This window comes from Rhinatrema bivittatum, chromosome 2 (genome assembly GCF_901001135.1).
Source record: "Rhinatrema bivittatum chromosome 2, aRhiBiv1.1, whole genome shotgun sequence".
Classification (NCBI taxonomy): domain Eukaryota; kingdom Metazoa; phylum Chordata; class Amphibia; order Gymnophiona; family Rhinatrematidae; genus Rhinatrema; species Rhinatrema bivittatum.
In genome coordinates, this window is record NC_042616.1 from 25,174,358 (window position 1) to 25,238,824 (window position 64,467).

At 45.1% G+C, this 64,467-nt stretch overlaps 1 protein-coding gene across 3 annotated transcripts; it reads right to left on the bottom strand.

Moving 5' to 3' along the window:
* Nucleotides 1-19,717: 19,717 nt before the first annotated feature.
* Nucleotides 19,718-59,859, bottom strand: LOC115083700 (oocyte zinc finger protein XlCOF6-like). Of its 3 annotated transcripts, none has more exons than XM_029587667.1 (4): nucleotides 59,812-59,859; nucleotides 45,447-45,827; nucleotides 27,321-27,444; nucleotides 19,718-22,198 (listed from the first exon to the last, which is right to left on the bottom strand). In XM_029587667.1, the coding sequence occupies exons 2-4, from the start codon at nucleotides 45,759-45,761 to the stop codon at nucleotides 20,547-20,549; spliced, it is 2,091 nt and encodes a 696-aa protein (XP_029443527.1). In that variant the 5' UTR covers nucleotides 45,762-45,827; nucleotides 59,812-59,859; the 3' UTR covers nucleotides 19,718-20,546. The 3 variants fall into 3 exon arrangements, with proteins under 3 accessions (XP_029443527.1, XP_029443528.1, XP_029443525.1); XM_029587668.1 differs by lacking the exon at nucleotides 59,812-59,859 and adding an exon at nucleotides 55,881-56,024 and having other exon boundaries at nucleotides 19,718-22,195; XM_029587665.1 differs by lacking the exon at nucleotides 59,812-59,859 and adding an exon at nucleotides 55,881-56,024.
* Between the last annotated feature and the right edge of the window lie 4,608 nt (nucleotides 59,860-64,467).

Consider the following 64,467-nt stretch of genomic DNA (forward strand, 5'->3'; position numbering starts at 1 on the left):
CGAACACGCGGCTCCTCCCCAGCCAGAGAAAGCGCCCCCAATTCATGTCTAATCCTGAAAGCGGCAACAGCAGAGAGGAAAATGCCGGCGGGAGTTTCTGCTCAGGGAGGAGATTGCCCCCCACTCCCTGCCCTCTCTCTTTGTAAACACTAAGAACATAAGAAATGCCAGGCTGGGTCAGAGCACTGCTCCTTCCAGCCCTGCTCCTGTCTCCAACGGGAGCCGATCCAGGTCACCTGAATGTATCCTGCAGATCCCAATATGAAAGTCTGCTCTCCACAAGAAGTTAGAGATGCAGAAACCAAAGTCTGTCTGTCTATCTCGCTAATAAGTATTTATGGAGCTTTCCCACAACCTATCCTCTTCCATCTCCCATCACTTCGATCAAGCCTCCCCATTTATTCTCCCAACCAACCAGTCTCTCCCTCATTAATCTCCTTCCTTTCCTCCTGTTCCTGCCTGCAGGGAAGCCTTTTTTTTCTCGTTTTCTTTTTCAGCTCATCCTTTAACTCCTTCCTTTATAAGCTGCTGCAGTTGCCCTCCTGAACCTCCATCCAGTGCCGGATTTAAGATAATGCTGCTCGTAAGCAGAGGATTGGGGGTCTGAAGGTTTTGCCCTGAAATCAAAGAAGCAGCAGGGAAGTCCCAGTTTTTGAGCACCTACAGAATTTGACATCCTAAACATGTACCTATATTGCCTATGCCTACATTTGGCCATGCCCCATACCCACAGCCCAGACCATGTGGCTTTGTTTACTGTAAGTCCCAGTGTCAGAAGTAGCTGGCAGGGTCAGGCAGGAGAGACTGGTGGCAGTAAAGAGCAACTGCAGAAGTGGTGGAAGCTGGACTGTAGGGGTGGCTACACAGAGCTGGAGACTGACAGCAGCAGGGAGGAAAAGCATCTGCAGAAATAATGGCAACCTAAAGGGTAGGAGGTGGAGCGTGAGACCGATGGTAATATCAGTCACATGCTTACAGAAGTGGTGGAAAAAGCCATTATGAAGTCACTTATTAGATAATGAGTGGGAGGGGGTCATGGAAAGATTTATGTAAGGAAGCAGGCAAGAGAATGAGGGTGGCAGCCCTGTAAACAGCTTCCCATGCAAAGAGATAAATACTGGGGGCTGCCAAACAGAAGTACAACAGGATCAATGAGTAAGGAAGTTGATATTTTAAGGAAAGATTATATAAAGCTCAATTTCCCAGTCTTATCATGGAACCTGTCCTGTATCTAATAAAGGTTAATGAAACCGGTGCTGGGGACTCTGATGAGTAAACCTGCTCACACATTATCTTATGCTTTGTACATCCTTTAATTACTACCTTAGTATAATCTTCACTGTATCTAATAAAGAAACTATTATTTTGAGTTGAATAAATCCACAGCGGGAATACTTTGGGAATGCTTTAAAGTTATAATGCGTGGTCGCTTTATAGCACAGGCGGCTAATCTAAAAAGGAAAAACGCAAATCTGAGCTTCTGAGAGATATAGCATGGCTAACAAAACTCCAGTACTTGCACTATGGGTGACGCCATATTTAAGAAACCTAGTGCTGCACGAAGTGAACTAAAACATACTAGAATCGGCCCAGATAAAGCATGCACTGGAACGCATGAAACAATTATTCTTCGAGGGTGAAAATGAACGGGTAACCTCGCTTCCTTTATTTATTTATTAAAACTGCCAGTGTTTCTTAGCTCTGCAGAAGAAAAGGTTTTTTTTATTTTATTTGGAGGAAACGAGAGCTTCTCTATCAACCAGAAATAAGAGGTGGGCTGGGAATGGTACTCTGCGGCTGCCCCACTTAAAGCTATACCAGACACACAAAGGGATATTCATATGAAACAGTGGTCTTATGTTGAGGGAAGCTGTGGTTGGAGGTCTGCCCTTACAAACCCTGCCCTGGCAACCGGGTGGTACCTGGATCTCAAGCAGTGAATTACCAATCACTTTGGAAGCCACAATGTGGGTGTGGTACTGGCGGCGGACATGCCTGGTAGGCAGTGGGAATACTCCAGTCTTCCCTGCAGGAAGACTTAACAGATATTTTAGGGAGAGGCAACAGAGAGGAATTACTAGAGTGGAGCATTTGCTGACTGGAGGTTCCCTCCTGACATGGAAGGATATGCAGGCAACTTACTGTTTACCTAATCATGGCATTTTTAGCTAGTTATCAAATTCAGCACTTCCTGCGAATGCCTGTAATAACGCTCTCTTTAAATCAAGGGAAAACACTGTTTGAACATTAGTGTGAGGATGCTGACAGAAAAAGAGGTACGAGAAAGGGAGCAATTTTAGATCTAATTCTCAGTGGAGCACAGGACTTGGTGAGAGAGGTAACGGTGGTGGGGCCGCTTGGCAATAGTGATCATAATATGATCAAATTTAATGACTGGAAGAGGAACAGTGTGCAAATCCAAGGCTCTCGTGCTAAACTTTCAAAAGGGAAACTTTGATAAAATGAGAAAAATTGTTTGAAAAAAACTGAAAGGAGCAGCTACAAAAGTAAAAAATGTCCAAGAGGCGTGGTCATTGTTAAAAAATACCATTCTAGAAGCACAGTCCAGATGTATTCCACACATTAAGAAAGGTGAAAAGAAGGCAAAACGATTACCGGCATGATTAAAAGGGGAGGTGAAAGAAGCTATTTTAGCCAAAAGATCTTCATTCAAAAATTGGAAGAAGGATCCAACAGAAGAAAATAGAATAAAGCATAAACATTGGCAAGTTAAATGTAAAACATTGATAAGACAGGCTAAGAGAGAATTTGAAAAGAAGTTGGCTGTAGAGGCAAAAACTCACAGTAAAAACTTTTTAAAATATATCCGAAGCAGAAGCCTGTGAGGGAGTCAGTTGGACCGTTAGATGATCGAGGGGTTAAAGGGGCACTTAGAGAAGATAAGGCCATCGCGAAAAGATTAAATGATTTCTTTGCTTCGGTGTTTACTGAAGAGGATGTTGGGGAGGTACCCATACTGGAGAAGGTTTTCATGGGTAATGATTCAGATGGACTGAATCAAATCACGGTGAACCTAGAAGATGTGGTAGGCCTGATTGACAACTGAAGAGTAGTAAATCACCCAGACCGGATGGTATACACCCCAGAGTTCTGAAGGAACTAAAAAATGAAATTTCAGACCTATTAGTAAAAATTGTAACTTATCATTAAAATCATCCATTGTATCTGAAGACTGGAGGATAGCAAATGTAACCCCAATATTTAAAAAGGGCTCCAGGGGCGATCCGGGAAACTACAGACCGGTTAGCCTGACTTAAGTGCCAGGAAAAATAGTGGAAAGTGTTCTAAACATCAAAATCACAGAACATATAGAAAGACATGGTTTAATGGAACAAAGTCAGCATGGCTTTACCCAGGGCAAGTCTTGCCTCACAAATCTGCTTCACTTTTTTGAAGGAGTTAATAAACATGTGGATAAAGGTGAACCGGTAGATATAGTATACTTGGATTTTCAGAAGGCGTTTGACAAAGTTCCTCATGAGAGGCTTCTAGGAAAAGTAAAAAGTCATGGGATAGGTGGCGATGTCCTTTCATGGATTGCAAACTGGCTAAAAGACAGGAAACAGGGAGTAGGATTAAATGGACAATTTTCTCAGTGGAAGGGAGTGGACAGTGGAGTGCCTCAGGGATCTGTATTGGGACCCTTACTTTTCAATATATTTATAAATGATCTGGAAAGAAATATGATGAGTGAGATAATCAAATTTGCAGATGACACAAATTGTTCAGAGTAGTTAAATCACAAGCGGATTGTGATAAATTGCAGGAAGACCTTGTGAGACTGGAAAATTGGGCATCCAAATGGCAGATGAAATTTAATGTGGATAAGTGCAAGGTGATGCATATAGGGAAAAATAACCCATGCTATAATTGCACAATGTGGGTTCCATATTAGGTGCTACAACCCAAGAAAGAGATCTAGGCATCATAGTGTGTAGGGGTTAGAAGTTTGGCTTTCTGACTGATGGCAAGCCACGTCAGAGAGCTAACGTCTGTCCCACGTCTAACTGTCATTTCCTTGGGCCTACGCTTAGTGTAAAGAAAATGTCATGCTCTGACCGCAGTAAGGCTTTAGCATATGAACAGACTTCCTGTCACCAGCTAATAGGAAGTCAAACATATCTAGTGCAAGCTTTTGCAACCCCCAGAACAGCTCATGACCTACTTGCCTTTCACACCTAGATAGTTCAGTACAACTGCCTCATGACCAGCTAATGACCTCCCCCCTCCCTGCCTGCAGACTGACCGCTTGCACCTACTGCCCACTTGCGCCTACTTAGTAAAAGGTCAGCATAAACACTTATGGTGGAAAACATTGTAGCAGGAAAATATGTGACGTATGTATCATATGAAATGCTATGTAATCATTTACAATAAAAGGAGAGGCTTCCCAGAAGCCGGGAAGACGCTTCACCATGAATACTGTCTGAGGTGTCTTCATTGCTGTTGCTACATCTGGTGAGCCCGACGTGATTTAAGTCTTGATCCAAGGAATGACCCGAGACGTGACAACTCCCTGCTCATCCGGCTGGACAGAAAGCCTAGATGCGCATCGTAAAACAGCAAAACTCGCTCCTGCAAATGTAAGTATATTTTTTTCTCTCAGCGAGTTTGCTCTCAACAGCAGACCAGTCGTAAGTATTTATTCAGCGAGTTTGTTCCCAAACATTCGTGAGTATGGGAGGTAGCATTTCAATTCAGCATCGAAGTCATGCGGAAGAATTGAAAAAATTAGTGAAGAATCATTATTTAGTCACCAAGGAAGAAATAGTAAATATCAAATTGGGGGACATGGAAAAATTGATGAAAGAAATAGCTTGTCGTTGTCCCTGGTACCCGGAATCTGGAACCCTGAATGTTGATCATTGGGTTCAGATAGGTAACAGTCTGCATACATCTCCACGAGCTCCCATAAAGCAGTTATTGCTTTGGCAAAAATGTACAGAGGCTCTAGAACACATCAGGACTAAAAATCTCAAGGCACCATTTCCAGTTCATGCGTCCTTAGACACAGACAGTAAATTAACAGACAGACTGTCCATCAGCACAGCTAGTACACACACTCATCCCTCACCAGATCTGCAAAATCCCTCAGGAACAGTAACTTTGCTGTATCCTCAGCTTCCCATGCCAGAACCCATGACGCAGCCCATTCAGATCTCCCAGCCTGATTCAGAAAAACAGGCCCTAGGCACAATTGAACCACAACCTGGCCAGTGTGGTCCAATTTGCAAAGAAAATCTTACAGGAGAAGAATTATTAGAAGGACTTCAAGTCTTTCCCATTACAGAAAGGACTAATGAACTAGGGAGGACAGAATATGAATCCATAGAACATCTGGGAACACACACTCACAAGGCACAGTCCCCAACCACGGCTCCCGTGGTTTCCTCTGCGTTCACCTCAGAGAAAAAAACCTCAGGAAACTAAAGACACTGAAATCAGAGAAGCTAGTCTCTCTCCGCCTTACCCTAAAGCTCTTTCACCCACCCATAATTCCCTGTATCCTGAGCTGTCACTGCCTCCTGAGCTTCCTGAATTGTCACTGATTCCTGAACCTCCTAACCTGTCACCTAACCCTTGCCTCCAATCCATGCCTATTTTCCTTGAGAATGATGAGGAAAGCACGGAGAGTAGTGAGGAAGTTGAAATAGTCACTGTACCTTCAGCTGTCGCTGGTCTTCCAGCAGCACAAGTTGCCAAATTAGAACGTTCATTTTTTTATGTCACCATTTGGGTTGATTCATTTCATGGATGGACGCTTTCCTTAAGCCCACAAAAAAGAGTCTGTCCTCTGGAGGGATCTCTGACAGCAATTGAATTGAATACCGCCCGGAGTGCCGTACGCAGTAAAAATGCTCCCAGGTCTTCCAAGAAATTAGCATATATGACCTTGGGCCAGGCATTCCTAATATCGCAGCAGCGTTATAAGCAAGAACGGTTCCAACGTGAGAGAAATGATTTAATGAGACCGTACAATGCTCTATTGGAAACCAGAATAAACAAAACATACGTATTTAAAACACATTTCCCTACAGGAAATGATAGGGGCCCCTCACACATCGAAAAAGATTCAATGTATGTTACAACTGTGTTAAAATTTGGCCAAGACACTGTAAATTTCATGTGAAATGTTTCCCTTTTCACAAAGTGAAATTGGACCACATTTAAAATGACCTCGTTACTCTGAACCTTATATTTCATAGCTATTGATTACATTAATAGTGCACAGAATTAGTATTTTTTTAGGACAAAGTAGATTAGGATAGAATCTGACTATTGATTCATTGAATGGAGGTCTCTTTCCTCTGTTTATTTTCTCTTGAGAAACGCTGTTCGGCATACACTCTGTCTTTCTGTTGTTTAACTCGTGTGGGGGAGGGAGAACTTTTGAAAAAAAAAACCTGAACTTAGTACTGCAGTTTATCTCCCTAATTATGTATTTGTATATCTCTGATACATTTCTTTAACTGTGTGCTGAAACTTTCAAACAGGACGCGAGACAGATCAGATCTCCTGCTGATCCAAATTTATTTTCCCTCAAGCTTCAAAACTAAACCTTTTTAATGCTTTCAAACTTCTTTAATACTGACTTGAGGTTACTGACAAAGACATTTACTAGTGTTAAAATTTACAATCTGAAAGGACATTTTAACCACAGAGTTAAACTGTCTCTTAGGGAAGCAAGAGTTGCTTTAGCGTAAAAGCACTGTTCTAGGAAACTGCTTCTGTCAGTTCAGTGCTGAGCGGAAGTAAGGTTTGTGGTGACAGGCACAGCACTGCTTACAGAAGTATTCTTGTCAGTGACTTGTGCGGCGAACGGAAAAAAGAAAAAAAAAGAGTTACTTTTGTTTAAACGGAGCATATTTAAGCTCTACTCATTTGATAATTAACTGTTTGATGTTTAAGTTCTAATTCTTCTAATTACTTAGTATTGCACATTACACTTCAGCTCAGAATCTTATTGATTGAATTTATTCCAGGTTAATATCTATACAGTGATGATAGTGCATCCACTAGGAGGCACTGTGTTATTCTACCAAATGTTACTACCAGATGTACCATATTGTTTTTGTTATCTTAATAATTCTTTGAATACTAGTTTTATTTTTCAGGTCTATGACCCTCCTAAGGAAACTTCAGTTTTATTTTCTTTTTCTAAATTTTATTCAGAATTCTGAACCTTTAATTTTTACTAATAGAGGTTGCTACATCTAAAGCAATCCCTCCCAAGTCTTTTCTTGCAAATCCAAATTGATTTTATTAAATGGTATAATAGGATTGATTCTCCAAGGTTAACAATGTAACAAATTCACGTTAATCATTACCTTAATACATTTTTTGCTGTGTGCCAGATTTTAATATTTTCCAGATTGACAGTCTTCCTGCCATGAGAAGTGTAAAGATGAACACTTTACTTTGTAGCTTATTTTAACAATTTTTCAAAACATTTCTTACACATCTTTTTGATTTTTGATCTAATTTTATTTCTGTTACCTCTTGCTATGCCACTTAAGCTGCTTCATTGTTTTTAATAACAAAGTGGGAAAACATTATATAAGATTAGTAATAGTAGAATTATAGCCATAATTAAATGTCATTAATTAATCTGAATTTCAGTTTTTTCCTATATTAGGTACCGACGTCACAAGAAACACATATCACAATTTGACTCCTATGCTAAGTAGCTGTATATAATATGTATATAAGCTGTATATAAGCTGTATATAAGTAGCTGTATATAATATGACTCCTATGCTAAGTAGCTGTATATAATGGACTCCATATTTATTTTGTTCTCTTGTATTTATAGAGAACTCCTTATTTACATTGTACACTTGTATATAATTATTCTCCTCTATCTCTTTTATTTCTTATAATCCCAGTTCATGATCCCTTGTTAATTGTAACTGCTTCTCTTCTCCACGTTTAGTTATGTTTTTGGTTATATTTCTGCACCCCTGTTTTCTGTAAACCGACATGATGAGAACGAGTTCTTGAATGCCGGTATAAAAAAACCTTAAATAAATAAATAAATAAATAAATTTAAGCCTTGATGATTGAAAAATTGATACGCCTTGCTGTAAGATTGACAATGACATCATTAAATTTTATTAATCTTGCTGCAGTAGTCAGCGCAAAAAACAGAACTAGCTGCAGTCATTCTACCTTTGCAATTTTTATCAATGCTGATTTAAACATTATTTCTGATAGCCAGTATGTTTGTACTGTTGCTTCTTCTCTTCCTGGAGCATAAACACAAACAAACGGAAAGCGGGAAATGCCATTGGTCTTCCCCCTAAACAAGACTGGCTGAACAAAGTGTTGTTCACTTTAAATCATCTAAATATATCAAATTCAAATCAGACCACAGTCGTGGATAATCATTATGGGACTAAAGTTAGTCACCCACAACCGTCAGTTTTGTATTGCCTAATACTGTCTGGCATGGTCCCGTTCTCGGGCATGCTACTGTGCTTTCTCCCACAGGTCCAATTTGGGTGCCAATCCATTGTATGAAGCCGTGGAAAGATGGAAAGGCGTCCGGATCCACTAAACCCGATCCCAAACTTCTCCCTGAGCCTCCACAGCCCACAGATGGTCAGAGACCGGACTCCCCGCAAAAAGCAGCCCCTGATGACCTGGAGATAGATCAAAGCCCTATCCCACCAATCTGCACAACTCTTGGAACAGCAAGGCCTTGAGAAAACTCCAGAAAACTTCTTATTAGCTGCCTTCTCTTGCCTGAATGCCAACTCAATAACAATTGTGTTCTGTATTCTCATATTTAGCTTCATCTCTCCTGCCATTGCGATGTCTGAACAAGAACTATTGACAATCCAATATGTACATTACCGATGCACAGACTTTATCACAACTATTGAACCAAACAGATTGCTGGGTTTGCATACACATGCCAGCCCATTCCAGAGAAGGACTATTGATGCATGCAGTTCTTTTTAACCTATCAGGATGGACTAATTACCCATGGACTTACAGAAGGGTCTTTTATAAATTCACCAGTCAATTACACAGTAATGCATTTAGATAGTAGGCTACAAATGAATGCTGTTTTTGTTGGAATATAATAATGACAGTATCACAGGGCTCAGGGTAGGGAAATACCCATATTGCAATCAAACATTCATTCTGCACCACATCATGTCTAGAAAATACTCCTTCCTTAATGCAACCATCACTGAACACATGCACAATTTCACAACATCTCCTGGCTCCAGGTCTCAGAAAGACTATTCTCATTGCTGTATATATATATCAGATTATAAAGCAAATCACACACATACCATAGAGCAGATAAAGGCCATGATTGCAGAAGCGCCACCCTCAGATAGAACACTGGCATCCCCCTGGGACTGGCTATGGTTCTGGCTTCCTAATATTGGTGGTATCACACGACTCATTCCTGTTGCATTCCTGATGATAGGCTTCCTTGTTTGTTTGGCTTGCTGCGTTCGATGCATACCCCATCTCATATCCATTCTAAAACCTCAATCTCGGCCTGGATACAGAGATGTTCTTTATGCTACTTAAAATTAAAAAAAAGGAAAGACGAGATGTAGGGGTTAGAAGTTTGGCTTTCTGACTGATGGCAAGCCACGTCAGAGAGCTAACGTCTGTCCCACGTCTAACTGTCATTTCCTTGGGCCTACGCTTAGTGTAAAGAAAATGTCATGCTCTGACCGCAGTAAGCTTTAGCATATGAACAGACTTCCTGTCACCAGCTAACAGGAAGTCAAACATATCTAGTGCAAGCTTTTGCAACCCCCAGAACAGCTCATGACCTACTTGCCTTTCACACCTAGATAGTTCAGTACAACTGCCTCATGACCAGCTAATGACCTCCCCCCTCCCTGCCTGCAGACTGACCGCTTGCACCTACTGCCCACTTGCGCCTACTTAGTAAAAGGTCAGCATAAACACTTATGGTGGAAAACATTGTAGCAGGAAAATATGTGACGTATGTATCATATGAAATGCTATGTAATCATTTACAATAAAAGGAGAGGCTTCCCAGAAGCCGGGAAGATGCTTCACCATGAATACTGTCTGAGTTGTCTTCATTGCCGTTGCTACAATAGTGGATAACACATTGAAATCGTCGGTTCAGTGTGCTGCGGCAGTAAAAAAAGCAAACAGAATGTGGGAATTATTAGAACGGGAATGGTGAATAAAACGGAAAATGTCATAATGCCTCTGTATCGCTCCATGGTGAGACCGCACCTTGAATACTGTGTACAATTCTGGTCGCCGCATCTCAAAAAAGATATAGTTGCAATGGAGAAGGTAAAAAAAGGGCTACCAAAATGATAAGGGGAATGGAACAACTCCCCTATGAGGAAAGACTAAAGAGGTTAGGACTTTTCAGCTTGGAGAAGAGACAACTGAGGGGGGATATGATAGAGGTGTTTAAAATCATGAGAGGTCTAGAACGGGTAGATGTGAATCGGTTATTTACTCTTTCGGATAGTAGAAAGACTAGGGGGCACATTTAAAACTAATCGGAGAAAGTTCTTTTTTACTCAATGCACAATTAAACTCTGGAATTTGTTGCCAGAGAATGTGGTTAGTGCAGTTAGTATAGCTGTGTTTAAAAAAGGATTGGATAAGTTCTTGGAGGAGAAGTCCATTACCTGCTATTAAGTTCACCTAGAGAATAGCCACTGCCATTAGCAATGGTAACATGGAATAGACTTAGTGTTTGGGTACTTGCCAGGTTCTTGTGGCCTGGATTGGCCACTATTGGAAGCAGGATGCTGGGCTTGATGGACCCTTGGTCTGACCCAGTATGGCATTTTCTTATGTTCTTATGGTCTCTACAATACACAGAATACCAAATGCACCAGCTAAACAAACCTACTTACACGTCAGGGCTTGGGAAGCGGACCCTGGGGCAGACCCATACCTCAGAAACATGGGACCAGGTATACCAGTCAGTCCGCAGATGTTCCCTCTCTCTATGGCGCTGAAAGAAATCGGTTATACGATATTCACTAGATGGTACCTTACCCCTTACACTGTAGATATCCCTCTACCAAAGCCTCCTGTTGGAGGGGTTGTGGATATACGGGCACCTTTTTCCATTTATGGTGGAGCTGTGGGAATGGTGTGATAAAGTGGGTGGAAAAGATTCTGGGGATTGGTAACTTAACTGCTGCTGCTTTCATACTGCTCAATATCCCCCGCTCCACATTGACGAAACACCAGACACAATTTTGTCAGCAAGTTTGTTTTATTGCAGCTGGAATATCTATAGCACTTTATTGGAAATGGAACAGAATCCCAACAACGAGAACATTCGGGGTGCTGTGGCTGGCCCGAAGGGTAGCGCCTGGAACTGGTAGTGGGGGTCCAGGATCACGAAGCGTAGGAAACGCTGATGCTCATGATGGACCGGGATGTGCAGGTTGGAGGCATCTGTTGTCAAGGTTATTTGAGGTTCTAGAATCTGAAATGGAAGGCCCTGTACCAGATTGGATTGGTTTGTCCACCAAACTAGCGATAGCGAGAGCTGTTTGGTGATGCGGATTGTGGAGGACATTGGCTGAGAGTCCACTGCATTACTCTCATGGTGAGGCAAGCCATGGGAGTGACATGCACTGTGAAGGCCATATGATCCAATAATATCAGGAAGTGACATGCAGTTGAATGTTGTCGAGACTGCGGTCAAAGGGCCAAAGAAGCGAGAGTGAGAGCTCGATCCTGAGGTAGGAAATCTTTCACTTTTAGAGTGTCCAAGTCGGCCCCTATGAATGACAGAGTTTATGAAGGAACTAGCCTGGGTTTTTGATAGTTTATGAGAAACCCTAGGGAAATCAGGGAATGCAAAGTGAGGCGAAAGGATGTCAGTGCGCCTTGCCGAGAGGAAGCCCTGATCAACCAATTGTCCAGATAGGGGTAGACGTGGACACTTTGACTCCTGAGGTAGGCAGCTACCACCACGAGGCACTTGGTGAAGACGTGTGGGGCAGATGCTAGGCTGAAAGGTAACATTCAATATTGGAAGTGTTTTGGGCCTACTAGGAACCGCAGGAATCTGCGATGTGACGGAGTGATTGAAATGTGCATGTAGGCATCCTGAAATTCTAGAGAGCAGAGCCAGCTGAAGGAGGGGAAGTAGAGAACCCAAGGTCACCATCTTGAACTTTTCTCTTTGTAGGTATTTGTTTAGAGTGCGAAGATCCAATATGGGGCATACACCACCTGACTTTTTTAGTATCAGGAAATACCTGGAATAGAACTCTTGCCCCTGTTGGGAGAGGGGCACTGGTTCTATTGCTCGGGACTGGAGGAGGAGGGAGACCTCCTGCTCCAAGAGTGGTGAATGGTTGGATGCTCCCCATGTCAGCTGAGGTGGGTAATCCATTGGGACCGAGAGAAAGTTGAGGTGGTAGCCTTGGGATACTATTGCAAGTACCCATAAGAACATAAGAAAATGCCATACTGGGTCAGACCAAGGGTCCATCAAGCCCAGCATCCTGTTTCCAACAGTAGCCAATCCAGGCCATAAGAACCTGGCAAGTACCCAAAAACTAAGTCTATTCCATGTAACCATTGCTAATGGCAGTGGCTATTCTCTAAGGGGCGGATTTTCAGAGCCCTGCTCGCCTAAATCCGCCCAAAACCGGGCGGATTCAGGCGAGCAGGGCCCTGCGCGCCGGTAAGCCTATTTTACATAGGCCTACCGGCGCGCGCAGAGCCCCGGGACTCGCGTAAGTCCCGGGGTTTTTGGAGGGGGCGTGTCGGGGGCGGGCCCGAACCGCGCGGCGTTTTCGGGGCGTGTCGGGAGCGTTCCGGGGGCGGGCCCGGGGGTGTGGCCGCGCCCTCCGGACCCGCCCCCAGGTCGCGTCCCGGCGCGCAGGAGGCCCGCTGACGGGAGGGGATTTACGCCTCCCTCTGGGAGGCGTAAATCCCCCGACAAAGGTAAGGGGGGGGGGCTTAGACAGGGCCAGGTGGGTGGGTTAGGTAGGGGAAGGGAGGGGAAGGTGAGGGGAGGGCAAAAGGAAGTTCCCTCCGAGGCCGCTCCGATTTCGGAGCGGCCTCGGAGGGAACGGGGGTAGGCTGCGCGGCTTGGCGCGCGCCGGCTATACAAAATCGATAGCCTTGCGCGCGCCGATCCAGGTTTTTAGCAGATACGCGCGGCTCCGCGCGTATCTACTAAAATCCAGCGTACTTTTGTTTGCGCCTGGAGCGCAAACAAAAGTAGGCCTATTCGCGGAGTATGAAAATCCGCCCCTAAGTGAACTTAATAGCAGGTAATGGACTTCTCCAAGAACTTATCCAATCCTTTTTTAAACACAGCTATACTAACTGCACTAACCACATTCTCTGGCAACAAATTCCAGAGTTTAATTGTGCGTTGAGTAAAAAAGAACTTTCTCCGATTAGTTTTAAATGTGCCCCATGCTAACTTCATGGAGTGCCCCCTAGTCTTTCTACTATCCGAAAGAGTAAATAACCGATTCACATCTACCCGTTCTAGACCTCTCATGATTTTAAACACCTCTATCATATCCCCCCTCAGTCGTCTCTTCTCCAAGCTGAAAAGTCCTAACCTCTTTAGTCTTTCCTCATAGGGGAGTTGTTCCATTCCCCTTATCATTTTGGTAGCCCTTCTCTGTACCTTCTCCATCTCAATTATATCCTTTTTGAGATGCGGCGACCAGAATTGTACACAGTATTCAAGGTGCGGTCTCACCATGGAGCGATACAGAGGCATTATGACATTTTCCGTTTTATTCACCATTCCTTTTCTTATAATTCCCAACATTCTGTTTGCTTTTTTGACTGCCGCAGCACACTGCACCGACGATTTCAATGTGTTATCCACTATGACACCTAGATCTCTTTCTTGGGTTGTAGCACCTAATATGGAACCCAACATTGTGTAATTATAGTACGGGTTATTTTTCCCTATATGCAACACCTTGCACTTATCCACATTAAATTTCATCTGCCATTTGGATGCCCAATTTTCCAGTCTCACAAGGTCTTCCTGCAATTTATCACAATCTGCTTGTGATTTAACTACTCTGAACAATTTTGTGTCATCTGCAAATTTGATTATCTCACTCGTCCTATTTCTTTCCAGATCATTTATAAATATATTGAACAGTAAGGGTCCCAATACAGATCCCTGAGGCACTCCACTGTCCACTCCCTTCCACTGAGAAAATTGTCCATTTAACCCTACTCTCTGTTTCCTGTCTTTTAGCCAGTTTGCAATCAATGAAAGGACATCGCCACCTCTCCGATGACTTTTTACTTTTCCTAGAAGCCTCTCATGAGGAACTTTGTCAAACACCTTCTGAAAATCCACTGATCTGTGGTGACTGTGTGCCATAGGCTGGAGAAGTAGCACAACCGGCCGCCGACCAGAATGGTCAGAAGTGGAAGCTGGGTACTGCTCTCTAGAAGGGAGTCAAAAGCCGGACGCTGGACCTGGTTGAGGGGCTGGCTGTGACTTCTGCCCTCTAGATTGCCTAGGTTGTCCTTTTTGGTAAGGCTTAGTAGGCCGACCCCTGGATGCTGGGGGATAGTATCTCCTCTGTCGGTAGAATTGCCTCTTGGAATCTCTCTTAAAGTATCTTTTGGAAGAAGAAGAGAGATCAGAAGGCAGTAAAGAGAGCTGGCGCAGAGTCTCTTGATGGTCCTTGAGTTGCGCCACTGTTTCTTGAATCTTTTCACCGAAAAGATTATCCCCCGCACAGGGCAGGTCAGCCAATCTGTCTTGTCCCTCTGGTCTGAGTTCTGAAGATTTCAGCCAGGCCCATCTCCTTACACTGATACCGGCTGCCAACATCCTGGAAGTGGTGTCAAAGATGTCATACGCTGATCCTACTTCATGCTTGCCAGCATCTAAGCCCTTTTGTGCTAGGGCTTGAAGTTGGACCTGGAACTGCTGAGGTAGGGCTTCAGTAAAGTCTTGAATCTTCGTGAACAAGGCCCTATTGTATTGGGTCATGTAGAGTTCGTAGGATGCAATGCGAGAGATGAGCATTGATCCATGGAATACCCGTCTTCCAAATGCATCCAGAAATTTCTGATCTTTTCCTGGGGGAATGGAAGAGTGAGGTTTGGAACGTCTGGCTCTCTTTTGGGCTGACTCTACAACCACTGAGTGATGATCCAACTGAGTTCTTTGGAAGCCAGGGGCTGACTGAACTAGGTAGGTGGCATCTGCTTTTTGGTTAACAGGCGCCACAGAGCCAGGGTGCTCCCCATTTCTCTTCAAGAGGTCCAAAAGGATATCATGAATTGGGATGGACATGATTTCCTTTGGAGCATCGAGAAATTGTAGAAGCTCTAGCATCTGACATCTAGAGTCCTCTTCTGTCTGGAGCTGGAATGGGACCGTTTCAGAAATCTCCTTTACAAAATTAATAAAGGACAGGTCCTCTGGAGGAGAACGCTTCCTTTCATTAGGAGGGGAGGGCTGTGAAGGTAGCTCTTCAGAATCCTGGGACGAATCGTTGGTCCAAGGATTACAAGGGTCATCACCACTCCCAAATGTTCTTCAGAAGGAAGTAACGGAGTTATTCCTGAAGGCCCTGGCCTGGGCATCGATGGCCCTGAAGGAGGAACTGAAAGCATCGATGGAGGCATCAGAGGCATAGACGGAGGCACCGATGGAATCTGTGACATTGATGGATGTGTCTGTGGTGGCATTCCCGATGGTGGAATGAAGAGTGGTGTTTCTTCATCTTCCTCCGATGACAAGGGAATCTGCGAGGAAGGAGTCGGGTCCATCGGTTCCCTCGGATCCACCGGTGGAAGGGCACTGATTAACTTGTCCATTCTTGACAATAGCAGTGCAAGTGCCATGGGTATCGGGTCGGTGACCGGAGGATCAACCGGCACTGACATCAATGGAAGTTGGAAGCCCTGGAGTGCTTTGCCGATGGCCTCTTGGGTCATCCGATCCAATTCCTCACGGAAACCTGGGGTATGGATACCCAGTTCCGGAGTAGGAGGCAGCACTGGCGTCACCGGAGGATCCACCGGTGAAGGTGGAATCGCGGATCCCGGCACCTGCCCAGGTGGGGAACGCCTCGGTGACCTAGAGACAGAAGAGGCCTTTTCTGTACGGGGCTTCTTGGTTGGAGGCTCAGATGACGTCGATACCGAGGCTTTGCCCGTATTGGTGGCCTGAGCTTTACGATGAAGGTGTTGATGTTTTTCTCAATGTTCACCTCAGTGTTTTTCCTGAGGAGGAACAGAGGGGGGTAGACACCCGGGAAGTCGTCCAGGCCGGTCGGATAGCAGCGGATTCCCGGTGCTGACGTGACGTAGACAGCTCTGGTCAGACGATGTTGAAGCTATCGATGGAGTCGGGGTTTTTGGCTGAAAGAGAAGACCCATCTTATCGAACCGAGCCTTGCGACCCTTTAGTGTCATTTGGGCACATTTGGTGCAAGAAGGACATCGAGGCCGGACCCCAAGCACATCAAACAGACCATTTGAGGGTCAGTGATGGACATTGTTCGAGTGCAGTCGGGGCACGGACGGAAACCCGACACCATGGCCTCGACAAAATTTAGTCGTGGTTCAGTCGATGGCCAGTAGGCCGCGAGGGAAAAACTCAACAGGAATCGACCGCAAACGGGCAAAAAACTTATCATTCGACTGTGGAGTAAAGAAATTGATAGGGGGACCCCTGTGGGGTAGAATTTTTTGAAATCTTTCAAACAAAGTTCCGTGAGGAAAATTCCTGTCAGGAATCTCTGAAGAGCTCCTTAACCCGCATGGCTACTGCTGTGTGGAAAAAAGAAGACTGAAGTGGGACCCCTGCTGGCTGCAGGGTTGGTGCTATGCTGGGCATGCCCAGTAGGTGCCAGTCAAAGTTCTGGAAACTTTGACAAAAGTGTTCCATGATTGGGCTCCATCCTGATGATGTCACCCATATATGAGGACTACCATCCTGCTTGTCCTGTGAGAAAGAAAACTAATCAAAGAACATTTTTTTTCACTCAACACACAATTAAGCTCTGGAATTTGTTGCCAGAGAATGTGGTAAGTGCAGCTGGGATAAAAAAAAGGTTTGGATAAGATCTTGGAGAAGTCCATTAACTGCTAACAATCAAGTTGACAGAGAATAGCCACTGCTATGGGATCTATTTAATGTTTGGGTACTTGCCAGGTACTTGTAGCCTGGATTGGCCACTGTTGGAAATAGGATGCTGGGCTTGGTCTGACCCAGTATGGCAATTTCTTATGTTCAAGAGTTGCTCTGTTCCATATTACACCGATCCTAAAAGAACTTCATTGGCTGCTAGTTAAACAGTGCATTGAATTTAAATTGATTACAGTATCTTTAAAACTATAAAGGAAGGCCCAAGTTACTGGTCATCTTTACTAAAATATTATCAACCAACACCTACATTACATTCTCAAGGGAAATTTTTATTGGACATCCCCTGTAGTAAGAGGGTGCATCTAAAAGAAAACCGGAGCCAAGCTTTTTTTAATCTCAGGTTCTTCTCATTGGAATTCTTTGCCTCACAATCGTCGAGCAATTGATGATATAAAAGTGTTTTGGAAACAGCTGAAGGCTTTGTTTCAAGCAGATTTTTAATAATTTTATTATTAGTTTTATTATTTAATGTTGTAATTATTTTTATTGCCTTAAGTTTAAACTCAGAAACTTGTAATCTGCTTACACTGAGCCCCACTAGATCCGCCTACAAAGGCTGTCTATATACACCCCTCCCCAAGACCACACCCCTCATTTCTATGAAACGAGCCCTATCCACCGCAGGCCCCGCCCTCTGGAACTCCATGCCACCTGACCTCCACTTAGAGCAGGGGTGTGCAATTCCGGTCCTCGAGGGCCGCAAACCAGTCGGGTTTTCAGGATATCTTTAATGAATATCCATGAGAGAGACCTGCATACACACTGCCTCAGTTGTATGCAAATCTATTTCATGCATATTCATTAGGGGTATCCTGAAAACCCGACTGGTTTGCAGCCCTCGAGGACCGGACTTGCCCACCCCTGACTTAGACGCAAGTACTCGAAAATTCAAGAAAAAACTTAAGACATGGCTCTTCAAACAGGCATACCCAGACTAGAATTCTTCTCCCCCGCCCCCTGGTACTCCCCCCCTTTTGCTCCACATTGTTTCAAAGTGTATTAGGCTGATCCTTTCTACTCCTTTCTATCCACATTGTCCCTTCCTCCTCGAATTAGCAATACCTTGTTTTATTATTACCTTATATTATTTTCTCCTCGTACATGCAATACCTTTGTATTATATTATTTATTTATTTAAAAACTTTTCTATACCGTCGCTAAGTTATATACCATCGCAACTGTTTACAAATAGGCACATAGACTAAGGTATGTAATATAGGTTATCGTACATTCTAACAGGTGCCTGTATCATATTTCTATTCGTTGTACCATATTTTTTACATGTTAAACCATTCTTACTCCTTCCATCCACTTTGTCTCCTCCTCCTCATATATGCATTACCTCATACTATATCATTACCATTGTATTATATTTCAATATGTATTTCTAAAAAAAGTATGTATCTCTTTTAAAAATGTAAACCGTTGTGATGGCATGTCTGAACGACGGTATAGAAAAATTGATAAATAAAATAAATTTATTTTCATATTATGCAGAATATAAATATTTTTAATAAATAAAATTTTCTGTCCCTCAGACGTGAATGGAGCACTTGGTGACTTTTAAGGTGTGGAGCTGAGTGAAATTCTTGACACATTCAGTACAGACAAATACCAAGTCAGGATATGTGGAATAAGATCTCAATCTCTCACATTCTTTGCCAATGCCATTCATAATACTTGCATTGTACCAAAGAGAGCCTCCTTCTGCCGTTCATAAGAAGCTAAATGCACAGGCAACATCTCCAGCTGTGCCTGAAAATCTTCTTACTCAGGCCACTGGCACTCAATACAACTAGGACTATTTCTGTATCTCTCTGCCACACTCTCCTGATATCTAATTGCATTATTTGATACTTGAGGATCTTCTCTCTCTCCATCTGAACCACAGAATAGTTATTTGGTACTGACTCCTGACAGCAATACTCTTCTTGTGCTTTTCTCCTTTACCACAAGCTCCAGTTTTCTTGTATTGAGCTTTTTATCCATTGTACAGGATTGTCCCAGATCACCGCAAATTCTTCAGTTATCTCAAGGGCGTGATACCAGTGCTTTCCTTCAAGTCTAAATTCCTAAGTCAAGATTTTGATCCACATGAGGTTTCTGAAGCATTCCCTGTATTTCCCACTATATTCATGCTTGTGTCAATTGAGTTTCCTCATCTGGTACTGAGATTTTTTAAACAGTTTTTGCTCTTATTTTACAAATTCTGTTACCTCTTTCCCATCATGTGCTGCTAATTTCTCACTCCTTCCATTCACAGAACAATCATCTGAGCTTAAGGATGGAGACTGATTTTGGCCATTTACTTCCATACTACATACTGTTTGAGAACTGGGATCTGTTGATGCCTTTACATAAGCTTGAGACTGTTTTTATCCCCTGTATGAATCCTTTAGATTACTGAAACTTTTATCACAATCAGGATATGTAAATGGTTTCTTTCAAGAGGCAATGTTTACAAATGATATTTGTACATATTTTGACAGGAATGAACCTTATTCATAAGACAGAGTAAATTGGGAATGAGCTCATTCTCTCATGTTTACTGCTAATACTCTAACTTTATTTTTATTAGAATACATAAAGCACAAAACTTTGTATAGCAACACAAACAGAAAAAGCACAAAATGTACAAATTCATAAATATGGCAGCTCTGGGCACCCGAGTGACGAAAAGGATATTCATATGAAAAGTTAGGCTGATTCACTTAAAAAAGTGGTGGACCAACAGAAAGCTTTGCAAAATGAATGTGTATTGCTTGCCGAAAAGTTTGAGGACTTGGAAAACCATTCTTGTCAGTGCAATTTACAGATTCGCGGCATCCCAGAATTGCCTGAATATGTTAATTGCCTCACAGTGGTGTTGTCAGTTTGCAAGCTTTTACTCAAAGCCCCTGATGGTAGCTCTACCTCAGATTTGCCAGAGATAAAAATTGAGAGTGCTCATAGAGCATTGGGCCCCAAGACTGATAATAAAGCTCGGGACGTAATTTTTTGTCTGCAAGGCTATGCCCTTAAGAAGCAACTTTACGCTGTGACCAGAAAGCAAAATGAATGGCTTTGGGAAGGCCACAAGATTTTTATCTTTAATGATTTGGCGTCTTCCACTTTGCGCAAGCGATATGAATTGAAAGATGTTACTAAGGTTCTCTGTTCGGAAAACATTCGCTACAGATGGACCTCTACCTCCAAATTCTAGGAAAGTGTGTGAATTACATTTGACTCCTGTGTGGCTTCTCAGTTGACTTGAAAGTTCTTCCTTTGTTCTAAAGCTTTTACCTCACAAAGTACTCCATGGTGGATTCTCTGATGCCGTATGAGAAATTTCTGTCTGAAGCTTTTATCACATTCACTACATGTTAATGGTTACTCATGTGTGAATTCTCTGATGCGTTTTCAAACTGCCACTCTGACTAAAACTTTTACCACATTCAATACATGTAAATGGTTTCTCTCCTGTGTGGATTCTCTGATGACATGTGAAGTTTCCTTTCAGACTGAAACTTTTCCCACAATCACTACATGTAAATGGTTTCTCACCTGTGTGAATTCTCTGATGGTTTTTCAAGTCCTGTTTAGTGATGAAACTTTTCCCACAATCACTACATGTAAATGGTTTCTCACCTGTGTGCATTCTCTCATGGTATTTCAAGTCCTGTTTATGAATGAAACTTTTACCACATTCACATATAAATGGTTTCTCTCCAGTGTGGATTTTCTGATGGCTTTTCATTTCTCCCTTTCTCTTAAAGCATTTACCACACTCAAAGCATGTAAATGGTTTCTCTCCAGTGTGGATTCTCTGATGGCTTTTCATTTCTCCATTTGTCTTAAAGCATTTACCACACTCACAGCATGTAAATGGTTTCTCTCCTGTGTGGATTTTCTGATGACATTTGAAGTTTCCTTTCAGACTGAAACTTTTCCCACACTCACTACATGTAAATGGTTTCTCACCTGTGTGAATTCTCTCATGGCATTTCAAATCCCTTTTATAAATGAAACCTTTACCACACTCAAAGCATCTAAATGGTTTCTCTCCAGTGTGGATTCTCTGGTGTTTTTTCATTTCTCCCTTTGTCTTAAAGCATTTATTACACTGAGAGCATAGAAATGGTTTCTCTCTTGTTTGGAATGTTTGTTGTCCTGTGAACATTTCTCTCTCATTGAAGTTTCTGTCACCATCAGTACACATGAATAATTTTTCTTCTCTCTGTGATTTTTCATTTAGTATTAGGTCTTGCTTTTGAATGATGTTTTCTCCTCTTTCAGAAGATGAAAATGTACTCTCTTCTGTCTCCATTTTCTGGGAATTTAATAAAGAGAACTCAGAGCTGTAAGATTCCTCATCTTGAAGATAATGAAAGGGTCTCTTATCTGTGTGTGTGCTTTGGTGTATCATTAAGGAGCTCCTGCTAGAAAAGTTTTTCTTACATTCAGTACAAGTGAAAGTGCTCCCTTGAGCGTGGATTCTCTGGTGTAATTTCAGGGTTCCCTTCTGTTTGAAACATTTTCCACACTGAAAACATGGAAAAGTTCTCATTTCTGTGTGGGTTTTCTGGTGCAAAAGAAAATGACATTTCCTAGCAAAGGTTTTCCCACAGGTGTTACAGTGAAAGGATTTCTTCCCTTCCTCCTGTCTCTGGATGGGGTCAGAAGTCATTTGATCACTGTTACTACTCTGGAAGGGTCTCTCTGCTCTCTGGTGGAAGTCAGAAGCCATTTGATCACTGTTATTACTCTGGAAAGATCTCTCTACTCTCAGGTGTCTCTGGTGCTCAGGGATGGCTGTGAGCTCCCTGTCATTTCTCTCCCATGCAGTGACTCCATCCACTGAGACTCCTGAAGGTTCTCGCTGCTTCTTCTCTGATTCCTGCTGACTTTGGCTCGTGTCTCCCCCCTCAGGTCTCTGGGAAAGATTCTCACAGTCATTTCCTGCATGTATTGGTGTAATTGCCAGTACTATAGGGTGTTCTTCTTGATTCAACTCCCTCTTCTCTTCCTGTACGACCTCATTGTCTGCTGGATATAAAAAGAAAGAATTAATCATGTGTCAGTGACAATGGAATGGAAAGCTATCAATGACCTGGGATCAGAATTTTTAAAAGATCACACAATGACTGCATAGGATCTCTAATATTAGAGATTTTTGAAATGAAGCAAAAGCTTCAGGAGACGGCTGTGAGAACTCCTGTGTGACGTCTTTATGCAGCTCCTGTGGTTTGTTTTATTTATTTATATATTTATAAAACTTATACCCTGCCTCCTCCAATGCAATCATTCAGGATGGATTACAAAGATACCCGCACATGCAATCACAAATAAAACTGTTAGAACAACATAATATAAAATTGATAAATTAAAAACATCTTTAAACAATGTTTTCAAATACTTTCTGAACTCTTTATTTATTTTTATTGATTTATTTATCAGGTTTTATATACCGTCATTCGGCTTCACTAAGGGCCAGAGCGTAAGAGAGAATCGAGTCGGATCTGCTTGGAGGATCGGACCCTGCCGGAGAAGGTCCCTGTATGGAGGTAGGCTCTGAGGGTTCCCCGCAAGAAGTCTTTGCATGTCTACGTACCATTGCCGTCTTGGCCAATCTGGGACCACTAGTACCACTAGTCCCCTGTGGTGTTCTATCTTGCAGATGATCCTGCCCAGTAGTGGCCATGGAGGGAAGGCGTACAGTAGGTCTTCTTGTGGCCAGGTCTGGACGAGGGCGTAGATTCCCAGGGAATGCTGTTCTTATCTGCAGCTGAAGAACTTGTGGACTTGGGCGTTGGACCGGGTTGCCAGAAGATCCATGGCTGGGAGTCCCCAACGGCTTACTATCAATTGGAAGGCTGTGGTCGACAGTGCCCATTCCCATGGGTCTATGCTCTCTCTGCTGAGGTAGTCCGCAGAGACGTTGTCTTTTCCCACAATGTGGGATGCCGAAATCCCTTGCAGGTTTAATTCCGCCCACGCCATGAGGGGGTCTATCTCCAGGGACACCTGCTGACTTCTGGTTCCTCCCTGGCGGTTGATGTAGGTGATGGTTGTGGAATTGTCTGACATGACCCTGACTGACTCGCTCCGGAGTCTGTGGCTGAATCGTAGGCAGGCTAGTCTGACTGCTTGGGCTTCCAGGCGGTTTATGCTCCATCCTGTCTCTTCCTTGTCCCACAGTCCCTGGGCAGTCAGTTCCTGACAGTAGGCTCCCTACCCTCACAGACACGCGTCCGTGGTGAGAAAGATCCAGTTCGGTGGGGATAGGTTTACTCCTGTAGCCACCTTTGGAGCTGGGTCCGAACCTCCGCTGGTAGCTGGAGGTGAATCGAGTAGTTCTGGGATGTTGGATTCCATCGTGACAGTAGGGAACGTTGTAGTGGGCGCATGTGGGCCCTTGCCCATGGAACTACTTCCAGGGTTGACGTCATAAGGCCAAGGACTTGCAGGTAGTCCCATACTTTGGGGCGAGCGTAGTTCATCAGTTTTCACAGCTGCCCCATCAGCAGCTCTTGGCTGTGTTGACGACCCACCCGAGTTCCTGCAGCAGATTCCTGACTCTGGTGGTCGCCTGGTGGCTTTCCTCTGGGGATTTTGCTCTGATCAGCCAATCGTCCAGGTAAGGGTGTACGAGGATTCCTTCTTTCCTCAGTGTTGCCGCCACTACCACCATGATTTTGGTGAAGGTTTGGGGGGTGGTAGCTAGGCCGAAGGGAAGCGCCTGGAACTGGTAAAGCGCTGATGGTCGCAATGGACCGGGATGTGGAAATAGGCTTCAGAAAGATCCAAGGAGGTCAGTAATTCTCCTGGCTGTACTGCCCTCATGACTGAGCATAGGGTTTCCATGCAGAAGTGTGGTACCCTCAGGTAACGATTGCCGGTCTTGAGGTCCAGGATGGGCCGGAACGTTCCTTCCTTCTTGGGGACGATAAAATAGATGGAATAGTGGCCGGTATTTTGTTGGTGCGTGGGCACCGGGGTTATCGCCTTTAGGCTGAGAAGTCTTGCCAGTGTGGTTTCCACTGCCGCCCTCTTGGAGTGGGAGTGGCATGGGGATCTCACAAATTTTTCTGGAGGGATGCTGTGGAAGTCCAGAGAATATCCCTCTTGAATGATGGTTAGGACCCACTTGTCCGACGTTATCTCGACCCATCTTTGGTAGAAGAGGGTAAGTCTGCCCCTATGGCTTCTTCTTGTGGATGGGTCTGCTGATTCTCATTGTGGGGTGCGGCCGAAGCCTGTACCTGAGCCTGCTCTCCTCTTGCTGTGTCTGTTCCGAAAGGGCTGAGCCCTGCCTGCGGGGTGAGGTGCTTGGTATTGTGTGTTCTTGTACGGTCTAAAGTGCTGATCTCCTCTACTCTTGGTTCTTCGGTAGGAGGAGCGTTGATTTCTTTTGTCCGGGAGACGAGGTACTGGAAATTCACCCCATTTGTTGGCTAGCTTCTGCAGGTCGCTTCCGAACAAGAGAGATCCTTTAAAGGGCATTCTTGTGAGATTCGCTTTGGAGGTCGCGTCGGCTGACCAATTTCGGAGCCATAGTTGTCTTCCAGCTGTCACTGCCGAGGCAACGCCCCTGGCTGAGGTGCACACTAGGTCTGAGGTTGCATCCATGAGGAAGGATACGGCAGGTTCCATAATCTCACCGAGTGTGGTTGCATCTCTGGAGAGGAGCAAGCAAGAACGTGCCAACCCGGCGCAGCAGGAAGCGATCTGAAGGGTCATTGCTGTTATGTCAAAGAATTATTTAAGGATGGATTCCATTCGTCTATCCTGGGCATCTTTTAGTGCCGCTCCACCCTCGATGGGAATAGTCGTTGCGCAGACCATGGCGTCCACCTTTGGGAACCGCAGGAGTTCCTTGGCCGCAGGTTCCAGGGGATATAGGGCTTCTAGGGCTTGTCCTTCTTTGCAGCTGACCTCTGGGGCATTCCATTCCAGGTCAATCAGTTGCTGTACGGCTTGCAACATTGGAAAATAGCATGGGGCCTGACGGAGGGACACCAAGATGGGGTTCATTTTTTATTCCGCTGTTGTTCCGTGCTTGGAATGCCTAGCGTCTTCAGGGTCTGGGTCACGAGAGCTAATAACATCCTTGGAGAAGAATCGCAGTATTGTACGGTATGGTTCCATCCCTGGAGGGATTTCTCCTTCCTCCAGGGAATCAGTCTCTTCCTCCAAGGTGTCTGCATCCCCGGTAGGCAGGTTCTTGCTTAGGATAGACACGTCTCGGGGGGCCCGAGAGGTGCTTGGGACGGCTTGCACTTCTGGTGAAGGCTGGGACTGGGTCTCAGCCGGGACAGAGTGAGCCTGGACAAAGGTTTGCAGCCCTTTGAAGAATTCCACCCAGGAAAAGGTCCCTGGGTCCATGTTGATTCCAGGCGGAGTTATAGTGGAGGCCCCCAAGGTGCTTTCCTGCCCAGGCGCAGAGTCGGAGATACAGAGGTCCGGGGTACTATCATTAGTGGATCTGGATGCCTCTACTGGCCGAGAGGGACCTTGCTTTGGTTCCCCGAGCGTCTTCGCACTGCTGGCATAGGGAGGAGGCCACTTCAGATTGCGCAGCTCTCAGGTGACATGCTGGGCAGAGGGCCTGTCCCTTGGCCTTCTTAGCCAGCGGTACCATGGTTTGTGCGTGTGGAGAGCCTTAAAACTCGTCTGTGCGTGTAGGTATGCAAGCCGGGAGGCTTAGCTGTGCGTCCGGGTGCGCGCCGCTATGCGTACCGAAATATTTGTGCGCTCGGGGGTTTATGCGGCCCGCTATGCGCTCGGCACCTTTGTGTGCGTCGCTGTGCGCACGGCGCAGTTGCGCACGCGGCTGTGCGCACAGCTGAGTAGTGCAGAGAATATGCCGGACAAGGGGGGGGAAATGGCGCCGACGACCACGCGGGCAAGATGGCGACCCCCCCCCCGGAAGGACTCCACGTGTGTCGACCCTCGCACCGGATCAGGGTCTAGCCCAGAAGGAGCTGCTGAACCCGATTTAACAGACTCTGGAAGGGACGATCTGTGCGGCTATGCGAGCCTCGGAGACCGGAGACTTAAGAGAGGTTTCTACCTTACCTGGTCTTGGCGTTTCCCGGTCTCGTGCCGGGCAGTCTCCGGATTTGGGGGAAAAGGGAATTACCTTCACCGCTGTGCTTGCTTTTGCACCCGCTGCCTCTCAGCCACCCTGGGGCTAAGGCCACGCCGGGAGGCTTACCTCTGAGGGATCTCGGAAATCACCTCAGGAATTCTCGACTGGGGGAGGGACCCTTAGGTATCACCTCAGGAGAGTGGGGCTCATCTTCTTGAGGTAAGTTTTCTTTCTTCTTTGTTTTGAAACTGCTAAAACTATTCTAGTGTGTGGTAGATGTCCTCATCTGCTTTAGGAGAAGGAGAAATACTGAAGAGCTGAGCTTCCTGCACGGGTATATGTAGGCTGACGTCAGCTTTGAAATCTGACTCCGTCTTCCATCTGCTATCAGGAGTACACTATACCCATTGGTCCTGAGTCCATCTGGCTACACGCTAGGAAATGTGACATTTTTATCCAAGCAGCAATAAAGCTGTGGCAATACTGGAAGGCTGGAGATCACACAGGTCCCTCCTTTAGGATTCCTGTGGGTCTGGTTCCTCTGGGCTTATCTACTATTATATTTTTTGAAATCATTTATTACTATCTGCTTATAGTGGACCTGCCATACTAAGCAGATTACAATAACAAATTAAACTAATAAGAAACCACATTTAATATACAATAGCATGTCTATATCTAAAGTACAGATCACTTAAAATCTCTCACAACCCTAAAAATGCCATCTTTTCTATTACATTATATAAATAAAGTAGTTTTCCAAATGTGTGTGTCTGCAAAATTTACTTTCTTTTTATTGAGGAAAAGTGACCTCAGGTATCAACACAGAGAGGAGAACTCAGGCATGGAAGAAAAAGAGGATGAGGGGACCAGGCATGGGGAGGGGAGGGGAGAGGAGAGGAGAGGGAGAGAGGACCAGGCATGGGGAGGGGAGAGGGAGAGAGGACAGGCCTCGTTTACCTATTGCTAAATCCAGCCCCGTTTGGACATCTCTGGTGTAGAGTTGATCCAGGAAAAAATGACTTTTAGTAAAACATCCCCTGTATTTATTAAAAATAGAGATAAAGCAATCCTTACCTACAGAGCTCAGGGTCTCATAATTCTCCTTCTCATCCCTGTAAAGCTCCTTCTGCCCTTCATCTAAACAACCCCCTTCCTCCTGGAAGAAAGAGATAGTGAGATCCTCAAACGTCACCGGCACCTGAAACACAAACCAGAAACACTCAGGGACACGTGGAGGGGCTCAGCTGGCTTTAATCTCATAACATTTTATCATGGAAGAGAGGAGACCAAGATCCCTCATCCCAAGGAACTGCCAGACTTGTTTTACTGGCATAAGTTTCTTTTCTGGACCTCGAGGTTTGCAAGTTTCTCTATGAAAATATTCTCTACTCTCAGAGACACAGAATATCAAATAAGAACATGCCATACTGGGTCAGATCAAGGGTCCATCAAGCCCAGCATCCTGTTTCCGACAATGGGCAACCCAGGCCATAAGAACCTGGCAAGTACCCAAAAACTAAGTCTATTCCTTGTTACTGTTGATAGTAATAGCAGTGGCTATTTCCTAAGTCAACTTAATTAATAGCAGGTAATGGACTTCTCCTCCAAGAACTAATCGAATTCTTTTTTAAACCCAGCTACACTAACTGCACTAACCATATCCACTAGCAAGAAATTCCAGAGTTCAATTGTGCACTGAGTGAAAAAGAGCTTTCTTCGATTAGTTTTAAATGTGCCACATGCTAACTTCATGGAGTGCCCCCTAGTCCTTCTATTATCCGAAAGAGTAAATAAGCGATTCACATCTACTCGCTCAAGACCTCTCATGATCTTAAACACCTCTATCATATCCCCCCTCAGCCGTCTCTTCTTCAAGCTGAACAGCCCTAACCTCTTCAGCCTTTCCTCATAGGGGAGCTGTTCAGTCAGGTTCCACCTGACTGAACAAACTGCAAATAACATAAACCCCGTGAGATCGAAACTGGTAAAAAATAACCGAAGAAAGAACAACCCATGGTTCAACTCCCACCTTAGATCAGTGAAATCCAACATTAGGAAATTGGAAAAAGAATGGCGAAAATCCAAATGCCCAGTATCCCTTCAAAGATACCGCACACAACTCGCCACCTATAAAAAGATGATCCTGAACACCAAACGCGACTACTTCGGTCAAAAGATAAAAAACTCCACAAACAACTCCAACTCCCTCTTCAACATCGTAAGAAACCTCATAGATGAGAACAACAACACCCCCCCAAATCTGATTCTAACAATTTAAGCCAAGAACTTGCCATTTTCTTTAAAAATAAAATAAACAAAATTACTGGCACCTTCAACAATTCTGCAAACACAGTAGAACTCCTAGACGCTACAAAGATAACATCTTGGTCAAATTGCGATCCTATCACAAATATTGAAACTGAAAAAATGCTAAGGAAAATAAACCCAGCTCGTCATGATCTTGATATCATCCCAACCCGCGAATTAAAGGAAATGGCACATATAATTGCCCCCACCATTGCAGCAATTATAAACAAATCACTTGAAGAAGGTGAACTACGAACCAAACTAAAAATTGCAACAATCATTCCAATTCTAAAAAAAAAGAACCTTGACCCAGACGATCTGAATAATTACCGTCCTATCTCTAACCTTCCCTTACCTGCAAAAATGATAGAGAAAGCAGCTCTGATACAGCTTAACGAACACCTGGAAAACAACTAAATACTACATCCAGCTCATCACGGCTTCAGAAAAAATCAAAGTATAGAAACCCTGCTACTAAATTTATCAAACAAAATAATAAGAGGATTTGACAATAAACTAAGCCACTTACTAATTCTACTAGATCTCTCCGTGGCCCATGGGGGAAAGATATACTGAGACCGAAGAAGCAAATAAAAATGCCCTAGCATTCCAAATCAAATCTACAATTTTACGAATATTATCCGCAGCTTGCCTGCCCGGTATAAAGACGGATTGGTCCATATGCACCAAGTCTGGCAATACAGGATTCAATCTGCCAGCTAAAATGTTTGCCAAAATCTTCAAATTTAAATTTAATAATGAGATCAACCAATAGGAGCCACATAAAGAATTGACCTTACCCGGCTTAGGTAGTTCTGTGACCCCCGCCAAACCCATAGAAGTAGGCAAAACTGGATAGGTCAACAGCACGTTAAAAAGACGCTGGAGTTGAGGAATTAGCAAGTCTAAATTTCTTATGAAAAAAAAAAGCTGTACAACCATCTAAGCGTATCTTACCTTAAACTTATTAAGTTTAAGGTAAGATACGGTAGTATATATTTCCCCCTGTGAGAACCGGTAAATGAACCCCCTCCAAATATCCATCAATGTCAGTATCTAGATTAGAGCCTTCCCAGGTACACACCTCCCTAAAAACCTGGGCAAATCTTTCCCCTATAAAGGTCATTATCAGAGACAACTACCCCCTGTCATTCTCTTACCTTCAAAATTTTGGCTTTGGGAAATTTGCCTTTTCAACTGCCAGGCAAGCAATTTACTGGGTTTATTGCCTTCCTCAAAACGTGTCCGACGAGATCCATCTATCCTGAATTGAATTTCCCCGCACAGGATAGTATGCAGCTTGTTCCTTTCATTGTCTAATTCCCTGAGAATTTTAGTACCCCCAAATAATTTATGTCGCTGTTCTAACTGCTTAATAAGCAATAATAAATCTGATTTCTCTTTTTGTGTTCACTTCTTTGTGGCCACAGCTCTAAAATTCAATTTACCACGAAGAACAGCCTTAAAACAATCCCAGAGAGTTTCAATCGATACCTCCCCTGAATCACTGGACCAAAAATATTCTTTAATATCCTCCTGAATGTCCTCACAGAGCTGTTTATCAGACAATAGAGAGTTAACATTAGGTGCATATACGTTTATTAAAGTCACTAATCCAATATCTAGCTTTATTTTATTTATTTATTTAATTAAATTCTTTTACTATACCGATACTCAAGACGAAGTCTTATCGTACCGGTTTACAATAGAACAGGGGGAAACCAATTAACAATTATATAGAAGGTAAAGTTACATTCAACAGGGAGTGAAAACATGGGAGCTGGAAGACAGGAAAGATTTTAAACGATAACAACTGGAGAGTGATAAAAATAGTCAATGAAAAACAATAGAGTAGCGAGACATAAACAGATTGATTGAGCTCGGCTGTAGATTTATCTTAGGCGATTATTAACATAATATACCTTGTGGAAGGAGGAAACATGGAGAGGAAGCAGGGGGGGTGCTGGCAGGGCAGGGACTGAGATGGGGAGGGGGAGGGGGGAGGAGTTAGGGAAGAGGTCGGAGGGTGAGAGTCAATGTTGGTTGATAAAGGTTCCTTCAACGGTAAGCTTGTGTGAACAGCCAGGTTTTCAGTTTCTTTCTGAAGGAGAGATGGCATTGTTCCTGGCGTATATCCATGTTTTTCGCTTCCTGTTTAATGTAACTTTACCTTCTACTTGTTGTTAACTGGTTTCCCCTGTTTATTGTAAACCGGTACGATAAGACCTCGTCTTGAGTATCGGTATAGTAAAAGAATTTAAATAAAATAAAAATAAATAAAATATCTGGGGGAAGCGAATTCCAATGGAGCAGACCCGCAGTCGAAAGTGCTCGCTTATGAATGGAGTTGTGGACCGAGGATTTGTTAGGTGGGGCCTTGAGAGAACCTTTGTAGGCGGATCTGATCGGCCTTACGGAAGTATGTAGTTCGAGAGGGATGGAGAGTTGGAGTGTGGATTGCTGGTATACGGATTTGTGGATGATGGTGAGAGTCTTGAATAGTATTCTATATTGGATGGGTAGCCAATGAAGGATTTTTAGAATAGGTGTGATGTGGTCCTTACGACGTGTGTTTGTAAGGATCCTGGCCGCTGCGTTTTGCAGCATCTGTAATGGTTTAGTAGAAGAGGCGGGAAGACCAAGTAGTAGAGCATTGCAATAGTCAATCTTTGAAAACAGTATGGCTTGCAGCACTGAACGGAAATCCTGGAAGTGTAAGAGCGGTCTTAGCTGCTTCAGGACCTGTAGCTTAAAGAAGCATTCTTTGGTTGTAGTGTTAATGAACTTTTTGAAATTCATTCTAGAGTCAAGGGTGGCCCCAAGGTCTCTAACCTGGCTTGCTAGAGGAATAATTGCGTTATTGGCGAAGGGGTTGTTATCGCTAGGAGAGATAACCAGGAGTTCTGTTTTGGACGTATCAAGGACCAGGTTGAGACTCGAGAGAAGAAGCTTAACTTATAAAGCTATATATCGTCCCTCCCTATCTTTCCTGCACTCCAGGACTTCAGCCCGTAGATCCTTAGAGCATAATGCCCACGTCCCCCTTTTTCGATTCACAGTGTTAGATGCCAAAAATATCTGTAGAAAATATCTATTCCAATAGTGAAGAGAACATCCCCCCTCCGAAACATCAATGAATATCTCCGATTTGCTGCAAAACTCTCAAGAAATGGAGGTCAGACGAAGAGGGACACTTCTAGTTACTTTTGCCTTTACATCTGATAGGGTCAATGTATTAAGATTCTTTTTCCACTCACGTTTGTTTAACATTTTGTGCCGGATTTTAATAGCTACGAGCGGGTGCAGATTTGTGCGCGCAACCCGGAGCACACAAATCTACGCCCGATTTTATAAAATGCGGGCGCAGCTACGCGCATGTTCTAAAGTCCAGGGTCGGCGCGCGCAAGGGGGATGCACACTTGTGCACGCCGAGCCCTAGGGGAGCCCCGATGGCTTTCCCTGTTCCCTCGGAGGGAACTTCCCTTCCGCTCCCCCCCACCTTCCCCTATCTAACCCCGCCCCTCAGCCCTACCTACATCCCCCCCACCTTTATTTTGCTATTTACGCCTGCCAGTGGCAGGCATAACTTGCGCGCGCCGGCCGGCTGCCAGCACATGAGCCCACGGCACAGCCGCTGTGCCGGAGGCCTCAGTCCCGCCCCCGGACCGGCATCCTGCCCACGCCCCTGACCCCTTCCCGCCCCTTTTTCAAAGCCCCGGGACATACGCTCGTTCCGGGGCTTGCGCGCGTCGCCGGGTCTATGCAAAATAGGCTCGGCGCACGCAGGGCTTTCAAAATCTGCCTCTTTGTGGGCAAAAAGTCTGGGTTTACCCAGATTTAGCTAGGAATATGCAGATACGTAGGAAAACATTTCTTGTTAAAATACCCATGTCGAAGCTTGGTAAAATACAATAATGAGACTTATCTGTTTACTGATCCAGACCAACTTAAGGGGCTTTTGGGCATTTCACTCTAAGCTTCCGGCAATATAAATATAACTGGGGGGCCCAGTGTTTCAAATTTTTATTACTGTATGTAATTTCTTCGTAATTCGCTCTAAAATTCAGTGAGGTAGATTTTAAAAAACTGCGCCCGCGCAAACAAAAGTATGCCGGATTTTAATAGATACGCGCGTGGCTGCGCATATCTTTTAAAATCCAGTGTCGGCGCGCGCAAGGCTGCGCAAAATCAGCAGTCTGCACGCGCCGAGCAGCCTGCCTCGGAGGGAACTTTCCTTCCACGCCCCTCCACCTTTTCCTCCCTTCCCCTACCTAACCCCCCCCTACCTTTGTTGGAAAAGTTACGCCTGGCCGAGGCAAGCATAATTTGCGCGCGCCGGGCCGGCTGCCGGTGCGCCATGTTCCGGTCCAGGGGGCTGGTCTGGAGGCCGCAGCCACGCCCCCGAAACGCCCCGGGAAGGCACCACACTCCCCGAAACACCCCTGAACATCGCACCGCCCCCCGACACGCCCCCCCTAGCAAAGCCCCGGGACTTACGCGCGTCCCGGGGCTTGCTTGGGGCAGGTTTTCGGGAGGTACGCACATATCTTACGTGCATACCCCTTTGAAAATCTACCCCTATGTCTCTGCCAAACATTTCCTTTAAATATTTGGGGTTGAGAATTATTTCCTTTCCTATGTAAGGAATGTGTATATTCTTGTTAATTTTGCTGTAAGCCCCAATTTTGCTTATGCAAGTGACTTCTTGTTAAATGTGTTAAAATGCAATAAAAATAAAATTTAAAAAAAAAATCTATTCTTAAGTGTCCATCTTTCCTAACAAAATGCATCTCATGAATAAAAAAAATGGATGCCGGCCTAACTTGTGCCTCCTCAGATAACAGTTGTCTCTTCCGAGGAATATTAAGACCTTTCACATTTAGAGATACAATCGTCACATCAACCATTACAGCCACTGAACCCAACCCACCTCCCTGTAGAAGGTCTACCAGAAATGCTCAAAGCCCATCCTTCCCCTCCCCCTCAACTCCCCTGTCCACAAGAACCCCCTTTCCTTAAACAAGGAACTGTGTGATAGTGAATCCATCACACTACCCAAGAGGAATGATACCCCCTTAAATGGCATAATTTACCACAACTGCAAACAGTGGCTTTGCTAATGAATCTTCAGAGTTCAAAGCGAAAAAAAGAATGAGAGTAAGATTGGATAAGTACATGCTGCCAGAGTCCAGATCAAAATAAGAATCAAAACTGTAACCCAACAGTCAATTTTCAGGTAACCCTATCCACCGGCTGGAAAGAGCTCAAGTCAAGTTCCTGATTCCTGTGCCGGCATATCGTCGTTGGAATTCCTAGTCAGCCGTTTGCCTCCTTTGCCAATTCTCTGCCATCGGGTCGCTACCAGCCTAGGGCCAGGCAGGTCATCCACCTTAGCATCTTTAATCTCAATGCCTTTCTGCCGCGAGAGACTCTCCGCATACTCCGGTGTTTGAGTGGTCAAGGATTGGCCACTTATGCACCTGAACTCAACTTTGAGTATCATAGCAAAAGGGAAATGACACAGGACACACTGCAGGCTGAGACTCTCTTCATTGGGCCAACGTAGGAATTGCCCACAGGTATTTCTGTAGCTGAGCACTCTAGGCCGCGCAACTTGACAATCTACAAAACCCTAGTTTTCTCCAGGACAAACAGAAGTACAGGATTACAACCTCCCCAGAAGTGTAACAGCAGAAGAGAGCACCCTGCCAACCTGGCACTGAATTCAGCTGTGTTTCCCCAGCGACCTTGCTGGTAAATGGGAGCCAGAGTCCCGGTGCCTTGCAGCAGCTCCGCCCCACTGGTGATGTCATCGGGGTGCGCTTCGGTTAAATCCAAGGCCAGGACACTGGAGGTGCTTGCGCCGAGGTTGGGCGCGCCCTTGGGGGCAGATTTTATAAATCTGCGCACATGCGTACTTTTGTTCGCATACCAGGCGCAAACAAGAGTACGCGGGATTTCAATAGATATGCGCGTAGCCGCGCGTATCCATTAAAATCCGGGGTCGGCGCACGCAAGGCTGCCCAAAATCGGCAGCCTGCGCGCGCCGAGCTGCGCAGCCTGCCTCCGTTCGCCGAGCTGCGCAGCCTGCCTCCGTTCCCTCCGAGGCCGCTCCGAAATCGGAGTGGCCTCGGAGGGAACTTTCCTTCCACCCCCCCGCACCTTCCCTTACCCACCCCCCCGGCCCTATCTAAATCCCCTCCCTAACTTTGTGCGTGCCGGGCCGGCTGCCACGCTCCATGTTCCGGTCCGGAGGCCGCAGCCACGCCCCTGGGCCGAAACCACGCCCGCAGCACCGCCCCCGAAATGCCGCATCACTACTGGCATGCCCCCAACACGCCCCTCTATGCAAGTCCCGGAGCTTGCGCATGCCGCCGAGCCTATGCAAAATAGTCTCGGCGCGCGCAGGGGTGGTTTGGGGTAGGTTTTCGGGGGGTACACGCGTACCCCTTTGAAAATCTACTCCTTGGTGTGCACACGAAGGACCGCAACAAAGGGGTTAGCCCTTTGTGCGCGCCTCTCAGGAGCGCCATAGGGGCACCCTCAATGGCTATGCATTCATGGAAGCCTGTATTTTCTTTTTTGAAAGAGTTCTTTTTTTCTTTTGTGTTCATATTTGCTTTATATTTTTTAAATTCATTTTTAATTTTTAATGTGCAAGATATGGAAAAGTTTTCAGAGATTCCATTTGGGGGAGAGGGAGCTATGCTGGGCTTTCAAAAATGTACCAGCGTCAGCAGTTCAAGGTGTTAAAAGACCTAAAATATGAACCTCCTTGTAGTTACTCTACCACTAGTTTGAATAACTTTCTTATCTATTTGACTAATATCCAATTGATTAGGAAAAAAATTCCGATTCTGACTTGCTTTCAAGCTCAACAACCTGATATAATACGTATAACCGAGTCTTGGTTATTAGATTCAGATGCTGTAAACTTAAAGCAGCTTCAAAATACATGATTATGATTTTCTCGAAACCCAGGCAGGCAGAAAGAGGAGGGGGCCTCAATCATTGTTAAATCTAAATTTGCTCTTAAGAATCCGGTTCTGAATTACAATCTAGATCTGGAGGTTTTAGTACTGGGGTATTTGTCTGGTTTATTCTCCACCTAGCTTTCTAGAGAAAAACCCATCAGTATTAACTGATGTCCTCTGCTCCTTTAATACCGATCATAAAGATCTTAGTGTACTGGCGATTTCAATCTCCTTGTGGATTCTTTTCCTTTATCTGATAGCTGACGATGGAAACATTAGGCTTGTCTCAATTGGTCAATGAGCCGACTCACTCTCGAGGACATACCTTAGATTTGGTCTTTTTCACGCCAAGTTCTACACTTTAATCCTGTGAAAATTAAAAGTAAGGCTGCTCCATGGTCCCATCACTACTTGATAGAAATTTCCACCACTTTGGCCTCTAATGACAATAAAAAGAACTCCTCCATTCAAATTTTCTTTAAAAGGAAACATTTTGATACGGAATCCTAAAAGAATCCTGGATTCCTAATATAGTAGATAAGAAACCTAAGAGCTTAGACGAAACAATTCTTTGTTGGACAGACTCTCTAAACCAAGCATTGGCCCTGTTGTCAAGTTTACCTCTAACAGATCTAATAAAGCCCCTTGGTTTGGCAAAGAGCTGACCACACATAAAAGAGCATTAGAGCACTGCTGAAGGAAAAGCAAATCGGAATTAAATCGTGAAATCTATTTGAAAGAATTGCGTAACTATAGGGAAGAGTCAAACAAACAAAAAGAAATTACCAAACAAATCCAGGATGCAGCTAATCAATCAAGAGAATTATTTTGTCTTGTAAAAACCTAACCACCAAAGTCCCTAGCGGTGAGATTCAAATTATACCAAGTGCACAAGATTTTGGCGTGTTTTGTTAGAGAAAAAATAAAAAAAATGTATTTCTGGTTTCCCCAGCCAAATCAATTTGGATGATGGTGAAGTAACCAGTATTTGGGAATCTCTCTCTTTAGTAAGCTCAAAAGAGGTACTTCATTTAATAAAGAGCCTAAAACCTCATTTTTGCCCTTTATCAAATTGTTCAAATATTTCGTTTAAACATCTAGGATCAGAAATGTCATTATTTCTAGAAGAATTAATCAACTGCTCTTTATTGGGAGGTCATGTTCCAACAATCTTGAAAGAAGCTACAGTGAGACCTGTACTAAAGAAATCTACAGCTGAACCTAGTGGCCTTAATAGTTATCATCCTATTAGTAACTTTTTTATAGCCAAGTTATTGGAAAAAGCAGTCCTAGCTCAGCTCCAAGATTTTTTTGGATGTTAATCATATTTTAGATAATTATCAATGCGGCTTTCGACCGAACTATAATATAGAGCCACTATTACTATCCCTTGTAGATACTTTTCGGCGAGGCTTTGATAGTGGTAAAGGGTTTTTCCTAGTATTTTTGGATTTAAGTGTTACGCACCCTGCCCGCAGCCATCCCGCGCGGGCCTGCTTACCTTCATGGTTCTATAGCAGGCTCTGGGACGACCTCCCTCGCAGTAGTAGCCAGTCCTGCCAGGACCCGATGTCCCGCGGCCACGGTCGCCGGGCCTTCCACCGCGCGCCAGTCCTCACGCCGAGGCTTGGCATCCTCGGCCGTGTTAGCCACGTCCATACGCGTGCGCGCGGACTTGTCCGGACTCATGTAGGGCCAAGGTTGGGTCCTAGCTCCGCGGCGCGCCCTGATCGATCCCAGGATATAAGGAAGTTCCTGTCTCTGCTTCCTTCCCTTGGCAATCGGGTCGGTTTGTTCTTAAATTGCCTCCGCACTTGTTCCTGTTCCTGCTTGTTCCTAGTCTCGTTCCGGGATCCTTCTGTTCCTGACTTGTTCCTTCATCCTAGTTCCTGTGTCCTGCTTGTTCCTGCGTTCGTCTGCCTGTCTACCCAGGTAGTACCCTCAGACGGTCTTACTGGTACTGACCTCAGCTTGCTCCTGACCTGCTTGCCTGCCTGCCGCCTGCCTCAAAGACCACAGCCTGTTCCTAACCTCCATGTCTGCCTGCCGCCTGCCTCAAAGACCACAGCTTGTTCCTGACCTGCCTGCCTGCTGCCTGCCTCAAGACCTCCGCCTGCCTTTGACCTTGTCTGACCTCTGGTACCTGATGCCTGCTTTGCTGACATTCCTCGGACTGACCTCTGGATCTTGACCTTTGCCTGCCTGACCTCGTCTCCAGTTTCTGGCTCTGTTCCTCACCTTGTCATCACCAACTCTGTTCTGATTCTCCTTGTTCCAACCAGCAGCCACCTATGAACCCGATCGCGCTCCCCCTGTCTCCGTGGGCACGCCGGATTTCCACTCTCTCAGGAGACCCTGCAAGGCCCACCTAAGTCCAAGCAACCTGGGTCCCTAGGGGCTCCCAGTGGTGAAGCTCTTCCCAGCCTCTGTCTCCTCCAGTGCTCCACCCCCTGGGGGCAGTTACCTCCTGTTCCCTTTCGGGAGGCGTTCCATCTCTGCCCCAGGACAAGAGTCCACCCCCGAGCGCAACAGATTGCCAAGGCCATGGACTCGGCGCAGTCTCCCGCCTCCAGGGCCCTACCAGGACTGGCCGCCACAGTGAAACAACATCATCAAGCTTTAGAGACGCTGGCCTCTTCGGTTGAAGAACTGCGCTCTCAACTACAAGATACAGCAATGGCCAACCCAGTGGGCCTCTCGGCCACTATGCTTCCCAAAGCAACTGGCACTTCCTGCACCCCCCAGATATAATGGGGATCCTCGCTCCTGTCGTGGCTTCCTTAATCAGTGCTTTATGCAGTTTGCACTACAACCCTTGTTGTTTTGAAGGAGATCACTAAAATCATCTTTATTCAGTCTCATTTGGAAGGAAAGGCTCTGGCATGGGCCTCTCCCTTATGGGAATGCTCTGATCCCATCCTCTCCAAGCTATCTGAATTCATTGCCCTCTTCAAGCAGACCTTTGGAGACCCAGGTCGTATGACTATCGCTAGTCATAGCTTACTCCACTTTCGTCAAGGGTCAAGGACCCTCTCCGAATACACAGTGGAGTTTCAGACCTTGGCCACAGAACTTGGGTGGCAAGAAGATTGTCTGCAAGCCATCTTCCTAGATGGACTCTCCTGTGCTCTGAAAGTTGAGCTCTCTCTCCATGAGACTCCCACGTCTCTAGAAGATTTGATCTCCCTTGCCAGGAGGATTGCTCATCGCCTCCGGCAAAGACGCCTAGAAGTAAAGGCTCCACGCCCTTCTCCAGTATGCCCCACAAGTGCACCCTGCACTCCAGCGAAGACTCCTGCACCATCAACTTCCTCCATGGTAGAACCTATGGAAGTGAATCGTGGGCGATTGTCTCCAACCGAGAATCTCCGCCGGCGAAAGGAGGGGCTCTGCCTTTACTGTGGCACTTCTGGACATCGTCTGCAGTTTTGTCCCATCCATTCGGGAATCTGCAACGCCTGAGCCCGGCGGGGGTCCCGAGCTTGGGCGCAACTGTTTCTGGCTCTCAACTCTTGCTTCCTGTATCCCTGGGCATCAAGGCCCACACCTTTGCTACCACTGCTCTCATTGATACCGGAGCGAGCGGTTGCTTCATTATGAATGACATTGTCAAACTCTTGAAAATACCTCTCCAACCCCTAGAGGTGAGTCTTTATATTGCCTCCATCCAGGGGGAACATCTTCCAGGCCTCATTACTCACCAGACAGTGGCTATCCATCTCACTGTAGGTACCCTTCATGAGGAAGAGACATCCTTCTACATCCTAAAATGCTCAACTCATCCAGTAATCCTGGGGTTACCCTGGCTCCAGGTCCATGAACCCCAGTTCGATTGGCAATCCCTGGAGTTGGTACAGTGGGGCCCTAAATGCCAAAAGACTTGTCTGCACCTGGTATCCCCCGTGATACCCGTGTTGAAATCAGTTACCCTTCCAGGTTTACCTCCGCAGTATTCTGACTTCAGCGATGTGTTCTCTAAGCAGAAAGCGGATACCTTGCCTCTGTTACGCAAGTTCAACTGCACTACTGAACTTCTGCCGGGCACTACGCCTCCCAAAGGCAGAACCTATCCATTGTCCCAGCCTGAGACTCAGGCTATGACAGAATATATTAAAGAGAATCTAGAGAAAGGCTTTATCCGTCCATCTAACTCCCCCGCAGGAGCAGGGTTCTTCTTCGTGAAGAAAAAGGACGGTGGACTATGTCCCTGTATCAATTACAGGGGTCTCAAAGCAATAACTCATAAGGATCGATATCCGCTATCCCTCATTAGCGAACTGTTCGATCGCCTTGAAGGGGCACAAATCTTTTCCAAACTGGACCTGAGAGGTGCGTACAACTTGGTACGCATCCAACCTGATGACATTTGGAAGACGGCCACTACGAATATGTGGTAATGCCATTTGGGCTATGTAACGCTCCAGCCGGCTTTCAACGCCTCATGATTGAAATCTTCCGAGATCTCCTGTACAATTTCGTAGTCGTATACCTTGACGACATTCTGATCTTCTCTAAGGACATAGAATCCGATCGTGAACACGTCCACATTGTCCTCCAACGTCTTGAGAGAGAATCATTTGTACACAAAACTGGAAAAATGTCTGAGCAGAATCGCTTATCCTTTCTGGGATACATCATCTCTGATCGTGGATTCTCAATGGACCCGGAAAAACTTCAGGGAATCTGTGACTGGCCTCAGCCAGTAGGCCTTCGAGCGTTGCAACGCTTTTTAGGCTTCATCAATTATTACCAGAGCTTCACTGAGAATTACTCTTCCATAGTTGTCCCGCTCACTGCTATGACTAAGAAAGGGGTCAACACCCGAGTTTGGACACCCAAAGCAATTGCTGCCTTCCAGAGGATTAAAGAAGCCTTCAGCTCCAGCCCTTGCCTCTTTCATCCAGATCCCAAACGTCCCTTTGTTGTGGAGGTCGATGCCTCAGCAATCGGCGCCAGAGCTGTTCTGAGTCAACACTCCCCCACGGGCAAGTTAACTCCCTGCTCGTTCTACTCTCATAAGTTTTACCCCACGGAACAACGTTACACCGTGGGTGACCGCGAACTCCTTGCGGTCAAACTAGTACTTCAAGAGTGGCGTCTTTGGTTAGAAGGGGCACAACACAAGTTTACCATCTTCACTGATCACAAGAACCTCGAACATCTCAAAGAGGCTCAACTTCTGAACCCCCGTCAGGCCCGGTGGGCCTTATTCTTCGAAAGGTTTGACTTCAACCTGTGCTTTCGTCCTGGTTCCAAGAACCTGCGCGCTGATGCGCTGTCCAGATCATTCGAGCCACCCTGGTCGTGCCAGGACACTGAAAATGCTGCAAAGGCACTATTGGTGGCCAACTATGGTGCAAGATTCACGAAACTATGTGGACTCATGTCCCACTTGCGCCCAGCAAAAGCCACCAACGGGGAAGCCTTGGGGCTTGCTCCAGCCTCTCCCAGCACCTACCGAGCATTTCGACGGACTTTATTACTGATCTACCTCCTTCCCAGAATAACACGGTGATCTGGGTTGTCATCGACCGCTTCTTGAAAATGGGTCACTTTATCCCCTTGCTGGGTCTTCTTTCAGCCCCGGAACTGGCAAAACTCTTCCTGAAGAACATCTTTCGCCTCCACGGACTCCCCAAGGAGATTGTATACGATCGGGGACCACAGTTTTCCGCCAAGTATTGGCGTTCCTTGTGTCGAAAGTTCGACATTTCCTTGAGTTATACGTCGGCCTACCATCCCCAGGCCAATGGACAGGCCGAAAGGACCAATCGGACCTTGAAGGCATTCCTACGCTCCTATGTAAATGATCAGCAAAACAATTCGTCGGATCTTCTCCCCAGGCTGAGCTGTCGCACAATACACATGTCGCGGCAGCCACCGATACATCCCCATTTGCAGTAGTCTTCGGACAGCAGCCCTGACTTCCTCTTCCTGTTCCTCTGACGGTTCCGTCTCCAGCGGCTCAATCCATGGCTCAAACCATTCGCCAAGTATGGACCCGGATAAAAGAGCGACTTTCATGAGCTACTGAACACGCCAAGCGCACTTCTGATCTTCATAGATGACCCGCTCCACTCTTTTGACCTGGCCAGAAAGTGTGGCTGAGTGCTCGACCCATTCGACTGAGACTTCCTTCTCACCGTCTGTCTCCAAAATACATCGGACCATTTCCTGTGATCCGAAGAGTGGGAGCTGTCTCATATCAACTCCAGCTACCTCATTCATTGGGTATCCACAACACGTTTCAAGTGTCCCTGTTGAAGCCGTTGGTCCTCTCCTGGCCCTCATGCAAAGACCCTTCTGCTCCACGTGTCTGCAGAACCTGACACTTCTCTCCAGGTCACGCAGTGGACCCGCCAGCACATCTCTGAGCTCCCTCAGTATTCTGGGATGAACCTCATCAGGCCCCATGGCTTTGTCCACTTTCAATTTTTCCAGCTCTTCCCATACATTCTCTTCTGTAAACGGAGTTACATCTCCCCCACCCCCTTCAGTTTCTTGTTAACTAGTGACGGTCCTTCTCCTGGGTCCTCTTTAGTGAACACCGAACTGAAGTATTTGTTTAGTATTTCTGCCATTTCTTCATCTCTCTCTACACATTCATCCTTTTCATCTTTCAATTTCACTATACCACTTGTAACTTTTCTCCTTTCTCTGATGTATCTGAAAAATGTTTTGTCACCTCTCCTTACCTCTTTGGCAATCCTTTCTTCCGCTTGACTTTTTGCCGTCTTGATTACTTTCTTAGTCTCCTTCAGTTGTACCAGATATTCTTCTTTGTGCTCCTCCCTTTGGGATCCTTTATATTTCTTGAATGCTGTTCTTTTAGCTTTTATTTTGTCAGCCACTTCCTTTGAGAACCAGATAGAAAAGTAAAGAAAAGCAAAAGAAAAATGAAACCTAACATATAGATTAGTTGCCTTGATAATTGCTCCTTTTAGTTTGGTCCACTGTTGATCCACATCTCTCTTATTCTCCTAGCCTTTTAGCTCTTCCTCCAGGGACTTCCCCATTTCCTCAAAGTCTGTGTTTTTGAACTGCAAAACTCGGGTCTTCGTGCTTCTTCTCCTTATCCTTTATGTGATATTAAACCATACCATATGATGATCACTTGTGCTGAGGTGGGCGCCCACTTGGACATCAGAGACATTATCTCCATTAATGAGTACTAAATTGAGTATAGCTCCTTCTCTCGTGGGTTCCATAACCATTTGTTTGAACAAAGCCCCTTGCAGGGCATCCACTATTTCTCTACTATTGTTAGATTCACCAGAAGGGATTCTCCAGTCTACATCTGGCAGATTAAAGTCTCCAATGATCACCATTTCTCCCTTTTTTTCCCATCTTTTGGATGTCTTCAACCAGATCTCTGTCATGCTCTTCCTTTTGATTTGGAGGCCTATAAACCACTCCAATATAAATGGATGCCCCATCATCTTTTTTTAGGTCGGCCCATATTGCTTCTTCATTGCCCCACCTTCCTTGCAGCTCAGAAGCTTGGATATTGTTTCTGACATAAAGAGCCACACCTCCCCCTTTCCTATCCTCTCTGTCCTTCCTTAATAAGTTATATCCCAGTATTGCCATAACCCAATCATGAGATTCCGTGAACCACGTCTCCGTGACAGCAACAATGTCCAAGTCCTCCTCCACGATTAGAGCTTGCAGATCTGCAATTTTATTGCCCAAACTACGGGCATTTGTGCTCATAGCTTCCCAGCTTTTCTCATTCAGTTCACTGCTTTTCCTGGACTCTTTTTGTGACTTTAGTTGAGTTTTGTTATTCACTTCACCTTTTCCCATTGCAATTGTGCAAAGGAAAGGATTATTGCCTCTGATGACAGATTCATCCATCGCAATGAGCTTTTTCCTTTAGTTACTGATCTGGAATTTCTGTATGCATTGGGTTTCTTCTCTCTTCTCAATTAACACTTCAATCTTTTTCTCAAGAACTTCTTCAGTATTTAATAAAGAAAATGCTTTTTGTACTTGATACAGTGTGTGCCTCCGCATCACAGGTCTAATTCTACCAGAGCCCACTGTAATCCTGTTTTTTGAGTTCCTTAATGCCCTGTGTGAGTGGGGCGGTAGACTTGTGGGCTGCACAGCTTTAAAGAACTGAGCCCACTGTGTATCTCTTTTTTCTTGACTCTTGGTTTTTCTGTGGTAATGGGGAATTAATTCTTGAATATTGAAAAGTGGGTGAGACTTTCTTTATTGAAGCTAATTCAGCTTTAACATCAGCCAGCTCCTTTTTCAAGAAAGAGAGTTCTGAGCAAATGGAGCAAGCCCTAAGTTTCCAGATGATTTCCCTCAGAATAAAGGTTCCACAATAGCTACATTGGATAGTCCTCATTTTGGTAATTTATTCATGGTTAACATCTAAGGAAATACCAATTTACTAATTTGTCTTGTTGCCAATTATGAATTTCGGCAGACTATATCAGAAAAACAAACCTAGGGGTGGGAGGGAGTTAAACAGTTAAACCTTGGTCAAGCTGGGTAGAGCAGGCCACTTTCTGGAACTTTACTTGTCCTTGGCTATAACGTATCTTACCTGTGCTGAATCTGTATGACCCTGCTGGTTCTCTGAATGAGTTACCCCAGCCTCTGAGTTGGCCACACCCAATCTGGTATAAGCCGGTCACTTTCTGGAACTTTACCTCCCTTAGCTATTAAAGATCCTATAGCTCTTTATGCCCCAATATTAGTATCTGAACAGAGATTAATAGAGCCAGTTACACGCGAAAGAGGATACTGATTTAAATGCTGTAATTTTTTTTTCTCTGGAATCTTAAAGCAACCAACTAGGAGGGAGAACTGTAATCCCAGTGAGGACAGAGCATCAAGGAGGAGATTGTGATCAACAGTGTCAGAGCAGGAGACAGATCAAGGAGGATAAGGACTGAGGGAAGGCCTTTGGGTTTAGCCATGAACAGGTCCTTGGAGACTTTGGCAGGAGCTGTTTCTGGGGAATGTAAAGGACAAAAACCAGACTGGAGTGGATTGGGAATGGCTTGAGATGAAAGAATCAAGGTAGCGGCGGTGAACAGCAAGTTCAAGTAGTTTGGAAGTGAAAGGGAGGAGGGAGGAGGAATCCGGGACGATATTTGGCAGGACAGGTAAGGAGCAGCGAGGGTTTCTGAGGAGTGGGGAGATCACAGCGCGTTTCAAAGCAGCAGGAACAGTAACAGTGGAAAGTGATAGATTGAGGATGGGACAGATACAGCTCAGGAGCTGGCGGCAATGGGGTTAGAGGAGCAAGGACTGCAGGGGTGGCTAACTCTGGTCCCCGAGAGCCACAAACAGGCCAGGTTTTCAGGATATCCACCATGAATATGCATGAGATAGATCTGCATACAATGGATGCAGTGCATACAAATCTATCCCATGCCTATTCCTGGTGGATATCCTGAAAACCAGGCCCGTTTGTGGCTCTCCAGGACTGGAATTGGCCACCCCTGAAGCAATGAGTTTGGAGGAGGAGAGAAGATGGGCAGCCCCCGTCACTGTGATTTCAGTAAAGGAATAGAGGGTGGCAGGGGAAGGGAGGGGGTAGAGGTGACCTGGCTGGGAACTCAAGACTAAAAATGACCAAGGTTTAGAAAATCAGTTTTTTGGTTCAACTTTTTATTCCTCAATTTGTGGATCAGCAACAAAAGACAGAAAACCTTTATAGATTTAATTTTCATCAGAAAAGAAATTTGGTTAATTGGAGGAAGAGATTCCTTGGATATTTGCAAAGCCTCCCCTAAATAATTATTAATCATCTCCCCAGGTGAAATATTATCCCTCAGGAAAGTTGATAATTCTAAAATATTTTTCTTCTCACAACATTTTCTAACTTCTTAATGTTCCTACAGAGTGAAACACGATCTTGAACAGAGGCTGAAGAGTTTGAGAGTAAATGTCCTACCTTGTTCTCCAGCGCCTGCAGCCTTCTAGCATGAGCAGAGATTGTCTTCTCCTGCAAGGAGATTTCCCCTTGAATCCTTTCCAACTTACTGCTCATTGTCGCTTCCAGCCGCACCAGAAACATCCACAGAGAGTCCAAAGTCCTGGGCTGCAGTGGATCCAGAGCCAGCCCTGCCCCCTCCTCTGATCCCGAGGACTCTGCCAGAGGCTGCACTGAGGAGGGATCTGGCTCTGGAGAAGGCAGAACCCCCCTCCTGGGCTCCACTGAAGTCCCAGAACCCATAAAACCATCCATCGGTCCGACAGTAACATCCATGGGAGACGGGCGAGATTTAGACTTTCCCTTTCTATTCGATGTAGTCGGCAACAGAGACAGGTCGGGCTGAGGAAGAGAGAAAGAGAGAATCTGGAGAGTTAATTCCCTCCTGTACCGGGCACTCTGGGAAGTAACACAAAAACCTGCAGAAAACACTCTCAGCACCTTTGTATCAAACCCATCACACCTAAACAGCGCTAACACCCAAAACTTACACAGCAACAATCTAATCTATGAAACGGTAACACTGGAACAAAAGAACATAAGACCTGCCATACTGGGTCAGAGCAAAGGTCCATCGAGCAAAGTATCCTGTTTCCAACAGCAGCCAAGCCAGGTCACAAGTAACTGGCTGCATCCCAAGGATTGATAGAGTCCATGCTGCTTATCCCAGGAATAAGCAGGCGATTTCTGCAACTCTAATTTAGTAATAGTTATTGGACTTTTCCAAACCTTTTTTAAAGAAGTTATACTATTTGCTTTCACCACATCCTCTAGCAATGAATTCCCAATCTTAATGGAGAAACAACCTACCTGATAATTTCGTTAGTGTAGACAGATAAACTCAGAACCAATTGGTTATGTGGTCCGCTGCCAGCAGATGGAGACTGAGTCAGGTTTCAAAGCTGACATCACCCTAGATACACCCTTGCAGTGACCTCAGCCATCCAGTATTCTCTTCAAAAGCCACTGTGGATTAAGCTTTGAGAAACTCAATTACAAAACGTGAAGGCCAGAGACCGTAGCTGCACTCAGACGTAAGCCCTGAATCCCAGCCAACTCGTAGAAATCCCGATCCAGGGATAGGGAGATGGCTTACCTGTAATCCCTTGGGGACGAGGTTCATGTCCTCTCCCTTGGCACTATTCGTGTGCAGTCTTGGGCGGGATGCTGAGTCCATCTGTCTACACTAAGAAAAATAAAATTATCAAGTAAGTAATTTCTCCATTTCCAAGCATTTAGCCAGATGGACTCAGGATCAATGGGATGTACAAAAGCTACTCCCGGATGGGGCATGAGGCCGCTGTGCTCCAGTTAGCACTGCCCTCACAAAGGCTGCGTCCTCTTGGGCTTGGACGTCCAAACAGTAGAACCTGGAGAAGGTGTGCAAGGAAATGTCGCCGGAAGACAGTAGCTTAGCTTCCGTCCGGGATACCGCCTGGGCCCTAGTGGAGGCGTGAGCTTTTATCTAAAGGGGTAGAGGCTTCCCTGCCTCTATGTAGGGTCCCTTGATCACGTCCTTGATCCAATGGGCTACGGTAGCTCGTGAAGCTCCTTCACCTTGTTTCTTTCCGCAGTGAAGGACAAATAGACAGTGCATCTTGCGCACTGGCTCTGTACATTTTAGGTACTGTACAAACAGCCTGCCAACATTTAAGTGGCGTAGGAGGTGATAGTCTTCCAAGTTCTTACATCTATCTAGGGACAGTAAGGAGATGAACTATTTCAGGTGGAACTCAGACTACCTTTCATAAAAAGGGACGGTGCGAAGCTGCAACATTCCTGGAGTCAGCCGGAGGAACAGCTGCCGACATGACAGAGCCTGTGGTTCAGAGACGCGATGAGCAGAGCATATCACCACCAAAAATACGGTCTTCAATGTTAGTAGGCGAAGGGACAGAGCTTGCAGTGGTCTGTTCGAGGGCCCTGTCAGGAAATCCAATACAAGGTTGAGGTTCCATAGGGGGACCGGCCACTTTAAGGGCGGTTGGAAATGTTTAACCCCTTTCAGGAAATGGGTCAAGTCCGGATGCATAGCTAAGCAGGCTCCGTTCACCTCGCCTCTGAAACAGGAGAGAGCCACAACCTGAACCTTCAAGGAGTTCAGGGACAGCCCTTTGTTTACACTGTCCTGTAAGAATTCCAGGATCATGGAGATCTTGGTCATCTGAGGGGGCACCCCGCGTTCGTCACACCAGGCCTCAAAAACTCTCCAGATCCTCACGTACACCAGGGACGTTGAGAAATTCTACACGTAGAGCAAGGTGGCGATTGCACCAACCGAGTATCCATGCTTCTTCAGGCAAGCCCTCTCAAGGGCCAGACTGTAAGACAAAATGGAGTTGGATCCTTGTGGAGGATTGGATCTTGTTGGTCCTTGGGGGGGGGGGGGGGGAGGCGGGGAATTGTAGGAGGCTCTGCACCAGAAGCCTCCGCAAGTCCACATACATGGGCATCTGGGTCAGTCCGTGGCAACCAGGACGACTAGCCCTCTGTGTCGTTCGATATTGTGGATGACCTTGCCCAGCAGAGGCCATAGAGGGAAGGGGTACAGGAGGCCTTCCTCTGGCCAGATCTGAACCAGGGTGTCGATTCCTTGGGAGTTTTGACCTCTACTGTGACTGAAGAATTAGGGGACCTTTGTATTGCAAGATGTGGCCAACAGATTGATGGATGGAAGGCCCCAGCGATCTACTAGGAGCTGGAAGGTTCTGGCTGACAACGTCCATTCTCCTGGATCCAGAATCTCCCTGCTGAGGAAGTCTGTCCTGACATTGTCTTGTCCCGCTATGTGGGAGGCCGAAATTCCTTGCAGATTTAGCTCTGCCCATTCCATAAGGGGGGCCATCTCCAGAGACACCTGGTGGCTTTTGGTTCCTCCCTTTCGGTTGATATAAGATACTGTTATCATGTTGTCCGACATCACGCTCTGGCCTCTAGGAGGTTTATCTTCCAGCGCGCCTCCTCCTTGGTCCATCGGTCCCGTTCTAGACCTCTCATGATTTTAAACATCTCTATCATATCCCCCCTCAGCCGTTTCTTCTCCAAGCTGAAAAGTCCTAACCTCTTCAGTCTTTCCTCATAGGGGAGCTGTTCCATTCCCTTTATCATTTTAGTAGCCCTTCTCTGTACCTTCTCCATCACAATTATATCTTTTTTGAGATGCGACGACCAGAATTGTACACAGTATTCAAGGTGCGGTCTCACCATGGAGCGATACAGAGGCATTATGATATTTTCCGTTTTATTCACCATTCCCTTTCTAATAATTTCCAACATTCTGTTTGCTTTTTTGACTGCCGCAGCACACTGAACCGACGATTTCAATGTGTTATCCACTATGACGCCTAGATCTCTTTCTTGGGTTGTAGCACCTAATATGGAACCCAACATTGTGTAATTATAGCATGGGTTATTTTTCCCTATATGCATCACCTTGCACTTATCCACATTAAATTTCATCTGCCATTTGAATGCCCAATTTTCCAGTCTCACAAGGTCTTCCTGCAATTTATCACAATCTGCTTGTGATTTAACTACTCTGAACAGTTTTGTATCATCTGCAAATTTGATTACCTCACTTGTCGTATTTCTTTCCAGATCATTTATAAATATATTGAAAAGTAAGGGTCCCAGTACAGATCCCTGAGGCACTCCACTGTCCACTCCCTTCCACTGAGAAAATTGTCCATTTAATCCTACTCTCTGTTTCCTGTCTTTTAGCCAGTTTGCAATCCACGAAAGGACATCACCACCTATCCCATGACTTTTTTACTTTTCCTAGAAGCCTCTCATGAGGAACTTTGTCAAACGCCTTCTGAAAATCCAAGTACACTACATCTACCGGTTCACCTTTATCCACATGTTTATTAACTCCTTCAAAAAAGTGAAGCAGATTTGTGAGGCAAGACTTGCCTTGGGTAAAGCCATGCTGACTTTGTTCCATTAAACCATGTTGTTCTATATGTTCTGTGATTTTGATGTTTAGAACACTTTCCACTATTTTTCCTGGCACTGAAGTCAGGCTAACTGGTCTGTAGTTTCCCGGATCGCCCCTGGAGCCCTTTTTAAATATTGGGGTTACATTTGCTATCCTCCAGAATGAGGCGAAATTACCCCTCCCTTCTTGGGTACGATGAAATAGATGGAATAACGCCCCGTATTTTCCTAAGGTGTGGGCATCGGGGTTATAGCCCTCAAACTGAGGAGCCTTATTAGCGTGGATTCCACTGCCAGTCTTTTGTGCTGGGAGTGGCTAGGTGACATCATGAACGTGTCCCGAGGAATGCTGCGAAATTCTAGGGCATATCCTTTTCGTATGATGTCCAGAACCCAATTGTCCGACGTGATCTTGACCCACCTGACAGAAGAGGGATAGTCGACCCCCTATCTCCTCTTCCCGTGGATAGGTCAGCCCAGTTGATGGTACAGTTCAGGCTAAACCAGAGCCCGAACCAGTTCTCTTTTTGGTTGTCAGTTCCGAAACGCCGGAGATCTTCCTGAAGATTGAGATGTCTGGAATGGCAGATTTCTGTAGGGCCGAAGCACTAGGAGCCTCTAGCCTAACCACTCCTGGGTGAGGAACCAGGTACTCGCTTCTCGAGGGCCTACTTCATTCCAGCTCCTGGGCTGTTCTAAGAGACTACAGTGTGAGTGTTACCATCAAGGTTCAGTTCCTGAACTCTGCATACTCTGCCTACTCACTATCTCAGTTTCTCTACAGCTCAGCCTTCCTGGGATCGCTGTTCCAGTGCCTGAGGGAATACAGCCCAACCAAGCTCTTCCAGCTCACTACTGCCACCTCTGGAGGTTCTCAAAAACCGTTTAATAAAAGAACTTGTATGGGTCTGTCTCCCAACTCTGAGCCTCACCGGTGGTCCCTCTCGGGATCTTCCTCCGAGGGCATGGTCAGCTGCCACGGCCCAAGGATCCACCCACAACTATCACAAATAATAACACCTAGCCCAGGGAGAACTGGAGTAGGAGCCGCTGAATTGCCTTCTCCTGGGGATGATGCAGGCCTGGGATTGCTTAGGCCAGGGGCGCTACCGGAGGTCATGGCCGACCCATCCTCAGACAGGGAGGGGCCGGACCTGAAGAAGCTCTGAGAGTCCAGGCCCCCCGGGCCTCCTCCAGTGCTGACACAGGATTGATTGAAGGTCAGGCTGTGCAGCCCTATTATGGCAGGTGGCACAAAGGGAGTTGCGCTTGTGCTTCTTAGCTGCCGGAGCCATAGTCCTGTCACTTGTGCGTTCAGCCGGAGAGCGCCTGAGTTCAAATGCGCACTGTTCTGTCCTGACCTGTGTAAGTAGGTAGCAGACCAGTATCAAACCTCCCCCTACTCGCAAAATTAATTGAGAAAGCCATACAAAAGCAACTTGTAGAACACTTGGAGAGCAATAATATACTGTATCCATCACAACATGGCTTTCGAAAACACTATAGCACGGAGACATTGCTGCTTGCGTTAACAGATAACATCATGAGAGGGTTCGATAGTGGTAAACATTACATCCTTGTGACGTTAGACCTCTCAGCAGCCTTTGATACCGTAAATCACGACATACTTTTAAATAGACTAGATGAAATAGGATTAAGTAACAAAACTATCAAATGGTTTAGATCATATCTAAGTAACAGATATTTTCAAGTACAAATCAAAGAAGTAATGTCAGAAAAGATAAACCTTCAAATAGGAGTACCACAGGGCTCTGCCCTATCGGCCATACTATTCAACATATATCTCTTACCATTATGACACCTACTGGCGGGTCTGGGCATCACACATTATATATACGCTGACGATATCCAGTTAAGACGACACAATTGAAAAAACATTAAAAATAGCAAATATGTATCTAGATATCATCAAACAACTGCTAAACCAAATGGAACTAGTAATTAATATTGAGAAAACAGAATTTATACATTTAGAACGAAAAAGCACGGAGATCGTTCAAAACCCAATTATACTCAATAACAACCAAAAAATAGAGTTAGCAGATAAAGTACGGAACCTAGGCGTAATAATTGACACAGAACTAAGCTTAAAACAACACATATCTCTAAAAGTAAAGGAAGGATACGCTAAACTAATGGTGCTGAGAAGACTTAAACCTCTGCTAACAACCACCAACTTCCGATCAGTACTCCATGCGCTGATCTTTGCAAGTACCGATTACTGTAACGCCCTTCTGCTAGGCCTACCACACACGTCACTAAGACCACTACAGATATTACAAAACACAGCTGCTAGAATCTTAACCGGCAAAAGAGACCACATCACAGAAACCCTGGCAGAATTACACTGGCTACCCATTGAACAAAGAATTCAGTACAAAACACTATGCACCATACATAAATTAATACACAATGAAAAAGCAGACTGGCTGAACACAGCCCTTCGTGTACACGTCCCAAATAGGAATCTGAGATCAGCCAACAAAGCACTCCTCACTATTCCATCAGTCAAAACAGCCAGACTCACACAAGTAAGAGAAAGAGCCCTATCCTTGGCAGGACCCATACTTTGGAACTCCATGCCCACAGAGTTGAGACTACAAAGCAACAACAAAACCTTTAGAAAAAAATCTAAAAACCTGGCTTTTTAAAACTAGCTTACCAAAAAGAGAAAGGAGAATAGTACTCAAGGGAAAGCAGGTACAAACAATTGAACAACAAACACATAACCAAAATCAATATGTGTGTAATTTTTAATCGGATTAACTTTCATTCTTTTAAAGCTCAGCAAAATGGTAAAAGTACAATGTTAAAGGTAATCTAGTAACCTAAACTGTTACAATGTGAATTGGACATGACTCATTACACTTACCAATTAATATTATTAACAAACTATGTTACCGACCCTCAAATGGCACCTATGTAACTTAAGATACGTTAGCTTCATTTTTATGTGCCTTAATGTAAACCGTTGTGACGGTTCCCACCAAACGACGGTATAGAAAAAAGTTAAAATAAATACATAAATAAATAAGTAAGGCGTCAGGTTGTGCGCAGGTGCCTGCACGCAGTTATGTGCTCACTTGAGTGCCCCGTGGAGTGCTCTTTTATGCGCACAGTTGAGCACGTGATTATGCGCTCAGGAGCGCACTCAGCTATGCACGCACCTAGGGGCAAACTAGGCGCACAGGACTGCATGCCCCTCCAGGCGCACAGGAAGGTGCGTGCCGCCGGGCGCGTTAGGTGCCCTGGAACGCGTGTACCTCTGCATGTGATGGCGACTAAGGGAGTATTGTATTCCTGATAGGGAGTAACAGTCCACATCTGCTAGGAGACTGAGACATACTGAATGGCTGAGGTCACTACAGGGGTATACCTAGGGTGACATCAGCTTTGAAACCTGACTCTGGATCCATCTGCTAGCAGGGGAGACAATAATCCATTGGTCCTGAGTCCATCTGGCTACATGCTAGGAAATTATGCTTTGAGTAAAAAAATATTTTCTCTTATTAGTTTTAAATGTATTACCTAGTAACTTCATTGTACGTCCCCTGGCCTTAGTAGTTTTTGAAAGAATAAACAACTGATTAATGTTTACTCATTCCATTCCAGTCATTATTTTATAGTCCTCCATCATATCTCACCTCAGACGTCTCTTCTCCAAGCTGAAGAGTCCTAACCTCTTTAGTCTTTCTTCAAATGGGAATTGTTCCATCTCCTTTATCATTCTGATCGCCCTTCTCTGTACCTTTTCTAACTCTGCTATCTCTTTTTTGAGATTTGGTGACCAGAACTGCACACAATATTCAAGATGAGGTTGCACCATGGAGTGATACAGAGGCATTATGATATTCTCTGTTTTATTCTCTATTCCTTTCCCAATAATCCCGAGCATTCTATTTGCTTTCTTGGCTGCTGCTGCAGACTGAGCAGAAGATTTCAATGTATGATCAACAATGACACCTAGATCCCTTTCCTGAGAGGTGATTCCTAATGTGGAAGCTTACATTATTTAGCTATAATTTGGGTTACTCTTCCCTATGTGCATCATTTTGCAATTGTCCACATTAAGTTTCATTTGCCTATCCAGTCTCCCAATTTTGCAATGTCCTCTTAAAATTTCTCACAGTCGTCTTGTGATTTAAGAACTTTGAATAATTTTGTGTGATTGGCAACTTTGATCACCTCACTTGTTGCTCCCATTTCCAGATCATTTATAAATATATTAAAAAGCAGTGACCCTAGAACAGATCCCTGGGGCACTCCATTATTCATCTTTCTCCATTGGTAGAATTTACCATTTACCCTACTCTCTGTTTTCTATCTTTTAACCAGTTGGCAATTTACAATAGGATACTGCCCCCATCCCATGGCTTTTTTAATTTCCTAAGAAGTCTCTTGTGAGGGACTTTCATCAAATCTTTCTGGAAATCCAGATACACTATATCAACTGGCTCATCTTTATCCACATGTTTATTTATGCCCTCAACAAAATGTAACAAATTTATAAGGCAAGACTTCTCTGCTAAATCCATGTTTGCTTTGTCCCATTAAATTATACTTATTTATATGTTCAGTAATTTTGTTCTTTATGATAGCACATATGTCAGACTCACTGGTCTGTAGTTTCCTGAATCACCTCTTGATCTCTTTTTAAAAATTGGCATTACACTGGCAACCCTCCAGTCATCAGGTACCATAGATTATTTTACTGATAGTTTACAATTTCCAATATTAGGTCCACAATTTCATTTCTTTCAGCATTCTAGGATGTATACTATCTGGTCCAGGTGATTTCCTATTACTCTTTAGTTTGTGAATTTGCCCTAGTACATCTTCCAGGTTCACTGAGATTTGTTTCAGTTCTTTTGGATCACATCCTTTCTGGCATGGGTATATTTCTTACATCTTCCTCTGTGAATACCGAAGCAAAGATTTCATTTAGTCTCTCTGCTATGGCTTTTTCATCCCTAAAGTCCCCTTTTAGCTCTTGATCATCTAATAGTCCAATTGACTCATTCACAGGTTTTTTACCTTGAATGTACCTGATATGATTTTTTTATTATGCCCTAAAGCAGCTATACAATGGGCTTTTTGTCATATGTAAATTAGAAATGTTTTTAAATACATTAAAAAATGTATTGTAAAATAAAACAAGCTGGACTGGTATAGATCCTTACACAAAGTCTAAACATTAGGTGAATCCCTCACCTGAGTCACACATGGAATATACAGACAGACCCTCACCAATGGGCCGATTCAGTAAAGTCCGTGAGAGAGCAGGCGAACACCCACTCTCCTGTGCGCGCGATTCTCTATTCAAATGAGGCCTGGCAGTAAAAACAGGCAAAAGGAAGGGCTAGGGACACTAACGAGTCTTTAGCACCTCCTTTTGGACTGGAGCGGCGGCTGTCAGCGGGTTTGACAGCCGACGCTCAATTTTGCCGGCGTCGGTTCTCGAGCCCGCTGATAGCCACGGGCTCGGAAACCGGACGCTGGCAAAATTGAGTGTCCGGTTTTCGACCCGACAGCCGCGGGCCGACTTCAAATTTTTTTTTTTTACTTTTGGAAACTTTCGGGACCTCCGACTTAATATCGCCATGATATTAAGTCGGAGGGTGCACAGAAAAGCAGTTTTTACTGCTTTTCTGTGCACTTTCCCCATGCCCAAAGAAATTAGCGCCTACCTTTTGGGTAGGCGCTAATTTCTGAAAGCAAAATGTGTGGCTTGGCTGCACATTTTGTTTTCTGAATCGCGCGGGAATACCTAATAGGGCCATCAACATGCATCTGCATGTTGTAGGCGCTATTAGGATAGGGGGATTGGACACTCGTTTTTGGCCCCTTACTGAATAAGGGGTAATGGCTAGCACGTCGAAAAAATGCGTCCAATGGCGGGTTAACAGTGCGCTCCGTTGGAGCCCACTGTACTGTATCGGCCCACAAATAAGGAATATCAAAATTGGAAAAAGTAATAAAAACTAGAAATTAATAACACTAAAGTAAAATTACATGTTACAGAGAGTACAAAGGACAAGTAAAATTGTGAGTTTTGAGAGGAGCCTCTCGTGGGCTAACTCCCCTCTACTCTCTTTACCGGGGTGGTGCTTAGCCCCCCACTCAGCTCCTATTCACGCCACATGGTCTTGTGGGGATTCTTCTTGTCAAAAGTTTGACCCCTAAATCATATTTTAATGCTCAAGTTTTTTAATGAGAATCCTCAGGGCAGCAATCAGAGCAGCTCATGAGGAGGACTGAATGCAGGGCGGGGAGGCTGCTGAGATTCCGAATCAGAGACCTGGCCCCGCTTTGCTTTCCCTCCCCTGCTCCCTGTGCAGAGCCCCCTGCCTGGAGCTCCTCACACTCAGCGCTGCTGCTTCTGCTAGAAAATGTCACAGGGACACCGGGAAGAGAACAGGCTGGAAAGGCACCGCTTACCCTCCGGGGCTGAGCTTCACTGCAATCGCTTATTTCTGGTTAAGATAAGCAAATTGCTTTGTTATGAGCACGAGGTAAGGGAGCGAGATCTCCGACTTCCACCTTCTGCAGGCTGCAGCCCCCGTCCCCTTCTAGTGACCTCATCCTCTTGCCACTTCTGATTGGCTGCAGCTGCCGAAAAGTCATCAATCTGAGACTGCTGGCTTGGCTGCTGCTTCAAATGCGTCATCAGTCTGCGACTGCCAGTGGGACCGAGCAGGAAATAAAAAAAGGAGCCGTTGCAGTAATCTGAGCGTTAAAAAACTGTGCTTGGATTTCCAGCGCGCATTTTTAACGCTGAGGTTAACTTTTTTTAGCTTCAGATAAAATAAGTTAATAAGATGCTCATGCATCAGGAGTTAAAAATACCAAACACGTATTTTCACGCAGAGGGAGGGAGCAGCAGGCCGAGGAGGGGGAAGAAGAGGGAGGCACAATCGAGATGGGGAAGGGGAGGCGGTGGGCCAGCCCGGGGACCCCGCTGCGGGACGGGCGCATTAAAGCGAGAGCGGCGGAGGGTTCTCGGGGTTTGGGCTGCAGGTTTTGCACGGGACTGTTCCTGTATCCCCCCTGCCCTGGAGAGCTTGCAGTGCCGACGTTTTACAGGGCTCTTTCTACAAGTGTGGGTTATGTAGTGGTAATCGAGCCAGATAGCCGGCTATGTACTGATGTATCCAGCTATCTGGCAGCTGCTTCCCGCTGCCGAATAGACGGATAAATTGGTACTTATCTGCCTAGGTGGCGGCAGCAGGGACATTTTTTTCCCCTTTTTAATTATCTTTTCTATAGCACTGGAAACAACTCCAGCCTTGACTTGGGCATTAAGTTTCCAGTGTTAAAGAAGGTGCATTGCGTGATAATACTTAATGCAATCTTTTGCATGGGATTTCCATGCGAGGGCGCTAAGTATTACTCTCTTGAAGTATGCACATTTTCTGCATGCAAAAATTTCCTGCATCCGGAGTAAGTTTTACTCGCAGAAAAGGCACTCCCAAGTGTGGGTAAAACCAGCTGAACACACTTTATTGTATCAGCTTGCAGGGGAGGGGGGAAGCAGCAAGCCAAGGCCAGTGCCAGTAAGGAGATGTGGGCCGGGGATCCTGCAGTGGGACGGGTTCATTAAGGCGAGAGTGGCAGAGGGTTCTTAGGATTTGGGCTGGAGTTGTGCTGCTCCTGATCTCAGTTACTGCAGGCATTTTATGGGGCCGTTCCTATATTCCGTTTTGCTCCCTCTGCCCCAGAGAACGTGCAGTGCTGACATTTCACAGGGTCATTTCTTTATTCTGCTTTGCTCCCCTTTCCCGGCAGAGCTTACAGTGCCGGCTTTTCACGGGGCTATTTCTACAAGTGGCTATGTAGTGGTGACCCCATCAGACAGCCGGATAAGTACCGGATGCTAAGGGAGAAATTCAGAGCATACATTATCAGGCATTTAAACTAGAAGGCAGGGGTACCAAGAAGTTGCCAATGAAATTGCCTTGTCGCCCACAAGAAATACAGGAATTGAGAGAAGAAAACAAGAAAATCAATTAAGTCAAAATAGCAGAAAAGATGACTAGAAAAAGCAGCAATCCTAGGGAGAATGGTTGGAAAGCTATGACCACAAATGCCCATAGTCTGGGCAATAAAATCCCAGAGCTGCAGGCCTTAATGGTGGAAGTGGACTTGGACAGAGTTGCTGTTACAAAGACCTGGTTCACTGAGTCTCATGATTGGGATACAGCCATCTCTGGTGATAACGCGATAAGGAAGGAGAGAGAGGACAGAAAAGGACGAGATGTAGCTCTTTATGTCAAAAACAATATCCAAGCAACTGAATTGCAAGGGATGTGGTGTAGAGAAGAAGCATTATGGACAGTCCTAAAAAGAGACGATGGTGCTTCCATTTTTACTGGTGTGATCTGCAGGCCACCAACTCAAAGAGAAGAACTGGACAGAGATCTGGTCAAATATATCCAAAAGGTGGGAAAGGAAGAAGTGTTGCTGGTTGGAGATTTTAATCTGCTGGTTGTAGACTGGAGAATCCCTTCTGTGGAATCTACCAGAAGTAGAGAGATAGTGGATGCCCTGCAAGGGGCTCTGTTCAAGTAAATGGTAATGGAGCCCACAAGAGAGGGTTTGATACGCGACCTAGTGCTCACTAATGAGGATAATGTCTCTAATGTCCGGGTGAGTCCCTACCTGAGCAGCAGTGATCATCAAATAGTATGGTTTCATTTCGAAAATAGGATACAGAGAAGTCACATGAAGACCCGAGTTTTCAATTTAAAAAATACGGACTTTGTCAAAATGGGGAAGTACCTGGAGGTAGAACTAGAAGACTTGGAGACGATGAGAGAGATGGAACAACAGTGGGGCAAACTAAAAGGAGCAATTACAAAGGCAGCAAATGTATATGTTAGAAAAGTAAACAGAATTAAGAGGAATATGAAACTGATCTGATTCTCAAAGAAGGTGGCTGAAAAAATAAAGGAAAAAAGAACAGCGTTCAAGAAGTATAAGAAGAATATCCATTGAAACTGAGGGAGACAAAGAAAGAAAGCAAGAAAGCAAAAAGTCAATCGGAAGAAAGGACTGCCAAAGAGGTAAAGCGAGGTGACAAAACATGTTTCTGATATATCAGAGAAAGGAGAAAAGTCCAAAGTGGTTTAGTGAAATTGAAAGGTGACAAAGATCAATGTGTGGCGAGAAATAATGAAATGGCAGAAACATTGAACAAAAACTTCAGTTTAGATGTTCATTAAAGAAGGCCTTGGAAAAGGACCATCGCTGGTTGACAAGACCGAAGATGGGGAAGGAGTAGACAAAACTCCATTTACAGTAGAGAATGTATGGGAAGAGCTGGGGAAACTGAAAGTGGACAAAGTCATAGGACCTGATAAGGTTCATTCCAGTATACTGAGGGAGCTCAGAGATGTGCTGGTGGGTCTGCTAAAAGACCTGTTCAGTAGATCCCTAGAAACGGGAGTGGTGCTGAGTGATTGGAGAAGAGCGGTGGTGGTTCCGCTTCACAAGGATGGGAGCAGAGAGGAGGCTGAAACCTCAGACCTGTTAGCCTCACCTCGGTGGTGGGAAAATTAATGGAGACGCTGCTGAAAGAGAGAATAGTGAACTATCTACAATCTGCTGGGTTGCTCGACCCGACATAGGATCTTCCCCTTGTGAATCCATGCTGTCAGACAAATCTGACTGATTTTTTTGATTGGGTGACTAGAGAACTGGATCAGGGAAGAGTGCTTAATGTGATTAACTTGGATTTTAGTAAAGCTTAAGAGTGGGTGCCAAGGTAGTGGTGTGGATTGCAAACTGGTTGACTGACAGGAGATAGCGTTTAATGGTAAATGGAACACTCACCAAATATAGGATAAATGAATATCAAATTGAAAAAAAAAGATTAAAAATTACAAAGTAATAACACTAAAGTAAAATTACAGGTTACACAGCACAAAAGACAAATCTCAGGTTTCTGTATGCAAGTAAAATTGTGAGCTTTGAGAGGAGCCTCTCGGGGGCTAACTCCCCTCTACTCTCTTTATTGAGGTGTTGCTTAGCCTCCTCACTCAGCTCCTATTAAAGCCACCTGGTCTTCTGGAGATTTTTCCTTGCAAAAGTTTGGCCAATAAATCCTAACTTTTAATGCTAAAGTTTCTGAAAGCCAAATTTATGGGGAAACCTCAGGGCAGCAATCAGAGCAGCTCATAAGGAGGGCTGAATTCAGGGCAGGGAGGCTGTGGAGATTCCGAATCAGAGACCTGAGCCCGCTTTGCTTTCCCTCCCCTGCTCCCTGTGCAGAGCCCCCTGCCTGGAGCTCCTCACACTCAGCGCTGCTGCTTCTGCTAGAAAATGTCACAGGGACACCGGGAAGAGAACAGGCTGGAAAGGCAGCGCTTACCCTCCGGGGCTGAGCTTCACTGCAATCGCTTATTCCTGGTTAAGAAAAGTAAATTGCTGGGTTAGGAGCAGGGAGGGTGGAAGAGCTCTCCCTCTGCCTGACCACATGGGTCTTCTCCTTCCGCCTTCTGCAGCCCTCAGTGTTGCCAGGCGTTATGAAAGCACAAGCACAATTTGCTGAAAAAAACAAGCCCAAAATACACGAGGTTTAAACTACTTTTTTTTGGTTTGAAATATTTTTATTGAACTTTCAGCTGTAACAAGCAAGTTACAGAATCCAGAGCTCTCGTTTTATGCATTCCCTTATTTCCTAAGTTTAGCCGGTAGGGAATTCATATATGGAGAGCAGTTTTGTTGAACCCACCCTTGAGCTTTCTGAGAACCCTCTCTAACCGACATTTTCTCTAACAAATATTCATCCATAAGTGAAACCTTCCACATCTCCAATGTCGGGCTGAAAGGTTTAACCAGTTACACATTATAAGGCACAAGGCAACCAAGCAGCCTTTCGTCAACAGCATCGTGTGCTGAATGTTTACATCCCATGAAGTATTCCTTGTTGGGACTTGCATCAACTCAAAGAAAACTTTCACAGATTCTGCCCAATTATGTAACTTTTGTTTACATTTCTTAATTAGAGGTTTAAAATTAAAGTTATACCACTTCCTGGTTTAACGCCCCCCTCCCCCCCTTCTTGCTACTAGACCTTCTCCCGCTTCACGGTGGCTAGGGTTCAGTGTACTGATGTTTCAAAATTAGGATGTTTCTTATAGGAAAATCCCTTTCACAAGTGGGGTGATTAAGAGGAATGCCCTCCCTTTCATTCAGGGCACCTGAACTTGTCCCTCGGAGATAGAGGTGAAAGGCAGGGTCAATAAGAGAATGTAAATGAGGAAATACTTTTCAATTTTTCTTTTATTTATATGAATTTAAATATATTTCTTGTGATAACTCTCCTATATTCTTATGCAAGTTATTCAACGTCAATAGGAAAATGTTTCAACATATAATACAGATACCAACATAGTACACTGTACTCTTGTCACGTTTGTCAGATACTCTTGTCACGTTTGTCCTTATCTTTACTTAACATTACCTTTAAAATTTATTAAACTATTCTTCTTGTCTATAAAATTAATAAGGGCTCTGAGTCTATGTGCACTATTATGTATTGCAGATGTGACAAAAATTCAGTATTCCAGAACCAAAAGCTAAGCGTTCTTCTTTTTTATATTACTGTTGTTTTTTTCTTCTTGTCTATTTTATTTTTTATTTATTTTAAACATTTTTATATACCGGCATTAGTTGTGGACATCATGCCGGTTTACATCAAAACTGGTAAAGTATGGAAATTACATTTTAACAGGGAATTAGAAACTGGGAGGAGGGTAAATAATTAAATAGGATAGACGAGAAATAACAGTAACATTAACATTAACATGGTTCCTCGGTGTGAACGAGGAGAGAGGATAACAACATAAGGTTCCTCAGTATGAGGAAGATGGAACAGACGCAATGTGGTCTATTTTTTATTGGAGGAGGTGTGAGTTTTTATTCTGAGTAGGCATGTTTGAACAACCATGTTTTCAATTTCTTTTTGAAGTTGTTCATACATGGTTCAAGGCGTAGGTCAGGCGGCAGTGTGTTCCAGTGAGTGGGACCTGCTATGGAAAGAGCACGGTCACGTGTAGAGGTGAGATGGGCTGCTTTAAGGGAGGGCACAACTAGGGTGCCTTTATTGGTCGTTCTAGTCGGTCGATTGGACTGGGTGGTTGTGAAGGGTAGGTCTAGCCAGTTGGAGTTGTGGGTGTAAATTGCTTTATGCATTATGGTGAGTGTTTTGTAGATAATACGAGAGGCTATGGGGAGCCAGTGTAGGTCTCTGAGTATAGGGGTGATGTGGTCGTATTTACGAGAGTTTGCAATGAGTCTCGCTGTGGCATGTTGTAACATTTGTAGAGGTTTGTTGGAAGAGTAAGGGAGTCCTAGAAGAAGAGCATTACAGTAGTCTAATTTGGATGATATGGTGGCCTGTATGACTGTACGAAAGTCTTGGGTGTGAAGAAGGGGTCTGAGTTTTTTAAGTACGTTGAGTTTGAAAAAACAGGCTTTGAGAATGGAGTTTATGTAGTTCTTCATGCTTAGTTGGTGGTCAAGGAGAACTCCAAGGTCTCTCACAGCTGGTTGTGTTGAGAGGAGGTGGAGTTTGGAGGTACCCGATGGCGGAGGTGCAGGGGCAGCGTGAGGTGAGATGAGTAGAAGTTCCGTTTTGTTCGTGTTGAGGGCGAGGTGTAGGTTGGTGAGCAGGGAGTTGATGGCTGTAAGGCATTTCTCCCAATGTTCTAGTGCGTCAGAGATGGAGTTCTGGATGGGGATGATGATCTGAACATCATCAGCGTAGAGGTAAAACTTGAGATGGAGATCAGAGAGGAGTTGGCAGAGGGGGGTGATGTAAATATTGAAAAGGGTGGATGAGAGAGATGAGCCTTGGGGGACTCCCTGTTGGAGGGGTTGTGGTGTGGATGTGGAGTTCCCGATTTTGACTGAGAACTTTCTGTTTGAGAGAAAGGATTTAAACCAGGAAAGGGCTAGGTCTGAGATGCCAATGTGTTCCAGGCGAGTTATTAGATGGTGGTGGCTGATAGTGTCGAAGGCTGATGAAATGTCGAGGAGGGCAAGGAGGTAGCTAAGGCCTTGACCCATGCCTCTGAGGAGGTGGTTGGAAAGGGAGAGCAGAAGGGATTCAGTGTTGAAGTGTTTCCCAAAACCAAATTCTGCTGGGTGGAGGATCTGGTGGTCTTCTAGATAGTTCATGAGTTGGAAGTTAACCACTCTTTCCAAAAGCTTGGCAATGAAGGGGAGGTTGGATATTGGGTGGAAGTTAGCAGGGTCTTTGGGGTCAAGCGAAGGTTTCTTAAGGAGGGGTTTGACCACTGCGTGTTTGAGTGCATCTGGAACAGATCCGTGTGCAATTGAGCAGTTGATAATATCTGCTACGGCTTTAGCTATTGTATTGGGTATGGTTAGAAGTGCTTTGGAGGGTATAAGGTCTTCAGGGTGGTAAGAGGGTTTGAGTTTTTTGAAAATGGTTTGGATTTCTATGGTGGAGGTGAAGTCATGGGTGGGCATTGAGGGTTGGGTTTCTATGGTGGGGGTGAAGTTAAGAGTAGGCATTAAGGGTTGGGAGGGGGAAGAGGGAATGGTCAGGGTAGGTGTGAGACTGTTCGAAGAAGGGGGGAATCTCTTTAGGAGCGTTGCAATTTTGTTGAAGAAGAACTTGGCTAGTTCCTCGCATTTGGCGGAGTCATCGAATTCAGGTGTAGTGGGAGGGATAGGAGTCGTGAGGCCAGAGAAGTAGGAAAAGAGTGTTTTGGGGTTGAATCTGTAGTCATGGATTTTTTTAGCGTAATAATCTCGTTTGTGTTTTTGGGTGGAGAGTCTGTAGCTGTGGAGAACTGATTTGTATGCTGCGGAGTTCTGCGGGGTTTGGTCTTTACGCCATTGTCTTTCCTTTTGCCTAAGAGTAGATTTTAGGGTTCTCAGTTCTGTGGTGTACCATGGGTTGGTGGGTTTTGGGGAGTTTCTTATAACTTTTTTGGAGACTGGACAGAGTTTATTGGCGATGTCTCGTGTGATGTTATTCCAGGATGCTAGGGCTGAGTCTGGGTCAGAGCAGTTTAGATTGGATAATGCGGTGGTTAGAGCATTCGCTAGGTCCACACTGGGGCAGGGTTTATTGTATGTTATGGTCTTACTGTTATTATTGTTGTTAGGGGGAGTGGTGTTGATAGAGAAGAGACCTTCTATCAGAAAGTGGTCAGACCAAGGTATAGGGGTGGAGGATGGTTGGTTGGTGGCACGTACGGCTGAATTGACAAATATTAGATCTAGAGTGTGTCCCGCTTTGTGGGTGGGAGAGGTTATGATTTGATGGAAACCAAAGGCGTGTAGAGACTGTAGTAAGGATTCGCATGCAGCCAATTGAGGGAGAGAGTCAACATGGAGATTGAAATCTCCAAGGATAAATGTGGGGATGTCGGGTTTTATCCAATCGATAATAAATTCGATTAGGGGGGAGGGGTTGATTTCTAAGTATGTGGGAGGTGCATAAATCAAGCAGATTTGCAAGGTGTCTGACCTGAAGAGGCCTATTTCTAGCCTGGGTGGAGTGGCCATGGGAATAGGTTTTAGCTTTAGGTATTTCTTGGCTGCAAGCAAGAGGCCTCCTCCTCTTTTTTTGGGTCTGTGGATCGAGAAGAATTCGTAGGAGGAGGTGGGGAGTTGGTTAATAAGAACGGTGTCCGATTCTTTGAGCCAGGTCTCTGTGACTGCACAGATGTCGGGCTTGCAGTCGATGAGGAGGTCGTTAAGAATGGGTGTCTTTTTGGACAGGGATTGAGCATTGAAGAGGATTATGGATAGAGTGGTAAGTCCGAGGAGTTGAGTCAGAGGAGAGATAAGGATGGGGATTAGGGATTTACGGGGTGGGGGGGATAGAGCATGTTGAGGGGTCGGTGTCTAGAGAGTGGGAGGTGGATGCGCGGGATGGGGTATGATTCCATGATCATGCCTGGACGTGAAGTGGGGTGTGGTTGCTGAGTTTGGGTGTGCAGGGAAAAGCTGAGGGTAGTGAATAGTGAGGGTGGTGGCTAAGATG

Bases quoted from the DNA above. Each gene is read 5' to 3' on its own strand.
- LOC115083700 (XM_029587667.1), bottom strand. From the start codon at position 45,761: ATGGATGTTACTGTCGGACCGATGGATGGTTTTATGGGTTCTGGGACT. The intron at 27,445-45,446 runs GTAGGACATTTA...TTTGTGTTTCAG, and splicing joins TGCAGGCGCTGGAGAACAAG to GTGCCGGTGACGTTTGAGGA. The intron at 22,199-27,320 runs GTAAGGATTGCT...TTTTATATCCAG, and splicing joins TGAGACCCTGAGCTCTGTAG to CAGACAATGAGGTCGTACAG.